This window comes from Rattus rattus, chromosome 3 (genome assembly GCF_011064425.1).
Source record: "Rattus rattus isolate New Zealand chromosome 3, Rrattus_CSIRO_v1, whole genome shotgun sequence".
Taxonomy (NCBI): domain Eukaryota; kingdom Metazoa; phylum Chordata; class Mammalia; order Rodentia; family Muridae; genus Rattus; species Rattus rattus.
In genome coordinates this window covers 307,750-379,838 of record NC_046156.1, presented here as the reverse complement: position 1 = coordinate 379,838, position 72,089 = coordinate 307,750, and the positions used below count along the sequence as shown (strand labels likewise).

The window sequence follows — 72,089 nt, the reverse complement described above, 5'->3', positions numbered from 1 at the left end:
ATCTACTAGTGACTTCCTGAATGTATGCAAATGCACCATGTGCATGCCTTTTGTTCAGGAAGGCCAAAAGAGGGCATTGGGTAACCTTTAACTGAGTTAACGGTTACTGTGAGTTGTCTTGTGGGAACAGAGCAGGGATCTTCTGTAAAAGTAGCAGTTGCTCTTAACCACTCTCTAGCTCTATTCCCACTATCTTTACACATCAGATTAAATTATAATTTTATAAATTAAATTATGAAAAATAAAAGTAAATAATAAAACAAACCAGAAAAATCTATAAAATATAAAAATTCTTCCTAAATAAATCATGGAAATAATAGTTGAAGAATAAAATATTATTAAAAGAAAATATAAAACTTAAAAAATTTTGTTTAAAAAATTCCAATTATAGGTATTAAAAAAATTAAATGAGAAATTAAAAAGAAATTGCTACTATAATTAAAATCAAATATATATTTCCTCAATCTTAAAGCTATAAAGATATAAAGATATAAATGAACAAACTATAAATTATGCAAATTAAGAGATTTAAATATTATAATGAATACATCAGTAAAAATTGCAATGTAAAAATAAATTAAAAATGTCTAGCATTTAAAAAACATTTTTGCTCTTAGTATAAAGAGTATTCAGATGATTTTAAGCTTCATTTAATAACTCTATATATGAGAAATATTAGTGATATATCTAAGACAGTAATTTATTTTATTACTATAAACACAAGCACACATATAAAACATCATTACATCTTTTATAATGATGACACCAAGTTACATTACAAAACATCTGAGTGATGTTATATACGACAATTTCCAATTTCCAGGGCAATCTGGTCTTAGAACTGTTAAAGTGGATGATATAGTCATTATATTCCAGACCTCTAGTTGAAGGTATTTAGAAGTGTTATTTAGTCCTAACAACAATGCTGTAAAATAAATGTGGTATTAGAGGGGATTTATAGCTTTCAGACCTTAATTCAAAAAGGCTACATTCACATTAAAAATTAACAGGAAGATGAGATGCACTGAATTCCAACCCTTGTGTTCTCTCACAGACCTGAGTCTCTCTACCATTGCTTTGTAAGGCTGCCACATAAGCTACCTCACAGTACCTGTAAACCTACAATAAGGAGAAAAGCATGCCTGTGTGCCTCCATCAGATGAAACAAACTTCTACATGAACACTATGTTAAGTGAGTGCCTGCATGAAAAATGAAAGATATCCACTACCTGTACATAGGGATTATCTCTGGGATTTTACATGAAATTGACTTATTTCTAGTATAGTGACTTGTATTGATTTTAGAAAGAAATCATTACTTATTTTATGTACTACAAAAATGCATGATATTGTATGAGTTGGTATTGTTCTGTGTTATTTTTCATATAAGTATACTTTGAATAACCTTAAAATCAGAGTAAATACTTATCCTCTGAAATATTTATTATTGACTTATGGTTAAAACTTTCAAAATCCTGACTTTTTGGTTTAAGAAGCACTGCACATTAATTTTATGCATTTTCACACTACTGTGCAATATCACATCAGAAGCTGTTGCTGCTACCTGACCGCAACTCTGTACCCGTCAATGATGATCAATTCTTTCCTGATCCTGTCCCTCACCATCTTTCCCCAGCATCTGGTAAGCACTATTCTGTATTCAGTTTTTGTGATAGCAACTTAAAATAATTTTATTTAGTGTTATCAGTAAATTACTATAAGACATCCTCTGAGTTAAACATGAGCATGACATAATTATCCAATTTTTGTAAACACAACATGACCTCCCTTAGTAAGATCATTAAATTAATAAGAAAATAAGTTACACTGCTCATTCCTGCTATCCTTCCAATTTAAACTTATTTGTCCTTTGAAACACTTTTATAAATTCTATTTTTCACTGTACTTTTACAAGACTAGGTTTCAACATTTTTACACACTTTTCAACTTTCCTGCACTTCCTTCTTCCTACTTCTTCTCTGCTTTAACCTTCCTCCCGCGAATTTCTTATCTTTCTACTTTCAGATCACCATGTTCTGCCAAACCACACTGCCTACAGCGTGTCTCCCAATGTCCCCTTTCTAGTTTCCTAGCTTTACAAATACTCTAGGTTAAACACATGAAGTAAGGATTTAGAGCTAGGATCCACAGATAAGAGAGAACATATGCCCTTTTTTTCTGTATCTGTGTTACCTCACTTGGTATAATTTTTTTTTTACAGTTCCATCAATTTAACTACCATATCCATTATTTCACTTTTCTTTTCAGCTGAACAAACTTCTATAGTATATACATTCTAAATTTTGATTATTCATTCTTCCATTAATGAACATCTACAGTGATTCCTTTTTCTATTGTGAATAAGGTGGCAATGAACATAAATTTTCAAGAGTCTTTACGGTAGGATGTAGAGTCCATTAGTTATATGCCCAGAAGTGCCATCAATGGGTCATATATTAGTCTTATTCATATTTTGGAGAAATATCTAGACTCATTTTCATAGATTACATCTAGGCTACATTCATTAGCATTTCCATCTTACTGTATAATGTCCCTCATACCACATCCAAGGCAGTGTTTGTTGTCATTTCTCAAAGATGGTAATTCTAACCAGGAATTTATGGATACAATACTTCTGAAATTTTGCATATTCATGAGTAACTAGATGATGCTTTTTCATATGGACACATTGTACAATGTTTAAACCAGATGCACATATTAATCATATGGACACTAGGCATTTTTTGATACATTTCAAGATATGTTGGGAAAAATTAGAAAAGCATTGACTATTAAAATAAAGAAAGAAATATAAATGTTTGGTTCAGTTCAGTTCCCATCACTGAAAATAAAATGAAGAAAGAAATCTGTACCATACACACAGACACAGACACACACACAGACACACACAGACACACACAGACACACACACACACACACACACACACACACACACACACACCATATTCCATGGATGACATCTATGAAATCATCATTAAGGCTGATGTTAATTCAACATTCAGTGAAACCATGATCAATTTTTTTCTAAAACAGTATACAAAACTCAAGAATTTTTCCTGGTTGTTGTTTGAATCACATACTTGACATACAATCTGATTCTCATTAGAATTATACTTTATTATCTACAAAATTTTCCAATTTCCAATCTCTTTAGAACATTTAAATGCCATTTACTACCTGGACAAAAACCTGGTCTTTATGTCCATATATGACAACTCACTAGATTCTCCAATATCTCCTGAAAATATTCACAAAGCATTTCCAAAGGATGCCACACTTCCTTGTCATTCCATACTTCTCTGCCAAAAGACATACTTCTTACTCTAGGATTTAGCAGAAATGTTTCATTCACAACAGAATTCTGACTTTCTGGAAGAATTAAGTTTAAAAGGGAACTGCTAGAGCTACCTAGAGGTTAGGCTGTGTTGACAATCGTTTCCTCAGGACTCTCTTCAAAGCTCCAGTGACCTCCTTATTCCTCAGGCTGTAGATGAGGGGATTCAGAGCTGGAGTAACAATCGTGTAGAAAACTGAGCTGATATTGTCTTGTTTGGGGCTGTGGAAGGGACTGGGTAGAACATACATGAAGGAAGCACCACCATACCACATTCCAACCACAGTCAGGTGGGAAGAGCAGGTGACAAGGGCTTTCTTCCTGCTCTCATTTGAGGGCATGTGGAGCACAGTGAACAGAATTAGTGAGTAGGAGGCCAGGATGGCAGTAAGAGGAAGAAGTATCACAATCACACCCATCAAATAAACCATAAGTTCATATCTGGAAGTGTCTGTACAGGCCAGCTTCAGCAATGGGGGTATCTCACAGAACAGGTGATTGATCATACGAGATTTGCAGAAGGAATACTGCAAGGTGTAGATGCTATATCCTAGAGCACTGAGGGATGCCAGGATCCATGAGGTGGCTATCATGAGCCAGCAGACTTTGTGACTCATTAAGATTGTGTAGTTTAGAGGTTGACAAATAGCTACATACCTATCATAGGCCATAAAGGCTAGAAGAAGGTCCTCTGCACTACCCAGTGCCAGTTCTAGAAACATCTGAAGGGCACAACCTCCAAAGGATATGGTGTTGTCTTTGAGGAGAAAGTCTACAACAGCCTTGGGAGTGATAACTGAAGTGAGAAGTAGATCCATGAGAGATAACTGTCCAAGTAGAAGATACATGGGCACGTGGAGCCGGGCATCCATGGTAATGACAAGCAGCAGTAGTCCATTGCTGGTTAGGGCTAAGAAGTACAGGGCTGTGATTGTGACACAGAGCAGTTCAGGAGAGCCACTGCCATCTAGAATCCCCACCAAGATGAAGCCACTTTCCAAGGTCGAGTTCCAGAGCTCCATTCTTTGTGGTCTGCTTACCTGCCTAGAAACAGATGGCCCAGGCTCTGTGAACTTGGGCTAATATGGGCTCTAGTTTTGTGATATTAGAAGCCCCTTAGGATTCCCAAGATGAGTTTCTATATCTTTTACACTAGTGAATAGTTTTGCTTCTTGATTTTCACATTTTTCAATCTTTTAAAATTGTTTTTGAAGTTTAATTTATATTTTTTGAGAATTTCATACATGAGTACTGTGTTTACGCTCATTCTCCCCCTCAACTTCTTCCATGTTCCCTACTGTCTCTTAAATTCATGACATCTTATTCTTTAACTGTTATTGTTACACGTGTGTGAGAACACACACACACACACACACACACAGATCCATGCGTATCTATCTATCTGTCTGTCTATCTGTCTGTCTATCTATCTATCTATCTATCTATCTATCTATCTATCTATCTATCTATCCAGTCTATTTAAGGCTCATTTTCTACATCCCATCAGTTCACATCTGTTTGGTGCTAATCACATTGGAAATCATATTTTTCCCCCGTTATCTCTTTTGCTCAGTTTTTCCATGATCCCCAGAAAGGAATACAAATTCTCTAAAATTATGTAGTATTATATTTAAGAAAATGTTGCTATTAGAGTTACAATTTTGGAATTAATTTGAACATCTTTGTTTTTATCAAATTATTGTATAACTATAAAGCCTAAGAAATATAACATCCTTTCATAGAAAATTAGTCTGTATTTTTCTCATAAGGAATTATTAAAAACAACTAAAATAGCTATTTTATATTGTGCTATAGCCCCCAAATCCTATTCAAATATAGCCTTAAATGTCAATGTTCCAATTTCCCTCTTGTAAGTCGAGAGTAATTGCACTATGTAGGAACAGGAATGAGACCAGTCTTTCTATTTTGAAAAATCTGATTGGTGCATGGTACCCAATCTTACAGTGAATCCAACAAAGTCAGTAGTAGTGTCAGAACAATGGGAGCCTGTGATCTGCATGCAACAGTACCACTAAAGCCAACTCAGAGCATGAGAATAAAGATGTGGAAGTCAAGAGTCCTTACAGAGATCATTCACCCGTATCTTGGCATATGTACATTAATATTTCATTAGTCTCCGTTGACTTCTCTGGGTACCATTAGCACTGTAACACTTAAAAGATATGGAAGGGCAATAGAGCCCAAAGATGTAGCAAATCTGACAAAGTAGCTCAAGATCTTAGGGTTTGCTTTGGATTCTGTGCTTTGATTAGCCACACTTAGAGACTACACATTTCAATAAAATAGAAATGAAATTCTTACCTTGCCTGTTGAGAAGCCTCCTGCTTGACTTCTCCAGCTACACTTGGACAGCTTCAAGACAGAGGATGCAGCTGTTTTGGTATTACTTAATTATTTTTGCTGTTAGTGAAGTATGTCCAAGTGCATCCAACATCAGTTGTCAGGGCTGTTCCTGTCTTTCCTCCATTGGCAGATATATACTAGATGTAAGAGTGGATTCAGTCTGACTGTTAAGCACCTTTGTGTGATGTAACATGAAGTAAGATATTTTTCCTGGTTCTAAGTGTTAGAATTTGTAGAAATTGCTTTCACATAGCAGGCTAAATTTAGGGAATGTCCCTTTGTGTCAATTACTGGACTGCCTTTGGGTTCAGATTCTCATGTTTATTTACTCTTGATTCTTTCTGGCAACACAGATAAAAATAGCATATAGTAATTTGAAATTAGGAGAGATGTCCAAAGGATGCTTTTGAGCCTCACCTAAATGTATCTGAGGTCTGAGTAAGCTAGAGGTTTTTTTGAGGAGATTCTTTTTGGTCTTCTGAGCCCAGGACCTTTTCTTTTTTTTCTCCTGTGAATATTTTCAGAGGGACTTATCTCCCAGAAGAAAAGCTTCCCTTGGAGATACTGGTCTAGGAAAATAAAATTTAATGAATTCTCTTGGGTCAGTTTCTTGGCTTGTCCTTTCAGAAGTTCTTCTGTAACTAAATGAGCTCTGGGCCTTTCTCTGAATACAGGATCCAACTTCTTTATCCTCCCAAGTGCTGAGACTATAGGCACACATTAATTATCTTTTCTAGTTTTTTTTTGTAACCTTAAGGAAACACTGGCAGTCAATTTTTAAATTTCTAATTGAATAGATGTGCATGGATATCCTCATGGTCATTTCTCCAACTGAGAAACTAGGCCAATTTCTCAGGGTTTTTAGAACTCTACTTCCCTTTGTATGTTCCTCTATGGATGATTTCCAACTCCCTTATGGCTATTCCATTTGAAATTTGTAGATATGAGAGTCTCTCTTCCTTAACATCTAGAGACTTAGGACAGCTTCTATGTCTGTTCACGTCTTAAATTCAGTGGTGGTTAAAAAAAACGAAAGCTCCATTTTCCAAGTATTAGGTGATAAATTAAAAATAAATCTGCATAATACTAGAGTTATAAAGAGTCAATATTCATTAGCATCTTTCAAATGTTCCCATAAACAAAGAAAGGCTGTGGATTATGTAAACATATTTAGTTGACAATTGCTTACTAATGTCAGAAATAGATGAGAAAGATATGGGTTTTAAATGTTGAGGAAATAAAACTGCTCACATAGACTCCTAGGGCATAGCTGAACTTTCATAAGTATATGAAATTAAATGAAAAGGAAAGAGAACTCTCTCCAAAGACTCTCAGTTAAATAACTGTAGATGAAGAAAAGTAATATCTATTGGACGTATGATGTATAAGGAGCCTTGCTGAGCTCAAAAATGTTTAATAATTGTAATATTTAACTCCTGAAATCCAAAACTATTTATATTTATAATCTTAAAGATGAACTGTTTTAAATTATGTGAATGAGCTTGTGTCTGTTTGGACCTATGTTCATTTCAATGCAGCTCCATTTAAAGGCCAGAAGTTCCTGAAGCTGGAGTTACAGGCAGGTGTGAGGTGGGAACTGGGACCAGAACTTAAGTCCATTTGAAAACCAGCAAGTGCTCTTACTCTGAACTGTCTACCCACATTTATATTTTAAAAAGTGTAAAGCCATAAAAATGATCACACAGAATAAGAGTTCATTATAGTATTTACTGAGGTACAGAAGCCAAGCATGAAAGCATCATGATCATTTGTTAATATCATTATTTCTGTTTTGTTTTCAAAAAGGCTAAGTTAAATACAGCAAAACCAGTCTGTTCTTAGTTTACAGGTTTGTAAGATTTGACAAATACAATCATGTAATATAAACACCAAAGTTAAAAGAACCCAAAAGTTTTTGTAACACCCCCAAGTGTACTAGTGCCTAAAATGTTTTTCATTTATTATTTGAAAATTTCATACATGCAAACATGAAATATGATCAATTCCACTCCTTGCTTCTTCTCACCACTCCTTCAGAAGTACCAACCCCAAATCTGTCTCCTAACCCAATGCCATCTTGTTTTTTATAATAACCCATTGAGTATAAAAATTGCTGTCCAAATGTAAATGGGGGTTTGGTCATTGAATGTAGAATGAACTGGCTACCAGTTGACACATCCCCAAAGAAAACTGAGAGATTCTCCTACCTCTCAGGAGAAACCAGTTGTCAATAGTTCAGCATAAAAGCCTCATGAGTGTTTTTGTCATCTATGTTGAAATTTTTGCTGGGTTGATCTTCTGCAGCTGCCGAGTTCTTGAGTGCAATAGTTACGTTATGTCTGAATAATAGCATTCTGTAGCCCTAATCTCCTCTACTTGTGCTTTCACTCTCTCTGCTCCCTCTTCTGAAATGATTCCTGGACCTTGGAAGAAGGAATGAGATATAGATGCTTCATTTGTGACTAAGAACTCTACAATCTCTTTTCTCTGAACACTGTCCTATTATTAATATTATCAATATTAATTGCCATCTGTTGCAAGAAGCTTCTCTTAGGATGCTGAAAGATATACTTATTTATAGGTTTAAAGGTACATTTTTAGGAGTTGGGTTAAAATTATGTCCATTTAGTTGAGTACTAGCTATAGATTTTCCCATATAACCTATGTTGTACATGATATTGTATTTATACCCTTATCAACCATGCCAGGCATATTTTCATGATGTGGAGTAGGCCTTAAATCCAAGCAGAAATTTTTGGATACTCCCATAGAATTTGGGTCATTACTGAACCAGTAGAGATACCATGCCAGGCATGTTATAGTTTACAGAGTTAACCTTTTGCTAAGACTAATGGTAACTTTTCTTCCCAGTAGAATTTATTGATTGATGTCAGTTTTAGGTGACATATTAGAGAGAGAAGCACACCAAGATTCTAGGCCTTCATTTCTGTCCTGAAGGAACAGAGGGGTTCAGCCTTCTTGGAAAAGACTGACACCCAACTATTTCACCCCAGTTACTTTATTCAAACTTTATACAAAGTTAATTGGGGTTGGGAAAGGTTCTACACACCAAAGTCATCTTGTCTTTGTTGCCTACAAGAATACAAAACACACACAAATCAAGGCCATTTTGACCATGAGTAGTCATAATCAAAAGTAAGAATTTCAAGTTTGCCAGGAGTGTCTTAGGACCAAGGTTGGTGCAACTGCATGTTTTGATGTAGCACCAAATACAAATTCTTTAGAGGTACATCACTTCTTCAAGGTTCAAACAGTCTCAAAATAATTGACCACCACTGATTGACCAGAACATAGCAATGGCTTTGTTAAAATATTCCACTCAAAGACTTCACTATACAATGCACTTAAAGCCAGACATAAAGGCTTTACTTTATGTATCACTATAGAATTTTTAATTTTCAGAACTCTAAAAACCAGAGAGTAGATATGAAACTTTCAGATACATATCAGTTTGATTTCTCCTTGCTCTATCATTCAAATATATGGTGTCTTTAGTAACAGGGTCTTACTATTAAGTTCTAGAGGGTTACCAATAGCATTGGAAATAATTTGTAATGTTTGTGAACCCCACCAACCAACAACTCCAAAAGAGGTAACACATTCCTGGAGCTGGTGCTTTTATTTGATAGTCTACATTGTCTAAAAGGTCATTGTGCCCACTATATGGTGACTTTAAACATTTTTTCATATGTTTATGTATGCTTTAGAATGTTTATACAGTAATAATCCTTCTTACTATAATATTCCCATTCATCCTTTATACTAGCTATGTTTTAACTCTCTTCTTTTAAAAGCATTCTCCAATGGTCCAGTATTAGTTTCCTGACTTCTGTGGTACTCTACTTTAAATATGCATATCAATGGATGCAAATCTAGCACCCACACGTTATTTTTCAAGCAAAATCTCAAGATTTGATTTTATCAAATGAAGAATCAGGAGCCTTAAACTGTAGTGAGAGCATGCTTGCTCAGAGAGGCAGAGAAAGCCCTCCGCTGACCTTCCTCTCCAACTAATGTCCCAGAAGGAAAAACCCAGTTCTCCTTCTCCACACTGGTTTTAAACCACTTCCAAGTGAACATGCCCCCTTTCTACTTCCTATGCATCTCTATCTATGCTCCTGAATTCTCACTCTCTATGGTTTTTTTCCTACTTCCACTCCATTTCAACTGGTTGCTTGCTACACTTCTTGACCTACAGTCAACTTTATTCAATCATCTTTATAATAAACATAAAGCTCTTGGATTAAAGGTGTGTGCAAGGACTGAGCCACACCATAACTACAGACAGGGCTTTTCAATACACAATCTCATAGTGTGATCAAATATCCTGCAACACTCTTGGATTAAAGGTGTGTGCTAATGATGAGACACACCACAACTAGAGAAATATTTTTCCAGTATACAATCTCGGGGTTCACAATGTGAAATATAGCAAATATCATGCAATACAAATATAAAAAAAACATGCAGTATTTGTGTTTCTGGGTCTGAGTTACATCACTCAAAACAACAATGGACATGTGTCAACAATACTTTCTACAGTAAAAGGACACATGTCTGGCTATATCCCAACAATGTTTTAGTTGGATCATGAAGTAGATATACTTCTAACTCTTTGAGGAACTCAGACACTGTTTTCCATGGTGGTTTCATTAGTTTGCACTAACATCAATCTGACCATTATGACTGGGGTAAGATGTAATCTCAAAATTTCAAAAAAACATCTCTCTCTTTTTTAGTATAAATATGCTATTATATTTTGTAATTAGTAAACAGAATAGATTTCAAATATTCTCTTCATAAAATAAGTATGTATATAAAATTATACACATGTAGAGATATTTTATTTAATAATTTTCTAATATATGTGTTTATAAATACATCATGCTATTTACTATAAATGTGTATTATGCTTCATTTGTTAGTGTAATAATATAATAAAACTTACTTTACAAAATTATTGAAAGATTACTATCTTTACATGCTGGACTATAGTATTTATTTCTTTGTTTATCAAAATACAATGTGGTATACATCAGATATAGAGAAGTAAATATTTATTTGACTAAATCAAGAAATTATTTTCTGACAATTGTTCGATGCTATCCTGTTTTTAAATTTCTAGAAAAACTACTTGTTTATTTTATATTCTCATTATATGCATACTTTAATTAACATTACCATTATGGCAATAAGGAGGTAAATTTTTCATTATGAAATTCTCACTGTCTTATGCCATAATCCAATTAAGAAAATACAGAGATGGGCATAGCTCAGTGGTACAGTACTGTACAATGTGGGATTTCCTTCTTTGATATTCTCTTAAAGAGATTTTAAAAATATCTGTGCTCTCAAACATTTTAGTATTTCATATATGTTGTAATCTAAAATCTTATAAATTTTAAATAATACACATAATTATGAAGATTGTAGATTAGTATCTATGACTTTTTCTTTGTTTCCAACTTACTGAGCTATTCATGTTTTTACATCCTATCTAGCTTTATTTTTGTGTGATAAAATATTAACAAATTTTAAATGTTTTCACTGTCAGTAAATATATGTAATTTCATGATAATTCTTGATGCTTTGTTACCTAATCATATCTCAATTTTTGAAGCAAAACCCATCTGTGTTTTCTCGAAATCAACAGTTCAGTTCACATGAGTCAGCAGTGGCAGCTGGATATACTCACAATCTCTTCATGGATATGGAAGTAGTCCAGTTCAGTAGAGTTGGGTTAATAGCGGTGATGGCACTACCTAGCAGAAACAGTCAGGCCTCAGTCTCAGCACACATCAGCAGAAGGGTCCAGGGAGGATAGTAATGCCAGGAAAATTCTCAGCTTTGCCTCTCTCAGGAAAGTGAAGATCAGCAAAGACATGAAACAAATAAGTGTTGCACAGCTAGTTTTACCAGAAAGCCTAGCTTAGCTTGCATCACTATTGAGTTCTATTTATACTCCATCCAAACATCACATGTCCTCTACAGGTCTTGCTTCAGCATGTGTCTTGCCTCAGCATGTGAGTCAGCCTCAGTAGACATCACTCTAACAATCAGCCCTGAGTCTGCAGAAGTGGCAAGAAGCTGTGGCATACTAACAGAAGGTCTTTGGTATGTTTATGGAGTCCTGATAAATACAGCTAAACTACACAATGTAAGGTGGACGAATGCGTGAGTGTCCTTAGAGAAGAATTCTTCATCACCTGCCCTTCCACATGCTTGCTTTAGTAGAACATCCTTTCTTCCCTGTCTGCTTTAGTGAAGCATTCCTTCACTAGTCTGCCTTAGCCTTTCACACCTTGTCCACTTTAGAAAAATGCACCGTCACATGTTTGCCCTAACAAAACCCCATGTAACATGACTGAATTTCCAAAGAACCCTTAAATTTTCACTTCAAGTTCAGAATCTGTATCCTCCTTTACTAGGAGCCCTCCTTAGAATTACCCTTATAGATTCCAGGAAATTTCCATGGTACTCAGTTTCCACATTTGCCTCCTAAATGCTCTGCCCATTCCAGCCATCTCTTTCTACCTTCTTTCCCTTCATCCCTTCCTTGCCATCTATCCTACATCTATCCTATCCTCCTCCCAGTCCACTCACAAAATTTATTCTATTTCCTCTTCTCAAGGAGATCCATGTGATCCAGACTCAGAAACCTCCTCTTAATCTCTCCTGGTCTGTGGATTGTGGCATAATTATCCTTTACTTTAGACCTATAATCTATTTATAAGTGAATACATACTATATGTCTTTCTGTGCCTGGTTTACCTCACCAAAGATGATTTTTTTTCTAGTTCCATCCATTTTTCAGCAAATTTCATGATGTCATTGTTTTAATAGCTTAATAATACTTCATGGTGTAAATATACCACATTTTCTTTATCTGTTCTTTGGTTCAGGGACATCCAAGTTGTTTCCAGTTTTCAGCTATTATGAATAAATCCTCAAAGAACATAGTTTACCAAGTATCCCTGTAGTAGGAAGGAGTGACCATTGGGTATATACCCAAAGGGTGGGATAGCTGGATCTTGAGGTAGATAAATTTCCAGTTTTCTGAGGAACTGCCATGTTGAATTCCATAATGGCTATAGAAGTTTGCACTCCTACCAGCAATGAGTTTTGTGAGGGGTGATTAATACAGATACATTTTAAATTTTCTACATAAAGACATTGAGTTTGACCAGCAGCTTTTGTTGAAGATACATTCTTTTATCAAGTGTGTATTTCTGAATTCTTTTTTAAAAAATTAGGTTTCCATATGTCAGGATCCATTAAGCTAATAATTAGCAGATGATCTTCCTGAGATTATCTGCATTGGATTAAAGGAACCCATGGCAGATTTGCTTCTATATACAAGGCTGAAGAGAAAATCATTTTAGGAAAGATTCTTGCTATCAATATGCTTTTCCTGTCATTATTAAATATCTGTGAGAATTACTAGGTATTCACCCACCCTTTTGAGAAGATCCCTGCAGATATATGAAGATGCACTGTCTTTTCAATTAGCAATAATCATGCCTCAGATAAACTTCATTGGCTACAATACTGCCACTGTGAAGAGCTGAAGATGTACCATTTCCTAGTAATCCTATATAGACAAATACACGATTTCTCGATTCTTTTATTTTTTTTAATCATTTCGTTTATTTTTTTAACACAAATATTAACTTTAATAAGTCAAATAAACATAAAAGAATGAAAATATATTGAATTGGGTAGATAAGGTGATAAGGCACTTGAAGTCATAGAGGTATACAATTTATTATAGTCACTTGAATACATAGACAAATGTTGATTATCAAAAACGGAATTCAGCAAATTGTACATTAAATTATTTTAAAGATATTTATAGTAGACTCATCTAAGAACTAAAATACCAAAAATATTAAAAGGAAATTTAAAAGTAAAAAGAGAAGATGAGGATTGAACATCTAAATAAGACTAGAAGAGTTTATCTTAATATTATTCAAAATAAACTTTAAGTAATGAAGCATCAATGATGAAAATAATTTTAAATTTATAAAATATCTTATATAGAAAATATGAAAAAACATGATTATAAATATATCCTCAAAAATCAACAATCACAATAAACGATAACATGTGAGAACATAATTTTTTTTAGTTTTTTTCTCCATCTTTATTAACATGGGTATTTCTTATTTAAATTTCAATTGTTATTCCCTTTCCTGGTTTCCATGCCAACATCCCCCAACACCTCCCACTCCCCTTTTATATGGGTGTTACCTTCACCATCCTCCCCCTACTACTGCTCTCCCCCCAAAAATCACGTTCACTGGGGGTTCAGTCTTGGCAGGACCAAGGGCTTCCCCTTCCACTGGTGCTCTTACTAGGCTATTCATTGCTACCTATGCGGTTGGAGCCCAGGGTCAGTCTATGTATAGTCTTTGGGTAGTGGCTTAGTCCCTGGAAGCTCTGGTTGGTTGGCATTGTTGTTCATATGGGGTCTCAAGCCCCTTCAAGCTCTTTCAGTCCTTTCTCTGATTCCTTCAACGGGGGTCCCGTTCTAAGTTCAGTGGTTTGCTGCTGGCATTCGCCCATGTATTTGCTGTATTCTGGCTGTGTCTCTCAGCAGAGATCTACATCTGCTTCCAGTCAGACTGCACTTCTTTGCTTCATCAATCTTATCTAGTTTGGTGGCTGTATATGTATGGGCCACATGTGGGGCAGGCTCTGAATGGGTTCCTTCTGCCTCTGTTCTAAACTTTGCCTCCCTATTCCCTGCCAAAGGTATTCTTGTTCAAGCATTTGGGCTAATAGCCACTTATCAATGAGTGCATACCATGTGTGTTTTTCTGTGATTGGGATACCTCACTCAAGATGATATTTTCCAGTTACATCCATTTGCCTATGAATTCCATAAAGTCATTGTATTTAATAGCTGAGTAATATTCCATTGTGTAGATGTACCACATTTTCTGTATCCATTCCTCTGTGGAAGGGCATCTGGGTTCTTTCCAGCTTCTTGCTATTATAAATAAGGCAGCTATGAACATAGTGGAGCACATGTCTTTCTTATATGCTGGGGCATCTTTTGGGTATATGCCCAAGAGAGGTATAGCTGGGTTTTCAGGTGGTTCCATGTCCAATTTTCTGAGGAACCTCCAGACTGATTTCCAGAATTGTTGTACCAGTCTGCAATCCCACCAACAATGGAGGAGTGTTCCTCTTTCTCCACATCCTCACCAGCTTTTGCTGTCACCTGTGTTTTTGGTCTTAGCCATTCTCACTGGTATGAGGTGAAATCTTAGGGTTGTTTTAATTTGCATTTCCCTTATGACTAAAGATGTTGAACATTACTTTAGGTGCTTCTCAGCCATTCGGCATTCCTCAGCTGTGAATTCTTTGTCTAGCTCTGAACCCCATTTTTAATAGGTTTATTTTTCTCCCTGTGATTTAGCGTGTTGAGTTCTTTTTATATTTTTGATATAAGCCCCCTATCTGTTGGAGGATTGGTAAAGATCTTTTCCCAATCTTTTGGTTGTTGTTCTGTCCTAACAAGAGTGTCCTTTGCCTTACAGAAGCTTTGCAGTTTTATGAGATCCCATTTGTTGATTCTTGATCTTAGAGCTTAAGCCATCGGTGTTTTGTTCAGGAAATTTTTTCCAGTGCCCATGTGTTCGAGATGCTTCCCCAATTTTTCTTCTATTAGTTTGAGTGTGTCTGGTTTGATGTGGAGGTCCTTGATCCACTTGGACTTAAGCTTTGTACAGGGTGATAAGCATGGATTGATCTGCATTCTTCTACATGCTGACCTCCAGTTGAACCAGCACCATTTTCTGAAAATGCTATCTTTTTACCCATTCGACTGTTTTGGCTCCTTTGTCAAAGATCAAGTGACCATATGTGTGTGGGTTCATTTCTGGGTCTTCAATTCTATTCCACTGATCTATATGTCTGTCTGTGTACAAATACTATGCAGTTTTTATCACTATTGCTCTGTAATACTGCTTGAGTTCAGGGATAGTGATTGCCCCAGATGGCCTTTTAGTTTTAGTTTTAGCTATCCTGGGTTTTTTGTTATTCCAGATGAATTTGCAAATTGTTCTGTCTAACTCTCTGAAGAATTGGATTGGTATTTTGATAGGGATTGCATTGAATCTGTAGATCACTTTTGGTAAAATGGCCATTTTTACTATATTAATCCTGCCAATCCATGAGCATGGGATATCTTTCCATCTTCTGAGGTCTTCTTCAATTTCTTTCTTTAGAGGCTTGAAGATCTATTCAAACAGATCTTTTATTTGCTTGGATAAAGTCACACTGAGGTATTTTATATTATTTGGGATTATTATGAAGGTTGTCATTTCCCTAATTTCTTTCTTGGCTTGTTATTTTTTTCTGAAGACTACTGACTTATTTGAGTTTATAATTTTATACCCTGCCACTTTGTCGAAGGTGTTTACCAGGTTTAGTAGTTCTCTGGTGGAACCTTTGGTATCGATTAAATATACTATCATATCATCTGCAAATAGTGATATTTTGACTTCTTCTTTTCCAATATGTATCCCCTTGGTCTCCTTTTGTTGTCTGATTAGTCTGGCTAGAACTTCAAGAACTATATTAAATAAGTAGGAAGAGAGTGGGCAGCCTTGTCTAGTCCCTGATTTTAGTGGGATTGCTTCAGGTTTCTCTTCACTTAGGTTAATGTTAGCTACTTGTTTGCTGTATATGGCTTTTACTATGTTTAGGTATCGGCCTTGAATTCCTATTCTTTCCAGGACTTTTATCATGAAGGGGTGTTGTATTCTTTCAAATGCTTTTTCAGCATCTAATGAAATGATCATGTGGTTTTGGTCTTTCAGTTTGTTTATATAATGGATCACGTCAATGGTTTTCCTTATATTAAACCATCCCTGCATGCCTGGGATGAAGCCTACTTGATCATGGTGGATGATTGTTTTGATGTGCTCTTGTATTCGGTTTGCCAGAATTTTATTGAGTATTTTTGCGTTGATATTCATAAGGGAAATTGGTCTGAAGTTCTCTTCCTTTGTTGTGTGTTTGTGTGGTTTAGGTATAAGAGTAATTGTGGCTTCATAGAAGGAATTCGGTAGCGCTCCATCTGTTTCAATTTTGTAGAACTTTTTGGATAGTATTGTTATGAGGTCTTCTAGGAAGGTCTGATAGAATTCTTCATTGAATTTGTCTGGACCTGGGCTCTTTTTGGTTGGTAGACCTTTAATGACTGCTTCTATTTCTGTAGGAGGTGTGGGGTTGTTTAAATGGATTATCTGTTCCTGATTTAACTTTGGTACCTGCTATCTTTCTAGGAAATTGTCCATTTCCTGCAGATTTTCAAGTTTTGTTGAATATAGGCTTTTGCAGTAGTATCTGATGATTCTTTGGATTTCCTCTGAATCTGTAGTTATGTCTCCATTTCATTTCTGATTTTGTTTATTTGGACACACTCTCTGTGTCCTCTCGTTAGTCTGGATAAGGGTTTATCTATCTTCTTGATTTTCTCAAAGAGTCAACTTTTGGTTCTCTTGATTCTTTGTATGGTCCTTTTTATTTCTACTTAGTTGATTTCAGCTCTGAGTTTGATTATTTCCTGCCTTATACTCCTCTTGGGCATATTTGCTTCTTTTTGTTCTAGAGGTTTTAGTTGTGCTGTCAAGTTGCTGATATATGCTCTCTCCTGTTTCTTTCTGCAGGCACTCAGAGCTATGAGTTTTCCTCTTAGCACAGCTTTCATTGCATCCCATGTGTTTGGATAGGTTGAAACTTCATTTTTGTTAAATTCTAAAAAGTCTTTAATTTCTTTCTTTATTTCTTCTTTGAGCAGGTTTTCACTGAGTAGAGCATTGTTCAACTTCCATGTATATGTGGGCATTCTTCCCTTATTGTTATTGAAGACCAGCTTTAGGCTGTGGTGGTCTGATAGCACGCATGGGATTATTTCTATCTTTCTATATCTATTGAGGGCTGTTTTATTACAAATTTTATGGTCGATTTTAGAGAAAGTACCATGAGGTGGTGAGAAGAAGGTATATCCTTTCGCTTTAGGATAGAATGTTCCATAAATATCTGTTAAGTCCATTCGTTTCAGGACTTCTCTTAGTCTGTCTATTTCTCTGTTTAACTTCTGTTTCCATGATCTGTCCATTGATGAGAGTGGGGTGTTGAAATCTCCTACTATTATTGTGTGAGGGGCAATGTGTGCTTTGAGCTTTCGTAAGGTTTCTTTTATGTATGTAGGTGCCCTTTAATTTGGAGCATAGATATTTTTGGTTGAGAGTTCATCTTGGTGGATTTTTCCTTTGACGAATATGAAGTGTCCTTCCTTATCTTTTTTAATGACTTTTAGTTGAAAATCAATTTTATTCGATATTAGAATGGCTACTCCAGCTTTCTTCTTCAGACCATTTGCTTGGAAATTTGTTTTCCAGCCTTTTACTCTGAGGTAGTGTGTGTATTTGTCTCTGAGGTGTGTTTCCTGTAGGCAGCAGAATGCAGGGTCCTCATTGTGTATCCAGTTTGTTAATCTATGTATTTTTATTGGGGAGTTGAGCCCATTGATATTGAGAGATATTAAGGAATAGTGATTATTGCTTCCTGTTACATTCATATTTTGATGTGAGATTGTGTTTGTGTGCTTTTCTTCTCTTTGTTTTCTTGTCAAGACAATTAGTTCCTTGCTTTTTCTAGAGTATAGCTTGCCTCCTTATGTTGGACTTTACCATTTATTATCCTTTGTAGCGCTGGATTTTTAGAAAGATATTGTGTTAATTTGGTTTTGTCATGGAATATCTTGGTTTCTCCATCTATGTTAATTGACAGTTTACAGGATACAGTAACCTGGGCTGGCATTTGTGTTCTCTTAGGGTCTGTATGCCCTCAGTCCAGGATCTTCTTGGCTTTCAAAGTTTCTGGTGAGAAGTCTGGTGTGATTCTGATAGGTCTACCTTAATCTATTACTTGACCTTTTTCCCTTACTGCTTTTAATAATCTTTCTTTATTTTGTGCATTTGTTGTTTTAACTATTATGTGACAGGAGGAGTTTCTTCTCTGTTCCAATCTATTTGGAGTTCTGTAGGCTTCTTGTATGTTCATGGGCATCTCTTTCTTCAAGTTAGGGCAGTTTTCTTCTATGATTTTGTTGAAGATATTTACTGGTCCTCTGAGCTGGGAGTCTTCACTCTCTTCTATACCTATTATGCTTAGGTTTGATCTTCTCATTGAGTCCTGCATTTCCTGTATGTTTTAGACCAGTAGCTTTTTACGTTTTACATTATCTTTGATAGTTGTGTCAATGATTTCTATGTAATCATCTCCTCTTGTATTTCTCTCTTCTATCTCTTATATTCTGTTGGTGATGCTTCTATGTACTGCTCCTTGTCTCTTCCTTTGGTTTTTTATAACCAGGGCTGTTGCACTTTGTGCTTTCTTTATTGCTCCTATTTCTATTTTTACTTCCTTCACCTGTTTGATTTTTTTTCTTGTAATTCTTTCAGGGATTTTTGTGATTCCTCTCTATAGGCTTCTAATGTTTTATTTATGTTTTCCTGTGTTTCTCTGAGGGAGTTCTTCATGTCTTTCTTGAAGTCCTCCAGCATCATGAGCAAATGTGATTTTTAATCTAGAACTTGCTTTTCTGGTGTGTTTGGATATTCCGTGTTTGCTTTGGTGGGAGAATTGGGCTCCGATGATGCCATGTAGTCTTGGTTTCTGTTGCTTGGGTTCCTGTGCTTGCCTCTCGCCATCAGGTTGTCTCTGGTGTTACCTTGTTCTGTTATTTCTGACAGTGGCTAGGCCGTCCTATAGGCATGTGTGTCAGGAGTGGTATAGAACTGTTTTCCTGTGTTCTTTCAGCCAGTTATGGGAGCAGAGTATTCTGCTTTTGGGCATGTAGTCTTTCCTGTCTACTGGTCTTCACCTGTTCCTGTGGGTCTGTGTCCTGAGTCCACCAGGTAGGTCACTTGGAGCATATAAAATGGTCTTACCTGTGGTTCCACGCTACAAATTGCTCATGGGGGGGCTGATGTTGAGCTCTCTGGGATGGCGGCTACCAGGAGGGCCTGTGCTGCCTTTTCCTGTGGCCCCCATGCACCAGGGTTCCAGATGGCATTAGGTGTTTTCCTCTGGAGTCAGAAATGTGGGCAGAGTGTAGCTCTTCTGGCTTTCCAGGCGTGTCTGCCCTGCTGAAGATTTAGCTCTCCTTCCCACAGGATTTGTGTGTAGAGAACTGTTGATCCGGTCCCTTCAGGTCCGGGCAGTGTCTGGCACACAGGGGACCTGCTGCTCAAGTGCCCCTATCTTCCTGTTCCCAGAGGCCATATACAGTTTCCTCTTGGGCCAGGGATGTGGGCAGGGTTGGGCAGTATTGTTGGTCTCTCCTGCTCTGCAGTCTCAGGAGTGCCCACCTGTCTGGGCAGTAAGCTCTTTCTCCCAAGGGGTTTGGGAGCAGTGATCTGTGGACTGGGATCAGTGAGGCTGGTTCCTTTTGCAATTCTTATAGGTCTGCCTTTATATATTACTTGACCCTTTCCCTTGTTCCCTTTAATATTCTTTCTTTGGTGCTTTGATTTTGGTGCTGTGACAGGTGAAATATCTGTTGTGGTCCAGTCTATTTGGAATTCTGTAGGCTTGTCTTATGTTTATGGGCATCTCTATTGTTAGGTTAGGAAAGTTTTCTTTTATAATCTTGTTGAAGGTATTTACTGGTACTTTAAGTTGGGAGTCTTTGCTCTCCCCTGTACTTATTATCCTTACGTTTGGTCATCTTATTGTGTCCTGAATTTCTTGGATATTTTGTGTTAGGAGTTTTTTGCCTTTTACATTATTTTTGATGTTTACGTCAATGTATTCCATGGTATCTTTTGCCCCTGAGATTCTCTTTTCTCTCTCTTGTATTCTGTTGGTGATGCTTGCATCTATAGTTCCTGATCTCCTTACTTGGTTTTTTGTCTCTAGGTTTGTCTTTCTTTGTGTTTTCTTAATTGTTTCTATTTCCATTTTTAAATCCTAGATGGTTTTGTTCAATTCCTTCACCTGTTTGTGTTTTTTGTAAGTGTTTAAGAGATTTTTGTTTTTCCTGTTTAAGGGATTCTACTTGTTTTTCCTGTGTTGTCCTCTATTTCTTTAAGGGAGTTATTTATTTCCTTCTTAAATTCCTGTATCATCATTGTGAGATGTCATTCTACATTCAAATCTTGCTTTTCCTGTCTATTTGGACATCCAGTATTTGCTTTTGTGGGAGAACTCAGCTCTGATGATGCCAAGTAATTTTGGTTTCTGTTGCTTAGTTTCCTGTCCTTGCCTTTTGCCATCATGTTGTCTCTGGTGTAAACTTGTCTTGCTGTCTCTGACAGTGGCTTGATCCTCCTGTAGGCTTGTGTGTCCGCACTCCTGTAGACATTTTTTCTATTAGCTGGATCTGTGTACAGCGAGCTGTGTGCTTGGTTCCACTCTGGGTGCAGGCCAAAACTGGAAGGGTCCTGCTCCTGACTGTTACTAGGTTTTTGTACCCAGAAGTCACAGTGTACACTATGTGGGTTCATATTGGGCCAGAAATTTGAGCAGAAGTAGTTGTCCCCTCTGACCTCTCAGGATTGTCTTTAGTTCTGTGAGTCCAGCTCTTTCTCCCACTGGAGTTAGGTACAGAGAGCTGTGGAACCAGTTCATCTCTGGGCACAGGCAGAAACCAGAAGTGTCCTGTCCCAGACTGATACTGTGTTTGTGTGTCCTGAGTTGACCAGGCATGTGCTTGGAGCAGAAGAGTTGTTCTTACCTCTTCTCTCAGGTGTTCCAACTCTCCTAGTGACCAGCTTTCAACTCTCTTCATATCCTTATATGGTGAAATAGCATTTGACAAAATACAACAAGCCTTCATGTCAAAAGTACAGGAGAGATCTGTAATTCAAGGCTCATAAAAACAATATACAGCAAACCAACAGCCAACATCGAATTAAATGGAGATATACTTGAGACAATCTCATTAAAATCAGGGACAAGATAAAGATGCCCACTCTCCCCATATCTATTCAATATAGTACTTGAAGTTCTAGCTAGAGCAATAAGACAACAAAGGGATCTCAAGGGGATATAAATTGGCAAAGAATAAGTCTATGTATCACTATTTTTAGATGGTATACTAGTATACATAAGCAACCCCAAACATTCTGTCAGAGAACTCCTATACTTGATAAACAACTTCAGCATAGTGACTAGGTATAAAATTAATTCAAATTAACCAGTAGCCTTCCTTTATACAAATAATAAATGGGCTGAGAAAGAAACTAGAAAAATGACACACTTCAAAATAGTCAAAAATAATTTATAATATCTTGGTGTAACTTTAACCAAACAAATGAAAGATCTGCATGATAAGTACTTTAAGTCTCTCAAGGAAGAATTTAAGGGAGACCTGAGAAGATCTCATGAGATCTCCCATTCTCATGGATTGGTAGAATTAACATAGTAAAAATGTCCATTCTACCAAAAGCTATATACAAATTCAATGTAATCCACATCAAAATACCAATACAATTCTTCAAAGACATAGAAAGAGCAATTCTCAAATTCATCTGGAAAAACAAAAAACTCAGAATAATAAAAACAATTCTTAATAATAAAAGAACTTCTGTGGGTTATCACCATCCTTGACCTCAAGCTATACTACAGAGCAATAGTGATAAAAATAGCATGGCATTGTTACAGAAACAGACAGGTTGATCAATGAAATAGAATTGAAGACCCAGAAATAAAAGCACACACTTATGGACACTTGATCCTTGAAAAAGAAGACAAAAATAACCCATGGAAAAAAGAAAGCATCTTCAATAAATGGTGCTGGTATTACTGGCAGTCTGTACGTTGAAAAATGAAAATATATAAATATTTATTACCTTGCAGAAAACTCAAGTCAAAGTGGATTGAGGACATCCACTTAAAACCAGATCCATTAAATCAAATAAAGGAGAAAGTGAGAAAGAACCTTGAACTCATTGTCACAGGGGAAATTTTCCTGAACAGAACTCCAGCAGCTCAGGCTCTAAGATCAAAAATGGATAAATGGGACCTTATAAAACTGGAAAGCTTCAGTAAGGCAAAGGATATAGTTGATAGGATAAACTGGCAACCTTCAGACTGGGAAAAATGTTCACTAACCCCACATCAGATAGAGGGGTAATATTCAAAATATACAAAGAACTCAAGAAGTTAACCACCATAAACCAAACAACCCAATAAAAAATGGGGTATAGAACCAAACAGAGAATTCACAACAGAGGAATTTCGAAGGGCTGTAAAGCACTTAAAGAAATATTTGAATTTCTTAGTGATCAGGGAAATACAACTTAAATATACCCTGAGATTCCAGTTCATATCAATCAGAATGGCTAAGTTAAAAAACTCAGGTGACAGCACATGTTCGAGAGGATGTGGAGAAAAAGAAACACTCCTCCATTGCTGGTGTGATCACAAACTGGTAGAGCCACTACAGAGATCAATATGGAGGTTCCTCAGAAAATTGAAAATAGATCTACCTGAAGACCCAGTAATACCACTCGGGTATATACCCATAAGATGCCCCATCATGCCATAGGGGCACATGTTCCACTATTCTCATAGCTGCCTTATTTGTGATAGTCAGAAGGTGGTAACAACCCAGATCTCCCACAACAGAAGAATGGATACAGAAAATGTGCTTTATTCACCCAGTGGAATACTACACTTCAATAAAGAAGGAGGACATCATGAGTTTTGCAGGCAAATGGATGGAACTAGAAAATATCATTCTGATTAAGGTAACACAGACCCAAAATGACATGCCTGGTATTTACTCAGTTACAAGTGAGTGGTATTTACTCAGTTACATATTCGGCCCCAAAGTACAAACTATCCAGGATATAACCCATAGGACTCAAGAAGGTTAGCAAGCCATAGGACTAAAGTGAGGATGCTTCAATCCCACTTGGGAACAAGAAGATAGCAGTCACAGGGGCAGAGGGAGGGAGGACATGTGTGGGAGACACGACAGGGAAGAGGAGAGGGGAACATGATCAGGTATTGGTAGAGGGGAATGGGACTGGAGCCCTAATGGCCAGCAGAAAGAATGGAAACAGTCAATAGAAAGTTGGGGACCCTCCAGAATGTACTGGAGACCTGGGAGATGAAAGATTATCAGGAATCAATGAGAGTGACCTTGGATGAAGTTCTCTACAGTGTGGAGGGGGAAGCTCGTAAAGTCTACCTTAAGTTGAGGTATAGGAAATCAAGTGGAGGTATGAGGTTGCCCTCCCACAGTCAATATTTCTGATCCAGAATTGTTCTTGTTTGAAGGAACTTTAGGGACAAAAATGGAGAATGGCATGAGAAATTGGAGGGTCAATGTCAGGCCCAAATTGGGATCCAGCTGAAGGTGAGGACCCCAAGACCTCACATTATTACTGATGCTCTAGAGTGTTTGCAGACAGGAACCTATCATGCCTGCCCTCGGAGAAGCCCCACAGCAGCTGAAAGAGTGATATGCAGATATTTATGCCCAACTAATGGTCAGAAGCTGTGGAATGCTATGGCCGAATTAGGGAAAGGATGGAAGAAGCTGAGAAGGAGAGAACCCCATCAGGAGACCAGCAATCTCAAATGACCTGGACTCCCCAAATCTATCAGACATTGAGCCACCACACAGGCAGCATACACCATCTGTTAAGATACCCCCAACACATATACAGCAGAGGAAGGACTGGTATGGCCTTAGTGAGAAAAACAGAACCTAACCCTGGAGAGACTTGAGGCCCTAGGGAGTAGGGTTTGAAGTAGTGGCATGGGGACATTCTCTTAGATATGGGGGAGGAGAGATGGGGAGTGGTCAGGTGCAGACCAGGAAGGAGATGGAGTCTGGACTATAAAAAGAGAATTAAAGAATAAAAATATATAAAGTAGTAAAAAATATATGTCTACTCTACAGAGGATTCTAGAAGAAAAAGTTCAACACAAGGAGGGTACTTACGCCAAAGAAAAAACAAATTATTAATTATCTCACAACTAAAAAAGAAATTGCATACACATAATGCCATCTACAATAACAAACAGCAACTAACAATCAACTGTCTCTGTCTTTAATATCTCTCAATATCAGTGGACTCAATTCACCAATAAAATGACATAAGCTAACAGACAGGGCCCAAAGACAATATCCAAATTAACAAAATCAGAAATGAAAAGGGAGATATAACAACAGAAACTGAGGATATTAAAAAAATCACCATCTCTGACTTTAAGCCATGTGTTATAGAACAATAGTAATACAGGTTGATCAATGGAATTGAATTGTAAACCCTGAAATAAACCCATACAACTATGTACACTTGATTTTTGACAAAGAAGGCAAAAGCGTATTGTGGAAAAAGAAAACATCTTCAGAAAATGGTGTTGTGTAATTGGTTGTCTGCATGTAGAAAATACAAATACATCTACATCTATCATCTTTCACAAAGCTCAAGTCCTAGTGGATCAAAGTCTTCAACATAAAGCAGGATACCAAAAAATCTAATAGATCTGAAAGTAGAATATATCCTTGAACTTATTGGTATAGGAAACACCTTTCTGAACAGAAAACCAATGGTTCAGGCTTTAATATCAACAATTGATAAATGGAACCTCATAAAACTGAAAATCTTCTGTAAGGCAAAGGAAAGTGTTAACATGACAATAGACCTTCAGATTGGAAAAGATCTTCACCAACCCTACATCTGACAGAAGGCTAATATCCAAAATATAAAAAGAACGCAAGTTCTTTGTTAACCACAACCCAAATAACCAAATTAAAAATGGGTACAGAGCTAAACAGAGAATTCTCAACAAAGGAATCTTGAATTTCTGACAAGCATTTAAAAGTCCTTAATCATCAAGGAAATGTAAACCAAAAGTACTCTGAGATTCTATCTTATACCAATCAGAATGGCTAAGATCAAAATCTCAAGTGATGGCATATGCTGGCAAGCATGTGGAGCAAGAGGAACATTCCTCCATTGCTGGTGTGAATGCAAACTTGTACAACCACTTTGGAAAGCAATTTGGCTGTTCTCAGAAAAACAGTATAGTTCTACCTCAAAACACAGGTATATCACTCCATATACGTAAAAGATACTCTACCATCCCACAAAGAGACTTGCTCAACAGCGTTCATAGCAACTTTATTGTCAATAGCCAGAAACTGGAAACAACCTAGATTTCCTCAACTGAAGAGTGGGTAAAGAAAATATAGTACATCTACACTGAAGTTGAAGTTTCTGGTTGTATCATGTGATGCAACTTCTAGTGCTGTTCTTCCAGGGCAGACTTATATGGTGTTTTGATGAGGCAAGACCTGTGGGAGGACAGGTGATGTTTAGAGAGACTATAAATAAGATTCACTGGACAGTGAAGGCATGCTTGGCTAGCTAGCTTTGAAATGCTTCCTTGGTCCCTTATCTTCATGTTTGCTGATCTTTGCTTCATTGAAAGAAGTATAGTGGAGATGTCCTGGCATCCAGGCTGGTCCTGGTGGCTCTTGCTGACTCCTGAAGATTGGACAGAGGCTAGACAGTTTCTGCTGGGTCATGCCACTGCTGCTGATTCATGTTTGTTATCCTGACACTACTGAACTGGAATGCTGGTATCAGGACAAAAGGAGATTGGAATCACCCCAAGGAACTACTTTTAAAGAGGTCACCATTCCCTTCTCCTATTTACCATCTTTTCTCCCCTATCTTTGGATGGTGGGCTAGCAGAGGATGTTGAAGTTTTTGAGAACCCTTATTAAAAGTAGGTTTAAAAATATCTACGTCTACACTGAATGGTATATTATTCAGCTATTGAAAACAGACATCATTAATTTTGCAGGCAAATGGATGAACTTGAGAATATAATCCTGAGGGAGATAACCCAGACCCATAGTACATGCATAGTATGTTTTAATTAATAAGTGGATATTAGTCCTAAAATACAGGTAACATGCCATACTCCATAGACCAAAAGAAGCTAAACTAAAAGGAGGTCTAAGCAAGGAAGATTGAATCTTGCTTAGAATGGGGGAATAAAATAGTCATAAATGGCAGATGAAAGTAGGAAAATGGGAGTGAACGGAATGGGATGGGGAATGGTCGGTCCCAGATGAGGTGTGGGGAAAAACAGGGGAGAAGGATAGATGACTATGAAAATGAATTGAACTAATAGGGGTGAGGAGGTAGGGGGTATCTCTAGGATGAGACAGGGTTAAAAGAAGTACCCAATAATCAATGAGGATGAGCATAACTGTAATTCACAGCATTGGGGATATGGAACTTGAAAAGTACACTTCCTCTAGCCAGGTAGGAACCCAAGTGGATCGATAGTGACACCAAGCCACCCACAAAACTTTTGATCCCAAATTTTACCCAGTCTACAAGAAAGGCAGGGAAAGGGTATGGAGCAGAGACTGAGGGAATGACCAAACAATAATCGGTCCAACTTCAGACCCATCCTATGGGCAAGCACCAATCCCTGACACTATTAAAGATACTCTGCTATACTTGCAGACAGGATCATGTCCCCTGAGAGGCTCCACCCAGCAACTGTTTCATTCAGATTCAGAAACCCACAACTAACCAGTGGATGGAGCTTGGGGACTATGTGGAAGTGTTGGACAAAAGGCTTGTAGGCTTGAAATGAAGGGGAACTCCACAGAAAGACCACCATCGTCAACTAACCTGGAACTTTGGGGCTCTCAGAGACTGAACCATCAAACGAAGAGCATACATGGGCTGAACTACAACCCTGCCCCTTTGCCACCCACATATATGGCAGACGTGCATCTTAGTCTTCATGTGGGTCTCGAAGAACTAGAACTAGGACTATTCCAACAGCCATTGCCTGTCTGTGGGATATGTTCTTCCAACTGGGCTGCCTTGTCTGGCCTCAGCAGGAAAGGGTGTCTTAGCCCCCAAAAGTCCTGATATGCCAGGGTGGTAGAATATCTAGAGGGTCCTCCACTCTCTCAGAAGAGAAGGGGAATGGGAAAAGATTGTGGGAAGGGGTGTGAGTGAATCTGGTTCATTTACATAATGGATTACTACTCAGTTGTTAAGGAGGAGGATACCAGTCTCCATCTGTGCCCAGAGCTGGGGCTGTCTCACAGTCCTTGAACCCAAAACCTGCCCACAGAGAGCTGGTCTGCCAGGAGTGCTCTCACTCCTAAGTCACAGGTGGGACCCCACTTTTGCTCCACTGACCATCCAAGGAGAAATCCACTGGGATTGCGCATAGGATGTGAGAGCCGCAGGGCAGCCTGGGACAGGACAAGATTATCAGGGGAAGGAATCAAATTCTACTAATTATGAGACATATGAGCTGAATTTATGTATATATTTATGCTTTTGTATCAAGAACACGTAAACGGCATTTAGTTTTTGAAAACAGCATATTTTGAGAAATATAAGCAAAACTGAGGGGTATTAAAAGAGGTTAGCCGTTGACAGGCAGTTGTAATGATGGAAGCTCATGGGAGTTGTTCAGATGCAGGTAGGTGTGTGATTTGAATGCAGGTAGAGGAGTGCAATGTGTACATGATTGCTTTGTTCTAAATGAAATTTTGTCCAACATCAATGGATAAGTCCCAAAATGTCGCATAATTATTTGCTGAAGAATAATTTGAAAGTTTTGGGGGAATAAAATGGTATATGTTATTTTGATAGAGAGGGCAGGGTACCATAAAAATACTCAGGTTTATATAAAAGTCACATATACTCATGATCACATCGCTGAAACTTTTTAAGATGTCGAATGTAAGATTAAATATCTTTATAAATGATGAAGAAAAGAAACATAGCAGAACCAAGGAGACAACCTTATATACAGTGCTCTAGCTGCATGTATGCCTGCAGACCAGAAGAGGGAACTAGATTTCATAATAGATGGTTATGAGCCACCATGTGGTTGGTGTGAATTGAACTCAGGACCTCTGGAAAGGCAGCTGAGTTTTTAACCTCTCATCCATCTCTCCAGTCCCAAGAAAAGGCAGTATGTAAAAGCTAGTTGTGTCTCTTGCCCAGTAGGTAATTCAGCTGAAGACAAAATAAAGAAGGGAGAGTGAAAAGTAAAAGTGAAATGAAAGGGTTATTAAAAATAATACAAAAACATAGAGCTTCATTATTTTTGCACACCATCCTGGCTAAGATAATCTAGATCCAAAAAGAAAAATGTCTTGTGTGTTCACTCATTCAGGGATATTAGCCCTAAGTTTTTAGATATGTGTGTTTCCTTCAAGATGTCCACAGAGGTTGGAGAATCAGTGAGGGACCATGTGAGGAAGGTAACATTCAAGGGAGGGAGAGATATAAAAGGGGGAGGAAATAATGAAACAGTAGTGGTTAAATGTGGTAGGAAAAAGGAGGGCAGAGGAATAAGGTGAGAAATAACTAACATTGAGGACATGAAAAAGATCACGAAAAATCATGAAAAAACTACTACTGCAGAAAATTTCTAAAGTACAAGCATACACATATACTAAAAATGCTTAAATAGAGTCACCCCATAATGGAACAACTAAGAGTTCTTTCATAAGCCTTATGATCTGTCTAGGCAGAGATTGTGGGTCCCAATTCCCTGTGCCAGATATTAAATACTTTATATTAGACATCAGAGACTAACATTAAAAAGCCCAATTGTAGGAATGGATTATCTCTATTGAAGCTTCTTGCCAGTAACGTCCCATAAAACTCCATACATTGGTTGATACTGTTATTGTATTTGGTTACCCCACTGAACTTGATGGCATCAATTGGTTACTAAAGACACCTCATGATGGAACTCCTAACAGCAGGAGCAGTGGCTGTATCTGACTTTCTTACATGCCTTTGGATCCCTTTCCCCTAACTGAGCTACTTGCCTAGCCACAATGGAGGAAGATGCACCTAGTCCTACTGTAACTTGATATGCTAAGATGGGTTGATATCTATGGGAGTCCTCCTTTTTTCTGAGCCTTTTCTGAGGAGAAAGGTAGGATGAAGTTATGGTGGGGAGATACGGTGAGAGGGAGGTATTAGGACAAGAGGAGGGAGGGAAATATGTGATCAGGATGTAAAGTAATAATAAATAACTAAAATAATTTAAATAAAAGACACAACATGCTTGGATCATAGTACATGGAGATATCATACTGGTATTTACCTGACCTGGAAGTTTCTTTATTGTCTAGCTTTCTTAGTGACAGAATGATGAACTGAAGGAAAGAAATTATCAGTCTGATCCTATCTTAGACCTTGTAAGCTATGATAATGACCCACCTGGTAAAAATGTGCCCACTTGTGCAATAGTAGTGTGAAAGTCATGGAAATAAGTGAGAACTTTTGGATTGGATTTAAAATCTGACTCCACAAAATTCAACACATATCTGGTACAGTTACTGGGACCAAGAATCTGTGTCTAGACAGCTCATAGGATGTATGAGGGGAAGCTACAGTTATGATTCTGCTGAAGAAAGAGTATCACTAAAACGACTTATCCTACACGTAGACCAGTGCATCTATCTCGAATCATGAGAGAAGCAGAGAAGCTTCTTCTCTTTGCAACAGATGGAAATTAACACAGAAACCCACAATGTTCTAAAGTACAGATGACAGGAGATTATAGAATGGTGAACTCTAAGTGGGACACGTATATCACAACTCTTCCACCAAAGCCTCAGACATCATTGTGGAATTGTAGGTAGAAAAATTGTAGAAGGGAGGAGTGGTAGATGATTATGAAGAAAGCAGTGTTTTTCAGAAACAACAGAAGAGGTGCACATATGAACTGACAGTGGTTATGACAGCATGCACAAGACCTGTGTAAGACCACAGCAGATAAAATTCCAGCAGTGAGAGTGGTCATTTAAATAGCAACAAAACATCTAGTTATTTTACAAAAGCATCCAATATAAAATCAAATGCTACCTCTTAAAACTTCATTGAAAATTTGGTTTTAAAGATCAAAAACTCAGGTGACAGCAAATGCTGGTGAGGATGTGGAGAAAGAGGAATACTCCTCTATTGTTGGTGGGATTGCAGACTGGTACAACAATTCTGGAAATCAGTCTGGAGGTTCCAAAGAAAATTGGACATTGAACTACCTGAAAACCCAGCTATACCTCTCTTGGGCATATACCCAAAAGATGCCCCAGCATATAACAAAGATATGTGCTCCACTATGTTCATAGCAGCCTTATTTATAATAGCCAGAAGCTGGAAAGAACCAAGATGCCCTTCAACACAGGAATGGATACAGAAAATGTGGTACATCTACACAATGGAATATTACTCAGCTATCAAAAACAACGACTTTATGAAATTCGTAGGCAAATGGTTGGAACTGGAAAATATCATCCTGAGCGAGGTAACCCAATCACAGAAAAACACACATGGTATGCACTCATTGATAAGTGGATATTAGCCCAAATGCTTGAATTACCCTAGATACACAGAACATATGAAACTCAAGAAGGATGACCAAAAATGCGAATGGTTCACTCCTTCTTTAAAAGGGGGACAAGAATACCCTTGGGATGGAATAGGGAGTCAAAATTTAGAACAGAGGCTGAAGGAATGCCCCTTCAGAGCCTGCTCCACATTTGGCCCATACATATACAGCCACCCAAATAGATAAGATGGATGAAGCAAAGAAGTGCAGGCTGACAGGAACTGGATGTAGATCTCTCCTGAGAGACACAGCCAGAATACAGCAAATACATAGGCGAATGCCAGCAGCAAACCACTGAACTGAGAATGGGACCCCTGTTGAAGGAATCTTAGAAAGGTTGAAAGAGCTTTAAGGGGCTTGAGACCCCATATGAACAACAATGCCAACCAACCAGAGCTTCCAGGACTAAGCTACTACCCAAAGACTATACATGGACTGACTCAGGGCTCCAACCTCATAGGTAGCAATGAATAGCCTAGTAAGAGAACCAGTGGAAGGGGAAGCCCTAGGTCCTGCCAAGACTGAACTCCCAGTGAACGTGATTGTTGGGGGGAGGGGGGGGGGAACACCACACCGAAGGGGGGAGGGATTAGGGGATGTTGGCGGAAACCCGGAAGGAGATAACAGTGAAATGTAAATAAGAAATACTCAAGTTAATAAAGATGGAAAGGAAAAAAAAGACTGTTAAAATTTATGAAGTGACCATCATATTCTAGATAATAATCAAAATATTTCTTCACCGTATGTCTTTATATGTATTGTATAATCAGCTCTCACAAAATGCTATAAGATATGTGTTTTATTACAGGGAATTTATAACTTAAAGACCTGGTTCAGAAAGGCTATGTACATGTTCTAAGTTATACAAGAAAGTTACATTGAATTCCAACCCCTGTACTGTAACAGCAGACCTGCATATCCTCATGAAACCATGTAAAGCCACAATACAATAAGAAGAAAAATATCTAAGTGTAAAGAATCCTTCTATGTGGATATAAGTCACTCAAATATTTAATCGTTAAAATACAAAATGAAGTGATTCTTTTAAATTACATAGAAGTTGTCTCTGGGAAATTATTTTGTAAAATATCTCATAGAGAAAATGTCAAAAGTACTTAATAAGGGTTGTTTCATTTCCATACTCTTAAATCAACAGATACAAACTTCTACTTGTTTGTTTTGTCCAAGACTATTGTATTCATAGCTGAACTTCGACTTTAAGGAAGAAGTAAGTTTAGAAGATAGCTATTAAAAAGAACTACCTAGAAAGTGGATTGTATTGGCAACAACTGTCTTCTAAGAATTCTCCTTAAAGCCCCAGTGACTTCCTTATTCCTCAGGCTGTAGATGAGAGGATTCAGAGCTGGAGTGACAACAGTATAGAAAATGGAGAGGATATTGTCTTGTTTGGGGCTGTGGAATTGACTGGGAAGGACATACATGAGTGAAGAACCCCCATACCACATCCCAACCACAATCAGATGAGAAGAACAGGTGACAAGGGCTTTCTTCCTGCCCTCATTTGAGGGCATGTGGAATACAGTAAGCAGAATTCGTACATAGGATGCCATGATAACAGCAAGAGGAAGAATCAACACAGAAACACTAGTCAAATAAACCACCAGCTCATATGTGGATGTGTCTGCACAGGCCAGCTTCAGCAATGGAGGGATCTCGCAGAACAGGTGTTTGATCTGTCTGGATTGACAGAAGGGATACTGCATGGTGTAGATAGTAAATACCAGGGCTATCACAGATGCCAGGAACCATGTAGTACCTACTATGAACCAGCAGACACTTGGCCTCATGAAGATCATGTAATTTAGAGGATGACAAATGGCCACATACCTGTCATAGGCCATAAAGGCCAGAAGGAGGTCCTCTGCACTACCCAGTGCCAGTTCTAGAAACATCTGAAAGGCACAACCTTCAAAGGAGATGGTGTTGTCTTTGAGCAGAAAATCCATGACAGCCTTGGGAGTAATAACTGATGTTAGGAGTAGGTCTATGAAAGATAGCTGTCCAAGTAGGAGATACATGGGCACGTGGAGCCGGGCATCCATAGTGATGACCAGGAGTAGCACTCCATTGCTGGTTATGGCCAACATGTACAGGGCTGTGACTGTGGCACAGAGTAGTTCAGGAGAGCCACTGTCATCCAGAATTCCCACCAAGATGAAACCACTGCCCAATGTCGAATTTCTAAACTCCATTTTGAGTGATATATTTAGTTGCCTAGAAACAGATGATTTAATTGAATTTTATTATTATAGAACTAGTTTTCATGTTAGCACATTGATATTCCAATAAATGTTATTTTTTATGTTTAAATAAATTTGCTTGCTGATATCTAAATTTGTCTTTTAATTGTATCTTGGTATCATGATAAATGTTATAAAGATGGGTATTGAAATTGCTCCTGGAAAGGAGGTACTTAACTCTAGACTAGAAGATTCTCAGAATGTAGAACATATAGATGTCCCAGTACAGGCATACACAGATATGCTGTTACAAAATGCACAGGATATAATACTGTAGCAGGACTCAAGGAAGTAGGACATTGGCACACATAGAAGTAGAAGTAAGGAGAACACAAGGGTATACTAGTAAATCACTGTACATAAAGACGGTAGTAGACCACTATATACATTTTCATTACTAAACTGCTATATAATGGTATCTTTGCCAAAAGTGATATATTGTTACTGTAGTGTAAATTGATGTGTATTTACAACAAAGTAGGTGCATGTATTTGTGACATCTGAATGTGTCTTTATCAATCCTAAAATAGAGTAATTGAAAGGACAGTGGATAAAACCAGTAACAAATTTGTTATTGTAGTTTTGTATTTTAGCATCTGCTTTGGACTTGCTCAGAGGATACACATTGCATTAACTGAGAGACATACTCATTATGTCAGGTAACCAGAAGCGTAACTGACTACCTTTGTTACAATTCAACTGCATGATGATTGAGGTTATTTAATGTAAAGGAGGGAAGAAGTAACATTTCAGTAGTACCTAATTGGTTTGTTTTGTTAAGTCAGAAAGTAGGGAAGGAATTCTTACAATGTCAGGTGTCAGCACTGTTCTATTCCTTCCTTTCATCTACAGACATTTTCTGGAGATAGATAAGGGGGCAGCCAGTCAGGTAACAGTCTTTCGTTAATGTTCTATGTGTCAAGATTTCTTACAGTTTTCATATCTGAGAATGAGTAGAAACTTTCTGTTCAACAAGCTTCATGTAAAGAAATCTTCTAGCTCCTTGTCAGTTGTCCAATTGGTCTTGGGTCCAGATGCTCAGATTTATTTAGTCCTTCTTCCTTCTGGGCGTAAGATGAAAGGTGGATGAAAGAAGTAGAAATTAGAAGACTTGTCCAAAGGGCTCCACCTAAATATACCTACCTGAGCATAGTGGTGAATGGATGCTTTGTCGAGGAGCACACTATGTCTTTTGAGCTTGTGGCCTCTTTTATTTCTTTATTCTTTTTGCTGTCTTTAGAGGGCCTTATCTCCCAGCTGAAATTGCCTCCCCTGGAAATATGATTCTAAGAAATAGTATATTAATGAATCCTCTTGGGTGTGTTTTCTAGCTTGTTTTTCTGAGCTCTCTGTCTCTGAATCAGCTCTAAGGCCACAGATTACTCTAAACATTGAATGCAGGATCCATTAAGAGAACAAACAAGAAATGAAACAGATAGTTGAGTATAATGATATGGGGGCACTGTAAACGTGATCAAAATAAATAATATACTTGTAGGAAAATGTCATAATGAAGCCATCCCTTTATTCAATGTCTACTTGGTATTTACAATTTAAGAGGTGAAAAATGTTCAGTGTGAAAATAACTAAAATCACTCGATTTACAGGACTATACAAAATTACAGATAGGGGTTTAAATGTGTTCTCAGGGAAGGAGTGAGACAATCCCAAAAGGTGATAATTTGTTGCAAAAAGGCAAAACTTGCAAATACTAGATGAACTTTTTCCCCCTCTTTATTAACTTGGGTGTTTCTTACTTACATTTCAATTGTTATTCCATTTCCGGGTTTCTGGGCCAACATCCCCCTAACCCCTCCCCCTCCACTTCTTTATGGGTGTTCCCCTCCCCATCCTTCTCCCATTATTGCCCTCCCCCAACATTCACATTCACTGGGGGTTCAGTCTTGGCAGGACCAAGGGCTTCCCCTTCCACTGGTGATCTTACCAGTATATTCATTGCTACCTATGAGGTTTGAGCCCAGGGTCAGTCCATGTATAGTCTTTGGGTAGTGGCTTAGTCCCTGGAAACTCTGGTTGGTTGACATTGTTGTTCATATGGGGTCTCGAGCCCCTTCAAGCTCTTTCAGTCCTTTCTCTGATTCCTTCAAAGGGTGTCCCGTTCTCAGTTCAGTGGTTTGCTGCTGGCATTCACCTATGTAATTGCCATATTCTGGCAGTGTCTGTCAGGAGAGATTTACATCCGGTTCCTGTCAGACTGCACTTCTTTGCTTCATCTGTCTTATCTAGTTTGGTGACTGTATATATATGGGCCACATATGGGGGAGGCTCTGAATGTGTGTTCCTTCAGCCTCTGTTTTAAACTTTGCATCCCTATTCCCTCCCAAGGGTATTCTTGTTTCCCTTTTAAAGAAGGAGTGAAGCATTCGCCTTTTGGTCATCCGTCTTGAGTTTCATGTGTTCTGTGCATCTAGGATAATTTGAGCATTTGGGCTAATATCCACTTATCAATGAGTGCATACCATATGTGTTTTTCTGTGATTCGGTTACCTTACTCAGGATGATATTTTCCAGTTCCATCCATTTGCCTATGAATTTCATAAAGTCATTGCTTTTGATAGCTGAGTAATATTCCATTGTGTAGATGTACCACATTTTCTGTATCCATTCCTCTGTTGAAGGGCATCTGGGTTCTTTCCAGCTTCTGGCTATTATAAATAAGGCTGCTATGAAAATAGTGGATCATGTGCCTTTGTTATATGTTACGGCATCTTTTGGATATGTGCCCGAGAGAGATATAGCTGAGTCCTCAGGTAGTGCAATGTCCAATTTCCTGAGGAACCTCCAGACTGATTTCCAGAATGGTTGTACCAGTCTGCAATCCTACCAACAATGGAGGAGTGTTCCTCTTTCTCCACATCCTCGCCAGCATCTGCTGTCACCTACATTTTTAATCTTAGTCATTCTTACTGGTGTGAGGTGAAATCTCAGTGTTGTTTTGATTTGCATTTCTGTTATGTCTAAAGATGTTGAACATTTCTTTAGGTGTTTCTCAGCCATACAGCATTCCTCAGCTGTGAATTCTTTGTTTATGTCTAAACCCCATTTTTAATAGGTTTATTTGTCTCCCTGCGGTCTAACTTCTTGAGTTCTTTGTATATTTTGAATATATGCCCTCTATCAGTTGTAGGATTGGTAAAGATCTTTTCCCAATCTGTTGGTTGTCATTTTTGTCCTAAGAACAGTGTCCTTTGCCTTACAGAAGCTTTGCAGTTTTATGAAATTCCATTTGTCGATTCTTGATCTTAGAGCATAAGCCATTGGTGTTGTGTTCAGGAAATTTTCTCCAGTGCCCATGTGTTCGAGATGCTTCCCCACTTTTGCTTCTATTAGTTTGAGTGTATCTGGTTTGGTGTGAGGTCCTTGATCCACTTGGACTTAAGCTTTATACAGGGTGATAAGCATTGATCGATCTGCATTCTTCTACACGCTGACCTCTAGTTGAACCTGCACCATTTGCTGAAAATGCTAACTTTTTTCCATTGGGTGGTTTTGACTCCTTTGTCAAAAATCAAGTGACCATAGGTGTGTGGGTTCGTTTCTGGGTCTTCAATTCTATTCCACTGGTCTATCTGTTTGTCTCTGTGCCAATACCATGCAGTTTTTATCACTATTGCTCTGTAATACACTAGATGAACTTTTAAACTTAAAAGTTATAATGGAGAAATAGTGATCCCATGTTAGGGCAGAACATCAGGTAAGAAGTTAATGTCATATCCACCATTCTAATAAGCATGGCAGAAAAATTCAAAACCAGAAAAAAATATCAGTTTTATAATAATAAATTGACTAGTTTGTGGGCATTTCTTCCATTGAACTTGTGTAGTGTTTTTTCTTGTGTGTGTGTGTGTGTGTGTGTGTGTGTGTGTGTTTATTAAGGAAATAGAATCCACTTTATTTTCTGAACGTTTAAAATAAAATAAAAAACAATGAACCCTCAAGCAGCATTTCTTAACATTTAATTGTGTAATGAGTGGCTAAGCGAAAACTGAGGAAGAAGGATAAGAAGAAAACTGGGTAAGAGGTGGGGAGTAGCCTGATTTAGACCACTGCTAGCTGTTGTATGTGCTTCCTGAGTTCTGTGGACACTAACTACATAAACATGAGCCCATGTGAATATGTGCATGGCAACGTAGAAAAGAGAACCAGAATTGAATCAGTTTTAGGAGGGCCAAATATGCTGAGTTGGACTAAGGAAGACCTGATATTAGCCTGACCTTGATTAGCTTCTGCAGCTAATAACAGCATACACAAGAAGCACAGGGGATATTGGAGAGTGGAACTTTCACAGAAATTGCAAGACATCTTTTTTTTTCCGTGATAGAGCTCCACAGATGTTCAATGTTTCTTGCTGAGTTTCCTTCACCATGTATTAGGTGTTTGAATGCTTAGGTAGAAAAACGTGCACTAGAAGAACCCAAGAACCCAAGAACTAAGACCCAAGAACATATGTAATGTTAAGATGTGCTGACATGCCAAGCCAGGGGATTTGCGTTGAAAGATTCAATAAGATCCACTTTTCAGCCCTGCTTATCCCATTCATATGGGCCTCAGCACCTAAGTATGGACCTAGGGTTTCTTAGTTCTTCCTTGTCAACCTCTTTAGCCATTTATCCCTGCCAATAATAAATTACTCCATCAAGGACATCACAGCCACTATTCATGTCTGGGACCCAGGCAGGCTACCTGTGCCCTCTTTCTTCTCTATCCTGCTCTCTCCAAAGTACTCTTATACCTGCTACTGCAAGCCTGCCTAGTCCTTCCTCCTAGCCCACCTACATCTATTTTAGACTCAACAGCTATGCATAGAGGGGATCAGGGTATCTCTTCTGCCCTTCGTGGAATAGTACCCCAACCTCTTCTCTTTTTTTTCCAACCCCTTCTTAAAAGAATTATGGCATCATAATTCCTCACCTGACTACTGGCTTATCATTCAACCAAACCACTGATCTATTCTGAGATTGCTTGTTGTCAACTCAGAGATCTAATCACAATCCCAGGTCTGAGAGCAGTTGGAGTCTGAATCCTAAAATCCAATGACATTCAAAACTGAAAACCAAACATCACTCTTCTGGTCCACAAACTGTCAGATTAGTTCAAAACAACCCAAGAATGAAAAACCCACTCAACAAAACTGAGACAAGATGCCTGCAACAGGAAAACCACAAACATTATAATTACAGAAGCCTAAATAACAGCACAAAGCACTATGTGAACAACCAAGAGTATATACCTCTTGCAGAAGCCAGCAACTTTATTGCAACAATATCCAAGATAAACAATTGGGTTGAAGCACAAAGCAAGTGGTTCAATATAGCACTTATGAATGTGTTCAAGAGCCCCACTGGCTGCTCTGAAAAGCCATGCTTGTATTGTTCCTGAGTCGTGCTCTGCGCTTACTGCAGCAACCTTTGCTGCCCACTGCCTCTTTCAATGTGGTCTCCGGCAGCTTTCTCACCAGAATCCTCGCTCGACTAATTCCTTACTTGCAGCATTGGACCACCACCAGCATGCCCCACCAAGTCAGATGCAGCAGTGGACACCAGCTCTGAGATCACCACCAAGGACTTGAAGGAGAAGAAAGTTGAGGGAGCAGAGAATGGAAGAGATGCACCTGCCAATGGGAAAGCTCAAAATGATAAAAATGGGGAGTAGGAGACTGACAGTGAGGTAGGTGAAGAAGAGAAAGAAGGTGGGGAAGAGGAGGAGGCAGAAGAGGAGGAGGAATCGGAAGAGGAGAAGGAAGAAGAGGAAGAGGGGGAAGAGGAGGAAGGTGGTGATATGGAAGAGGATGGAGATAAAGATGTGGAAGTTGAGGCTCCTATGAGCAAGCATGTAGCTGAGGACGACGACGACGATGACGACGACGACGACGACGACGACGACAATGACGATGATGTTGACACCAAGAAGCAGAAGACTGATGAAGATGACTAGACAGCAAAAGGAAAAGCTAACTTTACACACCATGACATATTCACCCTCCACTTCCTGTCTCAGAATTTAAAAGTGGTCATCTCTGAGTACAGAAGCAGGCCCTGCCTGCCCAAGTAGGCAGTGCCACCCACAGATGACATGTGCTCTCCACTCCCCCACCAAAACCACAAAATGAATTGGCAACATGGGAGGAGAAAAGACCCAGAACTTCTTAGGCTCTGCTTTTTTTTCTTAAAAATACATTAAAAGGAAAATCTGTATTTTTTATTTACATTTTATATTTTCGTTAAGTATTGTTAGGGGTCAGACATTTTTAGTGATAACAGGTGACCAAACCAGCCTTCAGAGTGTTTTCTGTCCTACTGCAGACTTTACTTGTGCTTTGACCATATACATTATAATCTCAAAGGAGAAAAAAACCTTGTTAGGAATAAAAAACAAAACAGAACAAAAAAAACAACAATGAAAAAACAATCTTATTCTAAGCAGTCTAGTAGCTTTTTTGTGTATGTACCTAGCTGTACTACAAGTAGTTGGTTTGTATGAGATGGTTAAAAAGACCAAAGATAAAAAGATTTTTTACTTTTTTTTGTCTATGAAGTTGCTGTTTGTTTGTTTGTTTGTTTATTTATTTATTTATTTATTTGGTCTGTTTGATGTATGTGTGAAACAATGTCCAACAATAAAACCAGAATTTTAATTTGCTGAGTTGTTCTAAATGAATGAATGAATGAATGAATAAACAAATGTGTTCAAGGCCCTAAAGGGGTTATGAATAAACATCTTAATGATAACTGTGGAAGCAACACTTTAATGACATAGTGAAAATAGTTTGAAATGTATATGCAAATGCAGAAAACAGAGTCTGAAGCAAAATGTGAAATAAAAAACCCAGGAATTCAATAAAAAGCTCAGAGGTAACTCTCACCAACATATTATATGACATGGAAGGGAGAAATTTAGATCTTGAAGACAAAGCAGAATAAGTGGATAATTCATTCAAAAAATATTAAATCTAAAAGTATCCAGGCACAAAATACTCAGGCAACTTGGGACACAAGAAAAGACTATGAATAATGTGTATAGAGGAAGGAGAAGAAACCCAGGTCTAAGGCACATTAATTGTCTTTAACAAAATAATAGAATAAAACAGCTCCTTTGTTAGCAGTGGGACTCCATGGCCACTTCTCCCCTTCTGTGCTGTGACCCCATCTGGCTTTAACCCATTCAGATCCTGGATATGCTGCCAGAGTTTGTTTTAGTTCATATGTGTGTCAATTCCTGTTGTATCCGGAAGACACTGTTTGCTTGGAGTCATGCATCATTTCTGACTCTACATTCTTCACCCCCCCATTCTACATAGATCCCTGAATCTTGAGGGTAAGGTTTAATGGAGGCATCCAACTTAGAGCTGAGGGTTCCAATGTGTCTTATTTTCCTCACATTGTCCATATTTGTGTCTCTGTGTTAATTTCCATCTACTTCAAGAAGGAGTGTCTCTGATGTAGGTTGAGACAGACAGTATGCAATCGGGAGTCATTGATTTGCTATTTTCTTTTAGCACAATAATAAAGTTTTCCCCTAGATCCACAAGCTATGTAGTCTTAGTTCTTACCAACATTATCAGTGTCAGATATGTAGGGTCTATCAATGGAGTGTATTGGTGGCCTCTACAATATTTGTACATAACTTTGATACCAATAAATATAAACAAAGATAAAAAGATACAAATTATAGCAACAGCACTTCCAGAGGACATGCTACCTTGGTGTATGACACTGTCAAAATCCAAAACAAGACTTGAATTTAATCTTATCCAGGAGTAATGACATTAAACAGTGTTTGGTTTTCCTTGAGCAGACTTGCTCATATACCTTGCCCCCACCCCATAATCATACAGTTCTACCTTATGTAATAGATTGCTAAAGGAGAGGAAATGTGAGAATGAGAATCTAATCATATTTTAAAATAGATTTTATGCTTGCTTTATCTTATACTTGTAGGTTTGTTTTTTAATAACACAATCTTCTGAAATTTTACATATGTATACAATGACCCAGTATAAAATCTCCTATTTCCCACCTCCAACTCCCCTAAAGATCCACTCCCAAAAGAACCCCCTCTGACCTCATATCCCCTTTATGCTTTAATAATCAATCAAGTTCAAATATTTGGTCAACATGTGCATGGGCATGAGGCCATCTACAGGAGCATGGCTAACCTATTGGTGGATAAATTCACAAATAATAATGCCTTTCTTACTAAAGAAGTAATAAATGTTTTAAATTGTCAAGAAAGCAAGGTATATTGTCATTTCTTCTATTTTCCAGATTTCATATGTCATCAATTATGGATAGAGACTCATGAGTTCCTTTTCCATCCTTGCTGAAACATTGCCAGTCCTAATCTTCTCAAGTCTTATGTAGAAACACCACAGTTTCTATGACTTCATGGTTTCATTGATTGTAACAGACACAGAGTTATCAGTAAAGCCCCAGTGGCAGTCAAAACAGCACTTTGTACAGTGAATTTGATTACACTAAGGATATGGTAAGCCCTTACTGCTGAAGACAATACATACTCTCCTTGCAGTACATATAGGAATCAATCTAAAATTGGTTGGGAATCTCTCTCTCTCTCTCTCTCTCTCTCTCTCTCTCTCTCTCTCTCTCTCTCTCTGCCAGGTAGCTTTCAGTTTCAGGGTGCTGTGAAGGCTGTTCAGAGAGAAAACAGTTTGCTCATGGATGAACACTGCATGCTATGATACTAAATTAGACAAAAAGTATCTATTAGTACATGTCTATTATGGGTCAGCCCACTGATTTCTGATGGGTATAAGAAACTTATTTTCCAAGAGGAAGAAATGAATGCAGAGATTCAGAATTAGTCAAAGTATTGAAAACTGTCTTTATTTGCTTACTCCTAAGTGGAGCATCTCCAATGTTTGGGGAACATCCAGAAAGAGGACACTAAAACATGTAAAAGCCAGAGAGTGGACAGAGGAATTTTTAAATTCATTGTTAGTAGACATTTTAACTGTTGTGACATGGAATCAATATTATTTCATTTGTATTTCCCTGGTAACTAAAGATGTTGAATATTAGTTATCCTGAGAAAATTGTTTATAGCAGGGATCAGCCTTTTCTGATAAGGATAACAAAGAAAGAGAAATAAATCAATAGATTAAGCCCTTCCCTTCCCAAGGATCCTGTGCTAGACACCAGATAATCACCTGCATCTATCTCCTACACATATTTGTGGAAATGGTAATGCCTGGGTGATCATTTGGCCCTTGAAACAAGGAATAGACATTCACATTCCTTCAGTATACCACCATAAGAAATACCTCCTTTTTCTTTGGTATTTGACCTCTTAAGCTCCAAAAGTAATCCCAGCATGAAATGTTTTCTTGAGATTTTCCCTTTAGGGTTTGTGAATAGAAAGGCTCTATTTTGATACAGGTTATTTGTGGAGTTGTATGCTTTGAGAGACAGTAACAAAGCTTACTGCTATGCCTCTCCTAATGCTTCAGACCTCACTCATTGTCATCTGCACTCTAGACATCTTATACAATAAGTCACATTGAAATTTGAGGACATTTCTATCATTCTTCCCCTCTGTCTAGACCCTGGGTGCTAGAATTTTTGATATTGCTTTCCTGAAAAAGTTGTTAGTGCTTACATTTTGTTTGATTGAATTATTCTGGATTTTAAAGATCTAATATTGAATTCAAAATTAAGTACCTCAAAACAGAGCTGAACATTGTTGGTTGAATTTCATATCCTTTATATGACATTGACAGTATCACAGAAAAGCCAAATGAAATTAATTAAATATTTAAATATATTTGACAATGACATGGAGTAATGAATACCAACATATTTTTATGATTGAATCCCTAGATCACAACCAAAAATAAGAAAAGTATATTTCAGAGAGCTCACCGGCCAGACAGGTAGGCACTCCTGAGACTGCAGGGCAGGAGATACCGCCAGTACTGCCCACCCCTGCCAATATCCCTGGCCCAAGAGGAAACCTTATATGGACTCTGGGAACAGGAAGATAGGGGCACTCAAGCTGTTGTCCAGACACCCCCAGATCTGAAGGGACCCGGTCAAATAGCTCCCTGCACCCAAATCCTGTGGGAGGGAGAGCTAGACCTTCAGAGGGGCAGACATGCCTGGGAAGTCAGATGAAATCACTCTCTGCCCACATTTCTGACTCTAGAGGAAAATGACTAGCACCATCTGGGTCCCCTGTACACTGGGTCCCAAGCGAAGGAGGAGCAGGCCCTCCTGGTTGCTGCCTTCATGGAGGACTAATACGCAGCTATGAGAAGCGACACCAGGCCTGAGACCAGAGGTAAGACCAACTTTTCTGCTCGAAGTGACCTGCCTGGTGGACTCAGGACTCAAAAAGGCAAAATTCCTCCAGGACCAGGCACTTCCGATTTCTAGCTGGGGCCTGAACCTTGCTGATCCAGGCCCAGAGTTGCCTGCTCCCAAACCCCTTGGGAGAGAGAGCTCACGGCCCAGACAAGTGGGCACTCCTGAGACTGCAGGGCAGGAGAGACTGCTAGTACTGGCCAACTCTGCGCATATCCCTAGTCCTAGAGGAAAACACCATCTGGTCCCTGTGTGCACAGAGTCCCGAGCAAAGGCAGGACAGGCCCTTCCGGTTGCTGCCCTCATGGAGAGCTGAAACCCAGATCTGAGAAGCAAGTCCTGACCCCAGACCAGAGGCAAGACCAACTTTTATGCTTCAAGTGGCCTTCCAGGTATACTCAGTACACAGGCTGACAGAAACACTTGAAGACCAGTAGACAGGAACGACTACACTCCTGAAAGCAGAACACTCTGTTCCCATGACTGGCTGAAAGAAAACAGGAAAACAGGTCTACAGCACTCCTGACACACAGGCCTATAGGATGGTCTAACCACTGTCAGAAATAGCAGAACAAGGTAACACCAGAGACACCATGATGGCAAGAGGCAAGCACAGGAACCCAAGCAACAGAAACCAAGACTACATGGCATCATCGGAGCCCAATTCTCCCAACAAAGCAAACACTGAATATCCAAACACACCAGAAAAGCAAGAACTAGATTTAAAATCACATTTAATCATGATGATGGAGGACTTCAAGAAAGACATAAAGAACTCCCTTAGAGAAATACAAGAAAACACAAATAAACAAACAGAAGCCTATAGAGAGGAAATGCAAAAATCCCTGAAAGAATTACAGGAAAACACAATCAAACAGGTGAAGGAATTAAAAATGGAAATAGAAGCAATAAAGAAAGCAAAAAGGGAGACAACCCTGGACATAGAAAACCAAAAGAAGAGACAAGGAGCAGTAGATACAAGCATCACCAACAGAATGCAAGAGATAGAAGAGAGAATCTCAAGAGCAGAAGATTTCATAGAAATCATCGACACAACTGTCAAAGATAATGTAAAAAGGAAAAAGCTACTGGCCCAAAACATACAGGAAATCCAGGACATAATGAGAATATCAAACCTAAGGATAATAGGTAAAAAGAGAGTGAAGTCTCCCAACTCAAAGGACCAGTAAATATCTCAAAATAAAACCATAGAAGAAAACTTTCTTAACCTAAAGAAAGAGATGCCCATGAACATACAAGAAGCCTACAGAACTCAAAATCGATTGGACCAGAAAAGAAAATCCTGCCATCACATAATAGTCAAAACACCAAATGCACAAAATAAAGAAAGAATATTAAAAGCGGTAAGGGAAAAAGGTCAAGTAACATATAAAGGCAGGCATCTCAGAATCACGCCAGACTTCTCACCAGAGAATGAAAGCCAGAAGATCCTAGACAGATGTCACACAGACCCTAAGAGAACACAAATGCCAGCCCAGGTTACTGTATCCAGCAAAACTCTCAATTAACAGAGATGGAGAAACCATGATATTCCATGACAAAACCATATTTACACAATGTCTTTCTACAAATCCAGCCCTAAAGAGGATAATAAGTGGTAAAGCCCAATACAAGGAGGCAAGCTATACCCTAGACAAAGCAAGACACTAATCGTTTTGAAACAGAACAAAGAAAGGCAAGCAAAAACATAATCTCACATCCAAACATGAATATAACAGGAAGCAACAATCACTATTCCTTAATATCTCTCAACCTCAATGGATTCAATTCCCTTATAAGAAGACACAGATTAACAAACTGGATATGCAATGAGGACCCACCATTTTGTTGCCTACAGGAAAAACACCTCATAGACAAAGACAGACACTACCTCAGAGTAAAAGGCTGGAAAACAACTTTCCAAGCTAATGGTCAGAAGAGGCAAGCTGGAGTAGCCATTCTAATATAGAATAAAATCGATTTCCACCAAAAGTAATAAAAAAAGATAAGTAAGGACACTTCATATTCATCAAAGGAAAAATCCATCAAGATGAACTCTCAATCCTAAATATTTTTGCTCCATATACAAGGGCACCTACATAAATAAAAGAAACCTTGAATGCCATCTGGGACCCTGGTGCATGGGGGCTCCAGGAAAAGGCAGCGCAGGCACTCATGGTTGCTGCCTTCACAGAGAGCTCAAAAGCAGCCCCCACGAGCAACTTGAGTCACGGGACCACAGGTAAGACCAACATTTCTGCTTCAAGCAACCTGCCTGGTGGACTTAAGACACACAGAGGCATAATTCCTCTGGGACCAGACACTTCCGGTTTTTAGCTGGAGCCCCAACCTCGCTGATCCAGGCCCACAGCTCACTGCTCCCAAACACATTGGGAGAGAAAACTCACCGACCGGACAGGTGGGCACTCCTGAGACTGCAGAGCGGGAGAGACCACCAATACTGCCCAATCCTGCCCACATCCCTGGCCCAAGAAAACTGTATAAGGCCTCTGGGAACCAGAAGATAGGGCACTCCAGCAGCAGGTCCCCCACAGTCCAGACACCGCGCGGACCTGAAGGGACCCAGTTCTCTGCACCCAAATCTTGTGGGAGGGAGAGCTAAACATTCAGAGGGGCAGACATGTCTGGGAAGCCAGAAGATAGTACACTCTGTCCACATTTATGACTTCAGGGGAAAACACCTAATGCTATCTGGGACCGTGGTGCACAGGGACTCCTGGAAAAAGCGGCACAGTGTCTCCTGTTTGCCAACATCACAAGGGCTCAAAAGTAGCCCCCCAGGAGCAATTTGAGCCATAGGAACACAGGTAAGACCAACTTGCCTGGTGGACTCAGGAGACAGGCCCACAGGAGCAGATGAAGTCCAGTAGACAGGAAAGAGTACACACCTGAAAGCAGAACACTCTGTTCCCATAACTGGCTGAAAGAAAACAGGAAAACAGGTCTACAGTACTCCTGACACACAGACCTATAGGATGGCCTAGCCACTGTCAGAAATAGCAGAACAAGGTAACACCAGAGAGAACCTGATGGCAAAAGGCAAGTGCAGGGATCCAAGCAACAGAAACCAAGACTACATGGCATCATTGGAGCCCAATTCTCCCAACAAAGCAAACACTGAATATCCAAACACACCAGAAAAGCAAGATCAAGATTTAAAATCACATTTGATCATGATGCTGGAGGACTTCAAGAAAGACATGAAGAACTCCCTTAGAACAACGCAGAGAAAACATAAATAAACAAGTAGAAACCTATAGAGAGGAATCCCAAAAATCCCTGAAAGAATCCAGGAAAACACAATCAAACAGGTGAAGGAAATAAAAATGGAAATAGAAACAATAAAGAAAGGATACAGGGAAACAACCCTGGATATAGAAAACCAAAGGAAGAGAAAAGGAGTCACAGATGCAAGCATCACCAACAGAATGCAAGAAATAGAAGAGAGAATCTCAGGAGCAGAAGATTCCATAGAAATCATTGACTCAACTGTCAAAGATAATGTAAAACAGAAAAAGCTACAAGTCTAAAACATACAGGAAATCCAGTACTCAATGAGAAGATCAAACCTAAGGATAATAGGTATAGAAGGGAGTGAAGACTCCCAGCTAAAGGACCAGTAAATATCTTCAACAAAATCATAGAAGAAAACTTCCCTAACCTAAAGAAACAGATGCTCATAACATACAAGAAGCCTACAGAACTCCAAATAGATTGGACCAGAAAAGAAACACCTCCCGTCACATAATAGTCAAAATACCAAATGCACAAAATAACGAAAGAATATTAAGAGCAGTAAGGGAAAAAGGTCAAGTAACATATAAAGTTAGATCTATCAGAATCACACCAGACTTTTCACCAGAGACTATGAAAGCCAGAAGATCCTGGACTGATGTCATACAGACCCTAAGAGAACACAAATGCCAACCCAGGTTACTGTATCCTGCAAGACTCTCAATTAACATAGATGGAGAAACCAAGATATTCCATGACAAAACCAAATTTACACAATATCTTTCTACAAATCCAGCGCTACAAAGGATAATAAATGGTAAAGCCCAACATAAAGAGGCAAGCTAACTTGCAACAAAACAAACAGAAGAAAAACACATAAACATAATCTCACATCCAAATATGAATATAACAGGAAGCAATAATCACTATTCCTTAATATCTCTCATTGATGAATGGTCTCAACTCCCCAATAAAAAGACATAGATTAACAGACTGGGTATGCAATGAGGACCCTGCATTCTGCTGCCTACAGGAAACACACCTCAGAGACAAAGACAGAAACTACCTCAGAGTAAAAGGCTGGAAAACAACTTTCAAAGCAAATGGTCTGAAGAAGCAAGCTGGAGTAGCCATTCTAATATCGAATAAAATCGATTTTCAACTAAAAGTCATCAAAAAAGCTAAGGAAGGACACTTCATATTGGTTAAAGGGAAAATCCACCAAGATAAACACTCAATCCTAAATATCTATGCTACAAATACAAGGGAACCTACATATTTAAAAGAAACCTTACTAAAGCACAAAGCACACATTGCACCTCACACAATAATAGTAGGAGATTTCAACACCCCACTGTCATCCATGGAAAGATCATGGAAACAGAAATTAAACAGAGACATAGACAGACTAAGAGAAGTCATGAACCAAATGGACTTAAAAGATATTTATAGTGCATTCTATCCTAAAAGAAAAGGATATACCTTCTTCTCACCACCTCATGATACTTTCTCCAAAATTGACCATATAATTGGTCATAAGACAGGCCTCAACAGATACAGAAAGACAGAAATAATCCCATGCGTCCTATCAGACCACCACAGTCTAAAATTGGTCTTCAATAAGAATAAGGGAAGAATGCCCACATATACATGGAAGTTAAAAAAGAGACTCAATGATAACCTGGTCAAGGAAGAAATAAAGAAAGAAATTAAAGACTTCTTAGAATTTAATGAAAATGAAGGTGCAACATACCCAAACTTATGGGACACAATGAAAGCTGTGCTAAGAGGAAAACTAATAGTTCTGAGTGCCTGCAGAAAAAAACAGGAGAGAGCATATATCAGCAGCTTGACAGCACACCTAAAAGCTCTAGAACAAAAAAAGCAAATGCACCTAGGAGGAGTAGAAGGCAGGAAATAATCAAACTCAGAGTTGAAATCAACCAAGTAGAAACAAAAAGGACCATGGAAAGAATCAACAGAACCAAAAGTTGGTTCTTTGATAAAATCAACAAGATAGATATACCCTTAGCCAGACTAATGAGAGGACACAGAGAGTGTGTACAAATTAACAGAATTAGAAATCTGAAGGGAGACATAACTACAGAATCAGAGGAAATTCAAAAAATCTTCAGATCCTACTACAAAAGCCTATATTCAACAAAACTTGAAAATCTGCAGGAAATGAACAATATCCTAGACAGATACCAGATACTGAAGTTAAATCAGGAACAGAAAAACCATATAAACAACCCCATACCTCCTAAAGAAATACAAGCAGTCATTAAAGGTCTCCCAACCAAAAAGAGCCCAGGTCCAGACCAGTTCATTGCAGAATTCTATCAGATCTTCATAGAAGACTTCATACCAATACTATCCAAATTATTCCACAAAATTGAAACACAGAGAGCACTACCAAATTCCTTCTATGAAGCCACAATTACTCTTATACATAAACCACACAAACACCCAACAAAGAAAGAGAACTTCAGGCCAATTTCCCTTATGAATATCGATACAAAAATATACAATAAAATTCTGGCAAACTGAATCCAAGAGCACATCAAAACAATCATCCACCATGATGAAGTAGGCTTCATCCCAGGCATGCAGGGATGGTTTAATATATGGAAAACCATCAACGTAATCCATTATATAAACAAAGTGAAAGAACAAAACCACATGATCATTTCATTAAATGCTGAGAAAGCATTTGACAAAATTCAACACCCCTTCATGATAAAAGTCCTGAAAAGAATAGGAATTCAAGGCCCATACCGAAACATAGTAAAAGCCATATACAGCAAACCTGTTTCTAACATTAAACTAAATGGAGAGAAACTTGAAGCAATCCCACTAAAATCAGGGACTAGACAAGGGTGCCCACTCTCTTCCTACTTATTCAATATAGTTCTTGAAGTTCTAGCCAGAGCAATCAGACAAAAAAAGGAGATCAAGGGGATACAGATTGGAAAAGAAGAAGTCAAAATATCACTATTTGCAGATGATATGAACGTATACTTAAGTGATCCCAAAAGTTCCACTAGAGAACTACTAAACCTGGTAAACTCCTTCAGCAAAGTGGCTGGGTATAATATGAACTCAAGTAAATCAGTAGCCTTCCTCTACACAAAAGAGAAACAAGCCAAGAAAGAAATTAGGGAAACGACACCCTTCATAATAGTTCCAAATAATATAACATACCTAGGTTTGACTTGAACCAAATCTGTATAACCAGATCTGTATGATAAGAACTTCTAGTCTCTGAAGAAAGAAACTGAAGAAGACCTCAGAAGATGGAAAGATCTCCCATGCTCATGGATTGGCAGGATTAATATAGTAAAAATGACCATTTTACCAACAGCGATCTACAGATTCAATGCAATCCCCATCAAAAATAGCAAACCATATCTTCAGAAAATGAGACAGAAAAATTTGCAAATTCATCTGGAATAACAAAAAACATAGGATAGCTAAAAATATACTCAACAATAAAAAGACTTCTGGAGTACTCAAAGTCCCTGATCTCAAGCAGTATTACAGAGAATTTGTGATAAAAACTGCATGTGATTGTTATAGAGACAGACAGATAGACAAGTGGAATAGAATTGCATACCCAGAAATGAACCCACACACCTATGGTCACTTGATTTTTGACAAAGGAGCCAAAACCATCCAATGGAAAAAAGATAGCATTTTCAGCAAATGGTGCTGGTTCAACTGGAGGTCAACATGTAGAAGAATGCAGATCGATCCATGCTTATCACCCTGTACAAAGCTTAAGTCCAAGTGGATCAAGGACCTCCCCATCAAACCAGATACACTCAAAGTAATAGAAGAAAAAGTGGGGAAGCATCTCGAACACATGGACATTGGAGAAAATTTCCTGAACAAAACACCAGTTGCTTATGGTCTAAGATCAAGAATTGACAAACGGGATCTCATAAAACTGCAAAGCTTCTGGAAGGCAAAGGACACTGTCGTTAGGACAAAACGACAACCAAAAGATTGGGAAAAGTTCTTTACCAATCCTACAACAGATAGAGGGCTTATTTCCAAAATATACAAAGAACTCAAGATGTTATACTGCAGGGAGACAAATAACCCTATTAAAAATGCATTCAGAGCTAAACAAAGAATTCACAGCTGAGGAATGCCAAATGGCTGAGAAACACCTATAGAAATGTTCAACATCTTTAGTCATAAGGGAAATGCAAATCAAAACAACCCAGAGATTTCACCTCACCCCAGTGAGAATGGCTAAGATCAAAAACTCAGGGGACAGCATATGCTGGGGAGGATGTGGAAAAGAGAAACACTCCTCCATTGTTGGTGGGATTGCAGACTGGTACAGCCATTCTGGAAATCAGTCTGGAGGTTCCTCAGAAAAATGGACATTGAACTACCTGAGGACTCAACTATACCTCTCTTGGGCATATACCTAAAATATGCCACAACATATAACAAAGACACATGCTCCACTCTGTTCATAGCAGCCTTATTTATAATAGCCAGAAGCTGGAAAGAACCCAGATGCCCTTCAACAGAGGAATGGATACAGAAAATGTGGTACATCTACACAATCGAATATTACTCAGCTATGAAATATAATGACTCCATGAAATTCATAGGCAAATGAATGGGACAGGAAAATATTATCCTGAGTGTGGTAACCCAATCACACAAAACCACACATGGTATGCACTCATTGATCAATGGATATTATCGCAAATGCTTGAGATTCCCTAGATGCACAGAACACATGAAACTGAAGAAGGATGTCCCAAATGCCTATGCTTCACTTCTTCTTTAGAAGGGGAACAAGAATCCCCTTGGGAGGGCATAGGGAGGCAAAGTTTAGAACAGCAGCTGCAGGAACACCCATTCAGAGCCTGCCAGGAATGTGGCCCATTCATATACAGCCACCAAACTAGATAAGATGGATGAAGCAAAGAAGTGCAGGCTGACAGGAACCAATTGTAGATCTCTCCTGAGAGACACTGCAGAATTTGGCAAATACATAGGCGAATGCCAACAGCAAACCACTGAACCGAGAACGGGAACCCTGTTGTAGGAAACCAAGAAACTGGAAGAGCCTGAAGGGTCTTGAGACTCCATATTAACAACAATGCCAAGCAACCAGAGCTTCCAGGGACTAAGCCACTACCCAAAGACTGACCCTGGGCTCCAACCTTATAGGTAGCAATGAATAGCCTAGTAAGAGCACCAGTGCAAGGGGAAGCCCTTGTTCCTGCCAAGTCTGAACCCCCTAGTGATCGTGATTTTTGGGAGAGAGTTTGGTAATTAGGGGAGGATGGGGAACTCATATAGTAGGGGAAGGGGAGGTATTAGAGGGATATTGGCCCAGAAACCAGGAAAGGGAATAACAATTGAAATTTAAATAAGAAATACCTGAGTTAGTAAAGACAGAGAAAAAAAAGAATAAAAAAAAAAGTCCCCCCCCCAAAAAAAAGAGCCTAGGCCCAGATGGATTAACTGCAGAATTCTATCAGTCCTTTATAGAAGACCTCATACCAATACTATCCAAACTATTCTATGAAATTGAGACAGATGGAGTGCTACCAAATTCCCTCTCTGAAGCCACAATTACTCTTATACCTAAACTACACAAAGACCTAACAAAGAAAGAGAACTTCAGACCAATTTCCCTTATTAATATCCATGCAAAGATACTCAATAAAATTCTTGCTAATGGAATACAAGAGCACATCGAAACAGTCATCCATCATGATCAAGTAGGTTTCCTTCCAGAGAGGTAGAGATGGTTTAATATATGGAAAACCATCAACATAATCCACTACATAAAGAAGCTGAAAGATAAAAACCACATGATCATTTCATTAGATGCTGAGAAAGAATTTGAGAGAATTCAACACCCCTTCATGATAAAAGTCCTGGAAAGAACAGGAATTCAAGGTCCATAACTGAACATAGTAAAAGTCATATACAGCAAACCAGTAGCTAATATTAAACTAAATGGAGAGAAACTTGAGGCAATCCCACTAAAATTAGGGACTAGACAAGGCTGCCCACTCTCTCCCTACTTATTCAATGTAGTTCTCAAAGTCCTAGCTGGAACAGTTAGACAACATAAGGAAATCAAAGGTATACAGATTGGAAACGAGGAAATCAAATATCACTATTTGCAGACGTTATGATTGAATGCTTAAGAGATCCCAAAAGTTCCACCAGAGAACTATAAACCTGATAAACACCTTCAGCAAAGTGGCGGCTATAAAATTAACTCAAATAAATCAGTAGCCTTCCTCTACAGAAAAGAGAAACAAGCTGAGAAAGAAATTAGGGAAACAACACCCTTCATAATAGTCCCAAATAATATAAAATACCTTGGTGTGACTTTATCCAAGCAAGTGAAAGATCTGTATGATAAGAACTTCAAGCTTCTGAAGAAAGAAATTGAAGAAGATCTCAGAAGATGGAAAGATATCCCATGCTCAAGGATTAATATAGTAAAAATGGCCATTTTACCAAAAGTAATCTACAGATTCAATGAAATTCCCATAAAAATTCCAACACAATTCTTCATAGAGTTAGACAGAACAATTGCAAAAATCACCTGGAATAATAAAAATCCCAGGATAGCTAAAACTATCCTCAACAATAAAAGGACTTCCGGGGGAATCACTGTCCCTGAACTTAAACAGTATTACAGAGCAATAGTGATAGAAACTGCATGGTATTAGTACAGAGATAGAAAGATAGACCAGTGGAATAGAATTGAAGACCCAGAAATGAACCCACACACCTATGGGCACTTGATTTTTGACAAAGGAGCCAAAAAAAAAAAAACCAATGGAAAAAAGATAGCATTTTCAGCAAACGGTGCTGGTTCAACTGGAGGTTAGCATGTAGAAGAATGCAGATCAATCCATTCTTATCACCCTGTACAAAGCTTAAGTACAAGTGGATCAAGGACCTCCACATCAAACCAGATACACTCAAACTAATAGAAGCAAAAGTGTGGAAGCATCTGGAACACACGCACACTGGAGAAAATTTCCTGAACAAAATACCAATGGCTTATGCTCTAAGATCAAGAATTGACAAGTGGGATCTCATAAAACTTCAAAGCTTTTGTAAGGCTGAGGACACTATTTTTTAGGACAAAATGGCAACCAACAGATTGGAAAAAGATCTTTACCAATCCTACAACTATAGAAAAAAGAGAACTCACGAAGTTAAAATGCCGGGAGACAAATAACCCTATTAAAATTGGGGTTCAGAGCTAAACAAAGAATTCACAGCTGAGGAATGCAAAATTGCTGAGAAGCACCTAATGTTCAACATCTTTTGCCATAAGGGAAATGCAAATCAAAACAACCCTGAGATTTCACCTCACACCAGTGAGAATGGCTAAGATCAAAACTCAGGTGACAGCAAATCCTGGCAAGGATGTGAAGAAGAGGAACACTCCTCCATTGGTGGGATTGCAGACTGATAAAACCATTCTGGAAATCAGTCTGAGAGTTCCTCAGAAAATTGGACATTGAACTACCTGAGGACCCAGCTATACCTCTCTTGGTCATATACCCAAAATATGCCCCAACATATAACAAAGACAAATGCTCCAATATGTTCATAGCAGCTTTATTTATAATAGCTAGCTGCTGGAAAGAACCCAGATGCCCTTCAACAGCGGAATGGATACAGAAATTGTGGTACACCTACACAATGGAATATTACTCAGCTATCAACAACAATGACTTTATGAAATACATAGGCAAATGAATGGAACTGCAAAAAATCATCCTGAGTGTGGTAACCCAATCACAGTAAAACACACATGGTTTGCATTCATCGATAAGTGGATATTTGCCTAAATGCTCAAATTACCAGAGATGCACAGAACACATGAAACTCAAGAAGGATGACCAAAATGCATATGGTCTACTCCTTCCTTAAAATGGGAACAATAATACCCTTGGGAGAGTTTAGGGACGCAAAGTTTAGAACAGACACAGTAGGAAAACCCATTCAGAGTCTCCCCCTCGTTTGGCCCATACATATACAGCCACTAAGTTCAGGCTTATAGGAACCAGATGTAGATCTCTACTGAGACACACAGCGAGCAGCAAACAACTAAACTGAGAATGGGACCCCCGTTGAAGGAATCAGAGAAAGGACTGAAAGAGCTTGAAGGGGCTTGAGACCCCATATGAACAAACATGTCAACCAACCAGAGCTTCCAGGGACTAAGCCACTACCCATAGACTATATGTGTACTGACCCTGGGCTCCAACCTCACAGGTAGCAGTGAATAGCCTAGTAAGAGCACCAGTGGAAGGGGAAGCCCTTGGTCCTGTCAAGACTGAATCCCCGGTGAATGTGATTGTTGTTGGAGGGTGGTAATGAGGTGAGTATTGGGAGTGGAACACCCATGTAGAAAGGGAGGGGGAGGGGAAAGAGAATAACAATTGAAATGTAAATAAGAAATATCCAAGTTAATAAAGATGGAGAAAAAAAGAAGGGAAAAGTGTAATTCACTGTACAATAGGCACACAAAGACAAACAAATGCATACACACACACACACACACACATACACACACACAAACACACACACACACACCATACTGTGATATTGTCATTGCTTGTGATCGTCTACAGTATATAGTAAACCCTATTGCTAAATAGGTTCACAGTAAACATTATTAATAAAGACACTGCATGATTTTGCTTGTAGGATACAGATAAATTCATGATCCTTTTTATACGTCTCTCTTCCTATTGGTTAGCTATTATAGGGCTATAAGGTATGAAGTACCCTGATGGTAGAAACAAATTATTAGACATCTTGCCCTGCTCTGGAACCTACATGTTACAATAAAATTTTTTCAGGGAAGATATGGTCACTGGAAAAATTGTCATGACACCACTTATGGGGCAACTAACTGATTTCTTGGTTAGGTATGAAGTCTACTGCACAGGAAACAACTCATTATTTTTGCTGTAAGCATGCTCAAACTCATGTCTAGAGAAATTGTAGGCTGTAATTAATTGCAAGAGAGAGCCTATTGATAATGTGTTACCAAAGGTCATCCCAACTTATGTTCTATTTATTTATTTTATATTCATGGATTTGTGCAGCTCTTAGCTTTCATCAGAGAGTCTTCTTATTGTGGAGGGTAATGTTTAGTTCAGAGACTTTAACTCTCCAAAGTGTTGAGAATAAGCAACTGTGATTGCTCAGGTAAAGATGTGACATCTCTATCAACCTTTCCACTTCAGGCTCAGGAACATCACAGGAAAGGGTGTGAAAACATGTAAGCTGGAGGATGGAAAGAGTGCTCTGAAAGCCTGGCCTCTGCACGAGGCATGCCTGTGGCACCCATGTACTCACTGCAGCTGTAATTACCTAGCCCTACACAAGATTAATTCAGCTAAAAATTCCACCATGGGTTGGGGAGGGGCTTTCTTTCCCTAACCTTAGCTGAGGAGTCACAGGCACTTAATAGCTGCCAAGGAAGGGAGAGTCGTTTCTTCCATGGGTAGTGATTGCTAGGTTGTTCATATCTCAGTGGATAATACCCTGACCCATGTGTGTATCGGCAGCATTAATTACATTCAATGTGTTTTTAGGGGAAAAAGGAGGACATGGGGTTGGAAAGCAGATGTGTTGAGCAACCAGGATAGGATAAGTGTGGGGGTGTGTGTGGCAAAGACACATTATATTTATGTATAAAATTGCAGATACTAGAAATGATAGGAAATGAATAAATTTTAAGAAGCAAAAATTCATTTCAAGTATACATTTTTTAAATAAACAAGAAAGTAAGTTACATTGTCATTTATTCTATTGTCCAAGTTTCAACCATTTTTTAGACAAGGCCTTACTATGAAACTGTGTTTATCCTGTCTCATGCTCACAGAAAACAACTTGCCTCCTGAGATGCACTGTCAGACTTGTCCCAGTTTATCTCAAATTGATACAAAAGCCATGAAAATTACACATATATATCAGGTAATATATGATATTGCACATTGCGAAATGTTTAAACCAGATAAATAATGGACATAAAGACATACTTAGAAAAATATTGAAAATATTGAAAAGTATGAATTTACTTTGTTGTTTGTTTAATTACACACAGAACAACAGCATAGATTTTCTTAGAATTTCCACCACTGTGGGGGGCAGATCTCTCTCCTTTCCCCCAAACCCATGGCATCACTCAGAGCATCCACAAATGCTGTTGCTTACAAAATTGGACATTGGACAAATCTGTTGCTGTCAGTATTACATTTAACTGACTTTTTATGATCTAAATTTTTGAAAACCTAAATCATTCGCCTCCTAATAATGAGTCACCACTTGAAGTTATTTCTATAGTTCTTGCTTGGATGTGATATAAAATCTCAGGGTTCAGGTGCAGTGAGTACTTCCCTGTAGAATTTTTAGCTGTATTAGGAAATAAAGACATAATAGAGAAACCTTAACAGTATGAATCTTATCCTATTAAATAACCTGTGAGGAGAATGTTCAAAAATTTACACACGATCAATCACAAGATACATGCTTTTTAGTGCCCAGTTTCTTTTCAAGAGTATTTCAGAGCAGAAGTCTTCTGATAAGGAGGAGTAATTAAATTTGGAAGAAAGATACTTTGTACTACCTTTATTGTATGGGGTGATGACAAGTATTTCCCATGACTCTCCTCAGAGCCCCAGTCACTTCCTTATTCCTCAGGCTATAGATAAGTGGGTTTAAAGCTGGGGTGACAATTGTGTAGAAAACAGAAAGGATATTGTCTTGCTTGGGATTGTGGTAGGAACTTGGTAGGAAATACATGACTGTGAGAGCCCCATAGTACATGCCCACAACAGTCATGTGTGAAGAACAGGGAATAAGGGCTTTCTTCCTACTCTCATTTGAGGGCATGTGGAGAACAGTGAACAAAATCCGTGCATAAGAGAAAAAGATGGCAGTAAGAGGGAGAATTAACATGAGCACACCTACCGAATAAACCACAAGCTTATAACTAGAGGTGTCTGTGCAGGCCAACTCCAGCAAGGGAGGTATCTCACCGAAGAGGTGTTTGATATGTCTCGATTTGCAGAAAGAATAATGCATGGTATTAATGGTAAATCCCAGGGCCATCTGACTTGCCAGAATCCATGATGCAGTCACCATGAGCCAGCAGACTCTTGGACTCATGAGTATCATGTAGTTCAGAGGATGACAGATGGCTACATACCTTTCGTAGGCCATAAAAGCTAGAAGAAGGTCCTCTGCGCCACCCAGTACTAATTCCACAAACATCTGAAGGGCGCAGCCTCCAAAGGAGATAGTATTGTCTCTCAGAAGAAAATCCATAACAGCCTTGGAAGTAATGACTGAAGTCAGGAGAAGGTCAATGAGAGAGAGCTGCCCAAGTAGAAGGTATATGGGCACGTGGAGCCGGGTATCTACTGTGATGACAAGGAGCAGCAGTCCATTGCTGGTCAGTGCCAGTGTGTACAGGGCCGTGATTGTTGCACAGAGCAGTCCAGGAGAGTCACTCCCACTCAGGATTCCTACCAAGATAAAGCCACTTCCCAAAGTTGAGTTCTTGAACTCCATTTTTCCAGGTTCTTTGGTTGCCTAGAAAAAGATATTTTGGTAAAAATTTTATTAATATTGACTCTAGCTTGTAGTATTGGAACCCCTTATGACAACAAAATGACTGCAACCACATGATTGCTTTCATTCTTTATATCAAAGTTTCTTGATTGAAATTGTATTTGATAAAATTTCTCAAGAAAAATATTGATATTACTGACTGAGAAATGATTCTTATCTCTAGACTGTAACACTATAATCATTACCAGTCCTAATTGATTATCTCTTGATATTAAAAAAATCTAAAATATTGAGACTGAAAGGGCAATGGAACCTAGAGCAACACACACATAGTGGGTCTTGTATTGTAGTTTAAGTCTTTATGTTTTGATGTACACTCTACTTATTGCTATAGTATGCTTAGGGGACTTCATGTTACATTATATGAGTGACAAATTCCTTACCTCAGTTGGTTATAATCCTAGCTGCCTGACTACACTAGCTTCTCTTCAGTTGCAAGTCAAATGTGGGGTGCAAGTGTAACATTTTTCAGCAGTGATTAATTTCTTTGTTTCCTAAGTTTGTGATGTACAACCAGAGTGTATGAAATGTCCTACTCTTTCCCTTCATCTGCAGTTGTGTTCTAGAAATAGCAGTGCAGGTATTCACATAACCAACAGCCTTTGGTTAGTTTCCTTTGGAGCAAGATAGTATCTTTTCTAGTGCCACTTCTACAGTGGATTGGTAGAGACAGCTTCTATTTGAGTGGTTGCATGGGTGGAGTCCCTCTGGCTTCCTGTCACTTTTCAGATTGTTCTTGGATCCTCATGCTCAGGTTTCTTTATCCTTTCTGCTGTCTGTTAACAAAAATCAAAGTTACAGAAGGGAAGTAGAAATTCAAAGAGTTGATAAAAGGGCCTCTTTGCTCTCCATCTGAATGTCTCTGCATCCAGAGTAAGCAAGGGTCTCATCCAGAAACACTGTTCTCTGTCTTCTGATCCCATACTCTCCTCATTTTCTTCTCTTGTGCTTCTCTTCAGAGGAACTTATCTCCCAGCTGAAAAGCACCCTCTGGAAATGTTGGCCTAGAAAATATTAAGCTAATGAATCATGTAGAGATTGTTTCCTGGCTGGCTTTCCAGGTGTGTTCTATCACTTAGCCAGTTTGTAAGGCCTAGGTTTCTCTCACGATTGAACATGGGATCTACCTTCTTCAGCTTCCCAAGTAGTGAGAAAATAGTTGTATATTACCAAGCTTTCATAGATCGCATGAAACCAGACAAGAAATATTGATGAGCCATGTTAACATTTTAGCTGCATTGTGCAATACTTGATTTACTTGCCTGACTATAAAACCTATCATTTTAAGTAACTAATATATAGAAGTCACACTTTAGCAATTAAAGTGTCTTAATATGTCAAATATTTAACCTGCAAACTGTTCTCAGAGAAGAATAAGAGACTTCTAAGCAGATGAGAAGAACATCTTAACAGGAAAAACTTACCAAGCTAAATGACTGACTGCACTTGAACAGAGTAATGAAGAAGAAATGTGGATTGTGTACTGGGGACAAACATGTCATGGTATTCACAAATTCTAATAATTGCAGCACAGAGAGACTAGCATACATTTTTCTCATATTGGGGTAGTTTGGGAAAAGGAAAGAAGAAAATTGCTTGGGAACATATGTAATAAATACAGAATTTATCATGCAAATATGCCAACAGACAAAAGAGGAAAGTAGTTTGCTTCCTGCTCAAGACCCTGATTTTGCTGCACTCTACCGAACACAACAGAGAATTTCTGGCAAGTTGATTTTCCTTCTATTCATACATGATTGCAAAGGAGTTACATTAATGAAGATCTTGATCTTTGCCCTCATCATAAAGACTGTACAATTACAACATAATGTTTTCTCCATAAGACAAGAAACAGAAGACACAGAAACATCTGTGTTTAAAACTTATCAATGGATACAGAGGGCAGAAACAAATACAGGAAAGAAGACCCTTTCATTCATTTTAATTATTTATATTTAAAGTTGTAATAAATTGTGATATTTTATTTTCTCATCTTCTATAAATTGATTTATAAATGTTTTACAAAAAGTTTTAAATGAGAAATAAAAAAAACCCTTAAATTTGACTTATGAGATAAGATGTTCCAATTGATATGACAATGATATGACTCTTATGACTGGAGTGTAACCAACTGATTTCTGATTGTATTTGAGTTCCACACCACAGGATGACATTCATACCTAGTGCCATAAATTTGGTAAAAGTCAGAAACAATATATTTTGCATCCTTGGGAACACTGCCATGATTTGGTATGTGTAGTGGACAATATTAGCAAGAGATGAGTTGAGAGTACATTTATATGTTTGAAATTCTCATTAAAAAAGATATGTGATGAGATAAACAACATTGATTTAACCATATGTTCTGGCTTTCTCATCAAGTATTTTAAATGTTATATTAACCTCTGAAGTTGGAAATAATCCAAGGACCATTCTTAGGTGAGAAGAAAGTAGTCTGCACTAGTATCCTGGGAACTTCCACATCCATAAAGAGACAGGGACTCACAAAAGTTAATGGAGTGGATGGGAAGAGGATGAAAGCTAGCAAGTGAGAGAAAAGGGTAAAGATTAGAAACAGAAGTCAACAGTGTCAGTCTTGCTGAAATGTTAAAGGAAAACTATAAGAACGAGGTAGTCTATATAGTGTAGAAATTATTTTGGCTAGTTTTCCTCCTTCTGTTTCTGTTTTGTGGAATAGTTTGAAGAGTATTGGTATTAGGTCTTTTTGGAAGTTCTGATAGAATTCTGCACTAAAACCATCTGGTCCTGGGCTTTTTTGGTTGAAAGACTTAATGACTGCCTTCATTTATTTAGGGTTTATAGGACTGTTTAGATGGTTTACTCATCCCAATTTTACTTTGGTACCTGGTAACTGTCTAGAAAATAGTGTATTTCCTCCAGACTTTCCAGATTTGTCGAGTATAGGCTTTTATAGTAGGATCTGATTATTTTTGAATTGCCTCAGATTCTGTTGTTATGTCTCCCTTTTTATTTCTGATTTTGCTAATTTGGATACTGTCTTTGAGCCCTCTGGTTAGTCTGGCTTAGGGTTTATCTATCTTATTGATTTTTCTCAACGAAACAGCTCCTGGTTTTGTTGATTATTTGTATAGTTCAATAACGGGCCTATGGAATGAGAACAGGACTTATTTGGAATTGAGTACACACAGCAGTGAGAAAGTGGACAAATCCCCTTTGAGAAACAACTGAGTTGTTTCCAGCTTCTGGCTATTATGAATAAAGCTGCTATGAACATATTTGTGCAAAAGTTCTTAGGGGCTGGTGGAGCCTCTTATTGGGTATTTGTCCAGGAGTGGTTTATCTGGGTCTTGAGATAGAACTATTCTCAATTTTCTGAAAAACCACCAAACTTATTCCTAGAGTGGTTGTACAAGTTTTCACTTCCACTAGCAATGGAGGAGTGTTCCCTTTGCTCCATATCCTCACCAGCATGTGTTGAAGAGTAGAAAAAGATAATTTGTCTTTTACAGAATATGACTCAGCTACTAGAAATGAGGATGTCACAAATTTTGTGGGCAAGTGGATGGAACTAGAAAATATCGTCCTAAGTGAAGTGATTCAGACCCAAAAGGACATGCATGATATATACTCACTTATAAGTGGATATTAGTCATCAAATCCAGGATAACTATGCTACAATCCATAGAACCAAAGAAGATGAAAAACATAGAGGACCCAAAGGAGGATGCTTGAATATTCCTCAGAAGACAGAACTTGAATTGTCAGTGGGCTTGGATGGAGAATGCATCTGTAGAATGTGCCTGAGACCCAGAATGTAGGGAGGACCTAGGGATTCTATGGGGATGACTCTAGTTGAAACTCTTCCTGTTCGGGCTATATGGAGCCTGAACCAGCCATCTACTATTGCAAAGCAGGATTCCCAGTGGAAGGACAAGAACAGAAACCCACCTACAAAATCTTGGACTCCAAATGTGTTCTACTTACTAGATTTTCAGGGACAAATATGGAGCAAATTCAGAGAGAATGGCCAACCAATGACTAGCCCAACTCATTTCATGGGCAAGCACCAACCCTGAGACTACTAATGATACTATAGTATGAATGTAGACAGGATCCTAGCCTAACTGTCTTCTGAGATTCTCCACCCAGGAGACAATGCAAACAGATGTAGAGACCCACAGCCAAATATTAGATGAAGCTCAGAGGGTCTTATGGAAGAATTAGGGGGAATAATTGAGGGTTCTGAGAAGGACATGTACCCCACATCAATATCAACAAAGTCAACTGACTTGGACCCTTTGTGACTCCCAGAGATTGATCCATCAACCAAAAAATAGGCATGGACTGAACCTAGGCTCCCTGTACATATCAAGCAGATGTGCAGCTTAGTCTTCATGCAAATCTCCCCAACAACCAGAGCAGAGGCTGTCCCTGAATCTGCTGACTACTTGTAGATCCTATACCCCTAACTGGGCCATGTTGTCTGGCCTCAGTGGGAGAGGATGCTTCTAGTCCCCTGCAGTGACTCAATGTGCCAAGGTGTAGTGATACCTTGGGGGTCCTCTCCCTTCTCAGAGAAGGGGATGGGGAGCTGTGTGAGAGGTAAACTGGGAAAAGAGGTGGATGATATTGGGATGTAAAATTAATAAATAATTTAATGAAAATGTATATACATAAATAACTTTTAAAAATTATTAAAAAATGAAATCCCCTTTGTGGTTGTTTGCTTTTTGTGGGAATGCTGGAGAAAGGTTTCAGTAACTAAAAGAGGAGTGTGGGGCAGGCCTTGTCTGTGATGGGCAATCAGTATTGTAATTTGTTCAGTTGTACAGAACAAAGAAAGAAACCATCTCAGGAAGAAATTATGTTAAGAAAAATTTGGGACAATCAGAGAAATTGGGAGCCAGGTTCTAGTGGAATTTAACAGTTGCTAGGCAGTTGGAATGTATAAAATTACCCTAAGCCAATCAAGTATGGATAGATGAAGGGCATGGGAGACTTGGAGAGAGGGGAAGGGGGTCTGTGGCTGAAAGTTTTGTCTTAAGTGAAGTGAGAAAAAATGTTATAGGATGAAAACAAAGGTATGGCAGTGTGACATAATATAAAAGGGAGCATTAGTAGGTTTAGAAAGTACAATTCTAATTCATTGCTTTGGTAGCAAGGTGGAGGATTATAAAATTTGCCTGCATTGCAAATTAATTTATAATCTCAACATACAATCATATTGCCAGTGCATTTTTACATTGAGGATAATAAAATTAAATATGTTTATTAAAAAAACCAAGAGCCTGGACAGGAAGCTAATGAATAAAACTCTTAAAAAGTGAGATAAGGATGCTGTCACAATCGATGGTTTCTGTCAGGGGTACAGGTAAGGATTTCAGAGGCTGGCCATTGGAAATTAGATTATGCTCCAGTCAATATATTCCAAAGTGGACTTGACTTTCTCCCCCCCTCCTTCTTCTTCCCCTTCCCTTTCCTTCTCTTCCTCCTTCTACTTCTCCTCCATTTTAGAAGGAGGTCACAAGGGTGGGAAAGGGATGGTAACCGAGTGTGATCAGGGTGCACAATGAGAAACTTCCAAATAACGAAGGAAGGAGGAGCACACCTTTAATCCCAGCACCCAGGAGGCAGAGGCAGAGGCAGAGGCAGAGGCAGAGGCAGAGGCAGAGGCAGAGGCAGAGGCAGAGGCAGAGGCAGAGGCAGAGGCAGAGGCAGAGGCAGAGGCAGAGGCAGAGGCAGAGGCAGAGGCAGAGGCAGAGGCAGAGGCAGAGGCAGACAGAGGCAGGCAGATCTCTGTGAGTGTGAGGCCAGCCTGGTTTACAGAGTGAGTTCTAGCTCAGCCAGGGGTGCACAGTGCTACCTTGCCAAAAAAAATAAAACAAAGGAGGAGGAGGAGGAAGAGGAAGAGGAGGAGGAGGAGGAGGAGGAGGAGGAGGAGGAGGAGGAGGAGGAGGAGGAGGAGGAAAGAAAGAAAAAAGAAAGACAATACAGGAGGGGGATTTTAGAACTATGAGAGTTTTTCTCTTAAATGTGCAACTGTAGTCTAGTACGTAACTCAAGAGAGCACAAACTGAAGAAATGGGAGAAATTAATGGGAGATGGAAGGGTGATTTACAAATAAGACTAAGAAGAACGTGGTAATTGAAAAAATACACAAAAGTCCATAAATTTTTAAAAAGATTTATTTATTTTTATTTTATATCTACTAGTGACTTCCTGAATGTATGGATATGCACCATGTGCATGCCTTTTGTTCAGGAAGGCCAAAAGAGGGCATTGGATAACCTTTAACTAGAGTTAAAGGTTACTGTGAGTTGTCTTGTGGGAACAGAGCAGGGATCTTCTGTAAAAGTAGCAGTTGCTCTTAACCACTCTCTAGCTCTATTCCCACTGTCTTTACACATCAGATTAAATTATAAATTTATAAATTAAATTATGAAAAATAAAAGTAAATAATAAAACAAACCAGAAAAATCTATAAAATATAAAAATTCTTCCTAAATAAATCATGGAAAATAATAGTTGAAGAATAAAATATTATTAAAAGAAAATATAAAACTTAAAAAATTTTGTTTAAAAAATTCCAATTATAGGTATTAAAAAAATTAAATGAGAAATTAAAAAGAAATTGCTACTATAATTAAAATCAAATATTTATTTCCTCAATCTTAAAGCTATAAAAATATAAAGATATAAATGAACAAACTATAAATTATGCAAATTAAACTAAGAGATTTAAATATTATAATGAATACATCAGTAAAAACTGCAATGTAAAAATAAATTAAATATGTCTAGCATTTTAAAAAACATTTTTGCTTTTAGTATAAAGAATATGCAGTTGATTTTAAGCTTCATTTAATAACTCTCTATATGAGAAATATTAGTGATATATCTAAGACAGTAATTTATTTTATTAGTATAAACACAAACACACGTATAAAACATCATTACATCTTTTATAATGATGACACCAAGTTACATTACAAAACATCTGAGTGATGTTATATACGACAATTTCCAATTTCCAGGGCAATCTGGTCTTAGAACTGTTAAAGTGGATGATATAGTCATTATATTCCAGACCTCTAGTTGAAGGTATTTATAAGTGTTATTTAGTCCTGACAACAATGCTGTAAAATAAATGTGGTATTAGAGGGGATTTATAGCTTTCAGACCTTAATTCAAAAAGGCTACATTCACATTAAAAATTAACAGGAAGATGAGATGCACTGAATTCCAACCCTTGTGTTCTCTCACAGACCTGAGTCTCTCTACCATTGCTTTGTAAGGCTGCCACATAAGCTACCTCACAGTACCTGTAAACCTACAATAAGGAGAAAAGCATGCCTGTGTGCCTCCATCAGATGAAACAAACTTCTACATGAACACTATGTTAAGTGAGTGCCTGCATCAAAAATGAAGGATATCCACTGCCTGTACATAGGGATTATCTCTGGGATTTTACATGAAGTTGACTTATTTCTAGTATAGTGACTTGTATTGATTTTAGAAAGAAATCATTACTTATTTTATGTACTACAAAAATGCATGATATTGTATAAGTTGGTATTGTTCTGTGTTATTTTTCATATAAGTATACATTGAATAACCTTAAAATCAGAGTAAATACTTATCCTCTGAAATATTTATTATTGACTTATGGTTAAAACTTTCAAAATCCTGACTTTTTGGTTTAAGAAGCACTGCACATTAATTTTATACATTTTCACACTACTGTGCAATATCACATCAGAAGCTGTTGCTGCTACCTGACCACAACTCTGTACCCATCAATGATGATCAATTCTTTCCTGATCCTGTCCCTCACCATCTTTCCCCAGCATCTGGTAAGCACTATTCTGTATTCAGTTTTTGTGATAGCAACTTAAAATAATTTTATTTAGTGTTATCAATAAATTACTATAAGACATCCTCTGAATTAAACATGAGCATGACATAATTATCCAATTTTTGTAAACACAACATGACCTCCCTTAGTAAGATCATTAAATTAACAAGAAAATAAGTTACACTGCTTATTCCTGCTATCCTTCCAATTTAAACCTATTTGTCCTTTGAAACACTTTTGTAAATTCTATTTTTCACTGTACTTTTACAAGACACTAGGTTTCAACATTTTTACACACTTTTCAACTTTCCTGCACTTCCATCTTCCTACTTCTTCTCTGCTTTATCCTTCCTCCCGCTAATTTCTTATCTTTCTACTTTCAGATCACCATGTTCTGCCAAACCACACTGCCTACAGCGTGTCTCCCAATGTCCCCTTTCTAGTTTCCTAGCTTTACAAATACTCTAGGTTAAACACATGAAGTAAGGATTTAGAGCTAGGATCCACAGATAAGAGAGAACATATGCCCTTTTTGTCTGTATCTGTGTTACCTCACTTGGTATAAATTTTTTTACAGTTCCATCAATTTAACTACCATATCCATTATTTCATTTTTCTTTTCAGCTGAACAAACTTCTATAGTATATACATTCTAAATTTTGATTATTCATTCTTCCATTAATGAACATCTACAGTGATTCTGTTTTCTATTGTGAATAAGGTGGCAATGAACATAAATTTTCAGGAGTCTTTATGGTAGGATGTAGAGTCCATTAGTTACATGCCCAGAAGTGCCATCACTGGGTCATATATTAGTTCTATTCATATTTTGGAGAAATAGTTAGACTCATTTTCATAGATTACATCTAGGCTACATTCATTAGCATTTCCACCTTACTGTATAGTGTCCCTCATACCACATCCAAGGCAGTGTTTGTTGTCATTTCTCAAAGATGGTAATTCTAACCAGGAATTTATGGATACAAAACTTCTGAAAGTTTGCATATTCATGAGTAACTAGATGATGCTTTTTCACATGGACACATTGTACAATGTTTAAACCAGATGAACATATTAATCATATGGACCCTAGGCATTTTTTGATATATTTCAAGATATGTCGGGAAAAATTGGAAAAGCATTGACTATTAACATAAAAAAAGAAATATAAATGTTTGGTTCAGTTCTGTTCCCATCACTGAAAATAAAATGAAGAAAGGAAATCTGTACCACACTTAGACACACACACAGACACACACACACACACAGTCACACAGACACACACACACCATATTCCATGGATGACATCTATCAAATCATCATGAAGGCTGATGTTAATTCAACATTCAACAAAACTGTGATTAATTTTTTCTAAAACAGTATACAAAACTCAAAAATTTTTCCTGGTTGTTGTTTGAATCACATACTTGACATATAATCTGATTCTCATTACAATTATACTTTATTATGTACAAAATTTTCCAATTTCCAATCACTTTAGAACATTTAAATGCCATTTACTACCTGGACAAAAACCTGGTCTTTGTGTCCATATATGACAACTCACTAGATTCTCCAATATCTCCTGAAAATATTCACAAAGCATTTCCAAAGGATGCCACACTTCCTTGTCATTCCATACTTCTCTGCCAAAAGACATACTTCTTACTCTAGGATTTAGCAGAAATGTTTCATTCACAACAGAATTCTGACTTTCTGGAAGAATTAAGTTTAAAAGGGAACTGCTAGAGCTACCTAGAGGTTAGGCTGTGTTGACAATCGTTTCCTCAGGACTCTCTTCAAAGCTCCAGTGACCTCCTTATTCCTCAGGCTGTAGATGAGGGGATTCAGAGCTGGAGTAACAATCGTGTAGAAAACTGAGCTGATATTGTCTTGTTTGGCGGTGTGGAAGGGACTGGGTAGAACATACACGAAGGAAGCACCACCATACCACATCCCAACCACAATCAGGTGGGAAGAGCAGGTGACAAGGGCTTTTTTCCTGCTCTCATTTGAGGGCATGTGGAGCACAGTGAACAGAATTAGTGAGTAGGAGGCCAGGATGGCAGTAAGAGGAAGAAGTAGTGCAATCACACCCATCAAATAAACCATAAGTTCATATCTGGAGGTGTCTGTACAGGCCAGCTTCAGCAATGGGGGTATCTCACAGAACAGGTGATTGATCATACGAGATTTGCAGAAGGAATACTGCATGGTGTAGATGCTATATCCTAGAGCACTGAGGGATGCCAGGATCCATGAAGTGGCTATCATGAGCCAGCAGACTTTGTGACTCATTAAGATTGTGTAGTTTAGAGGTTGACAAATAGCTACATACCTATCATAGGCCATAAAGGCTAGAAGAAGGTCCTCTGCAGTACCTAGTGCCAGTTCTAGAAACATCTGAAGGGCACAACCTCCAAAGGATATGGTGTTGTCTTTGAGGAGAAAGTCTACAACAGCCTTGGGAGTGATAACTGAAGTGAGAAGTAGGTCCATGAGAGATAACTGTCCAAGTAGAAGATACATGGGCACGTGGAGCCGGGCATCCATGGTAATGACAAGCAGCAGTAGTCCATTGCTGGTTAGGGCTAAGAAGTACAGGGCTGTGATTGTGGCACAGAGCAGTTCAGGAGAGCCACTGCCATCTAGAATCCCCACCAAGATGAAGCCACTTCCCAAGGTCGAGTTCCAGAGCTCCATTCTTTGTGGTCTGCTTACCTGCCTAGAAACAGATGGCCCAGGCTCTGTGAACTTAGGCTAATATGGGCTCTATTTTTGTGATATTAAAAGCCCCTTAGGATTCCCATGATGACTTCCTATATCTTTTACAGTAGTGAATAGCTTTGCTTCTTGCTTTTCAAATTTTTCAATCTTTTAAAATTCTTTTTGAAGTTTAATTTATATGTTTTGAGAATTTCATACATGAGTACTGTGTTTATGCTCATTCTCCCCCTCAACTTCTTCCATGTTCCCTACTGTCTCTTAAATTCATGACATCTTATTCTTTAACTGTTATTGTTACACATGTGTGTGAGTAGACACACACACACACAGATTCATGCATATCTATCTATCTATCTATCATCTACCTATCTATCTATCTATCTATCTATCTATCTATCTATCTATCTATCTATCCAGTCTATTTAAGGCTCATTTTCTACATCCCATCAGTCCACATCTGTTTGTGGCTAATCACATTGGAAATCATATTTTTCCCCCGTTATCTCTTTTGCTCAGTTTCCCATTTTTTCCATGATCCCCAGAAAGGAATACAAATTCTGTAAAATTATGTAGTATTATATTTAAGAAAATGTTGCTATTAGAGTTAAAATTTTGTAATTAATTTGAACATCTATGTTTTTATCAAATTCTTGTATAACTATAAAGACTAAGAAATATAACATCCTTTCCTAGAAAATTAGTCTGTATTTTTCTCATAAGGAATTATTAAAAACAACTAAAATAGCTATTTTATATTGTGCTATAACCCCCAAATCCTATTCAAATATAGCCTTAAATGTCAATGTTCCAATTTCCCTCTTGCAAGTCGAGAGTAATTGCACTATGTAGGAACAGGAATGAGACCAGTCTTTCTATTTTGAAAAATCTGATTGGTGCATGGTACCCAATCTTACAGTGAATCCAACAAAGTCAGTAGTAGTGTCAGAAAAATGGGAGCCTGTGATCTGCATGCAACAGTACCACTAAAGCCAACTCAGAGCATGAGAATAAAGATGTGGAAGTCAAGAGTCCTTACAGAGATCATTCACCCGTATCTTGGCATATGTACATTAATATTTCATTAGTCTCCGTTGACTTCTCTGGGTACCATTAGCACTGTAACACTTAAAAGATATGGAAGGGCAATAGAGCCCAAAGATGTAGCAAATCTGACAATGTAGCTCAAGGTCTTAGGGTTTGCTTTGGATTCTGTGTTTTGATTAGCCACACTTAGAGACTACACATTTCAATAAAATAAAAATGAAATTCTTACCTTGCCTGTTGAGAAGCCTCCTGCTTGACTTCTCCAGCTACACTTGGACAGCTTCAAGACAGAGGATGCAGCTTTTTTGGTATTACTTAATTATTTTTGCTGTTAGTGAAGTATGTCCAAGTGCATCCAACATCAGTTGTTAGGGCTGTTTCTGTCTTTCCTCCATCGGCAGATGCTTACTAGATGTAGCAGTGAATTCAGCCTGACTGTTAAGCACCTTTGGGTGATGTAGTATGAAGTAAGATATTTTTCCTGGTTCTAAGTGTGAGAATTTGTAGAAATTGCTTTCACATAGCAGGCTAAATTTAGAGAATGTTCCTTTGTGTCAATTACTGGACTGCCTTTGGGTTCAGATTCTCATGTTTATTTACTCTTGTTTCTTTCTGGCAACACAGATAAAAATAGCATATAGAAATTTGAAATTAGGAGAGATATCCAAAGGATGCTTTTGAGCCTCACCTAAATGTATCTGAGGGCTGAGTAAGCTAGAGTTTTTTTCGAGGAGATTCTGTTTGGTCATCTGAGCCCAGGACCTTTTCTTTTCTTCCTCCTGTGAATATTTTCAGAAGGACTTATCTCCCAGAAGAAAAGCTTCCCTTGGAGATACTGGTCTAGGAAAATAAAATTTAATGAATTCTCTTGGGGTAGTTTCTTGGCTTTTCCTTTCAGAAGTTCTTCTGTAACTAAATGAGCTCTGGGCCTTTCTCTGAATACAGGATCCAACTTCTTTATCCTCCCAAGTGCTGAGACTATAGGCACACATTAGCTATCTTTTCTAGTTTTTTTTTTGTAACCTTAAGGAAACACTGGCAGTCAATTTTTTAATTTCTAATTGAATAGATGTGCATGGATATCCTCATGGTCATTTCTCCAACTGAGAAACTAGGCCAATTTCTCAGGGTTTTTAGAACTCTACTTCCCTTTCTATGTTCCTCTATGGATGATTTCCAACTCCCTTATGGCTATTCCATTTGAAATTTGTAGATATGAGAGTCTCTCTTCCTTAACATCTAGAGACTTAGGACAGCTTCTATGTCTGTTCACGTCTTAAATTCGGTGGTGGTTAAAAAAAACGAAAGCTCCATTTTCCAAGTATTAGGTGATAAATTAAAAATAAATCTGCATAATACTAGAGTTATAAAGAGTCAATATTCATTAGCATCTTTCAAATGTTCCCATAAACAAAGAAAGGCTGTGGATTATGTAAACACATTTAGTTGACAATTGCTTACTAATGTCAGAAATAGATGAGAAAGATATGGGTTTTAAATGTTGAGGAAATAAAACTGCTCACATAGACTCCTAAGGCATAGCTGAACTTTCATAAGTGAATGAAATTAAATGAAAAGGAAAGAGAACTCTCTCCAAAGACTCTCAGTTAAATAACTGTAGATGAAGAAAAGTAATATCTATTGGACGTATGATGTATAAGGAGCCTTGCTGAGCTCAAAAATGTTTAATAATTGTAATATTTAACTCCTGAAATCCAAAACTATTTATATTTATAATCTTAAAGATGAACTGTTTTAAATTATGTGAATGAGCTTGTGTC

General features: G+C 38.2%; 4 protein-coding genes and 1 pseudogene across 4 annotated transcripts; all 5 read right to left on the bottom strand.

Moving 5' to 3' along the window:
- Window positions 1-3,429: 3,429 nt before the first annotated feature.
- LOC116895257 (olfactory receptor 2AG1-like) lies at window positions 3,430-4,377 on the bottom strand. The gene has a single exon (XM_032896576.1). It carries the CDS (start codon window positions 4,375-4,377, stop codon window positions 3,430-3,432), a length of 948 nt encoding a protein of 315 aa, XP_032752467.1.
- An 8,778-nt stretch (window positions 4,378-13,155) lies between these two features.
- LOC116897378 lies at window positions 13,156-13,306 on the bottom strand (annotated as a pseudogene).
- Window positions 13,307-32,445: 19,139 nt separating this feature from the next.
- Window positions 32,446-33,396, bottom strand: LOC116895256 (olfactory receptor 2AG2-like). Its single transcript, XM_032896575.1, has one exon. The coding sequence runs from the start codon at window positions 33,394-33,396 to the stop codon at window positions 32,446-32,448; it is 951 nt and encodes a 316-aa protein (XP_032752466.1).
- Window positions 33,397-57,695: 24,299 nt separating this feature from the next.
- On the bottom strand, window positions 57,696-58,640 carry LOC116895195 (olfactory receptor 2AG2-like). The gene has a single exon (XM_032896537.1). The coding sequence runs from the start codon at window positions 58,638-58,640 to the stop codon at window positions 57,696-57,698; it is 945 nt and encodes a 314-aa protein (XP_032752428.1).
- A 9,652-nt stretch (window positions 58,641-68,292) lies between these two features.
- On the bottom strand, window positions 68,293-69,240 carry LOC116895255 (olfactory receptor 2AG1-like). The gene has a single exon (XM_032896573.1). The coding sequence runs from the start codon at window positions 69,238-69,240 to the stop codon at window positions 68,293-68,295; it is 948 nt and encodes a 315-aa protein (XP_032752464.1).
- Window positions 69,241-72,089: the final 2,849 nt, after the last annotated feature.

Coding starts and splice junctions, on each gene's coding strand:
- LOC116895257 (XM_032896576.1), bottom strand. CDS start 4,377: ATGGAGCTCTGGAACTCGACCTTGGAAAGTGGCTTCATCTTGGTGGGG.
- LOC116895256 (XM_032896575.1), bottom strand. CDS start 33,396: ATGGAGTTTAGAAATTCGACATTGGGCAGTGGTTTCATCTTGGTGGGA.
- LOC116895195 (XM_032896537.1), bottom strand. CDS start 58,640: ATGGAGTTCAAGAACTCAACTTTGGGAAGTGGCTTTATCTTGGTAGGA.
- LOC116895255 (XM_032896573.1), bottom strand. CDS start 69,240: ATGGAGCTCTGGAACTCGACCTTGGGAAGTGGCTTCATCTTGGTGGGG.